Raw genomic sequence first — 72,089 nt, forward strand, 5'->3', positions numbered from 1 at the left:
GTGCAAAGGAGTGAGTCACGTACTGGGATCTGTTCATCAAAGGGTGGCGTTCATATATTGAAGAGTTCAGAGGTTCCAAAGTAGTAGAAGGTTTCTGCTGTAAGTTCATCTACGGGGATTGTAGAGTTTAGGCACAAAGGTTTTGTACTAGATCTGAAACTTCTCTTTACTATAGTGGATTACTTTTCGGGAAGGTTTCCCCCTAGGTTTTTTACTGTGAAACAAGTTGGTTTCATTGCTTTTCCTAAGTCATCATATCTTGTCTTATTTACTTTTTCGCTGCATATTATTTGTGACATGATATTGATGATTGTTTGTTTTAACAAGTTTTATGTATAATAAATCTAATTAACAACTTGAGTTTAAAACTTGTTAATTCTATCAACCGGAGTCTAAATTTCCCAACACTACACAATTCCACAAAGCATGCTTAGTGTTCTCAAGGAGTCTTCCACACAGCTGACATAAAGGATCATCAACAATTTTCCTTTTTATGAGATTGACTTTTGTTGGCAAACAATCAGCACAAGCCCTCCACAAGAAATGATTTATCTTTTTGGGTACCTTCAACTTCCAAATCCTAGACCACAAACCCGCCATCCCTTGTCTACTTGAACCTGATGCTTCCTCCATTCTTGCGTCTTCACAAAGCAGCTTGTAACCTAACTTCACCGAATAAAGTCCATTCTTTTCCAAACTCCAGTAGAGATAATTGGATTGAGGCACAGCACACAGAGGGATTGCCTTAATTTGCTGAGCTGCATGAGGGAGGAAATAGCTATCTATCACTTGCATATTCCAGCTACCCTTATCTGATGCCATTAGTTCAGCCACACTCAAGTTTCTATCCAGACCCGAATGGACAGAGCTTATTTTTCCACCTGAAAGACCTGGTAACCAATTATCCTTGAAGACCTTGAAGAATCATCCATCCCTTACCCTCCATTTTGCCCCCATTGCAACCACTTTTCTAGCCCTTAAGATGCTCTTCCATGCATAAGAACCAGATTTTTGCTTGGCATAAAAAATAGTGCCATTGGGGAAATATTTAACCTTAAATACTTGATAATTTGCGAGCTTGTATCATGACTGAGCCGCCAGACCTATTTGACCAACATTGCATCATTGAACTTTGTCAATTCCTTAAAACCCAATCCTCCTTCATTCTTCAGTTTACAAAGTGTTTCCCAATTTTTCCAATGGATCTTCCTTCGTTCCCCACGTTGTCCCCACCAAAATTTCCTGATTAGCATTTCAATGTCCCTACACAAACCAATTGGGAGTTTAAAACAACCCACTGCAAAGGTGAGAATAGCTTGTACCACCGCCTTCAAAAGCACTTCCTTTCCCGCTTGTGACAATAGTATTTCCTTCCACCTTTGTAATTTCCCCCATACTCTATATTTGATGTAATTTAAACTTGCTCTTCTATTTTTACCAACCACTGCAAGTAGCCCAAATGTTTCTCATATTGCTTTATTTCTGGCACACCAAGTAGTAGTGTAATGGAATTTTTTGTCTCCTCCCTCCCCGATTTCCCAAAGAACAAGGTTGTCTTCTCTGCAGTGATTTGTATGCTTAACCATAAACACTGAAAAACTAAAATGCTAGAGACCACAAATCAAATATACAATAATGGCTTGAAATTGAAATTAGCAATTATAGAACTCTTACTATTACAAACTAAAATCTCTCAAAACCCAACACAATGTTGTCACTAAGCTAGACTGAATTGTAAAACCACACAAACACAAATAAGCCAAATTTATTACAATTTAAAGCATAGCCAAAAAAAAAAAGAGGAACTTTAACAATCTATTTGGCTACTGGAAAAAGGTGGGTAAAAGTTAATGAAATCATAACAATTTTACAGGTCAATTTTTCAGATTTCGATGTTTTTTTTTAAAAATTTCGGCAACCAATGCTCACCCTCACCCAAAACCAACTTGACCGAATTTTTCAGCGATCAGTTTCAGGTTCCTTCGCCCTCCACTTGACGCTGGCGAGTTGAGTTCGGGTTAGGTCCAAAACCGACCTGGCCTGACTTGTGGATAGCCCTACGGCCTAGTGAATTCCCTCTCTATACCGGCCTTTTTTTTTTTGGGTTGTACCAAAATGGTTCTCCCTCTTACGAACTTTGTCTCTCTCCCTCTCTTCTAAATTTCAAGAGTTTTTTTTTTTTTTTTTGACAGTGTTTTAAAGTTGTGAAATAGTATAATTTATCGCTTTTTTACTAAAACGTGGCAAAATTATTTTTTATTTTTTGATATGCGAAAAAAATGAATAGTAACAATAAATAGATTTATTTGCCAAAAAAAGAATTACACTCTATGGGGTATAATTATGATTCCTAAGCTGCCATCACTCTCTTGCTCTGAAATATTTGCAAACAAATACAGCGAAGAAAATACTGCATAACATCCAAAAACATTGGAACTTTCCAATATCCCCAATAAGTAGGGAATCACTCCCGTGTAGGAGCTTACTTTTTTTCTCTAAGTGTGTTCTTTAGACTATTTAAACAATATCATTTAGAGTATCAGAGGACGAAACAAATATATATTAGTATAGATGAAAATGTATTGATTGTGCTGTTTCCAAAGAGAAGCAGTAGAAAACCCACCAGCCAAAGTGCATAACTTTCCTTAAGAGAATGAATCGAACTGCCAATCTAAGCTATGGTTAGCTTGTCATTTACTTTCACTGCTCTTCTGACTAAGAATCTCTTTGACCTCTGCTTCTTTCCTATCCATAAACCCAATTCAATTAAGTCTTAGGGTCCACACACGCATGTAAGGCTCTTTGTAGACTTTTTACAATCTCAGTCATTGAGGGGCAATCTTGACGTTTCAGACTTACACAAGCCACTGCTAGGGACCCAACATGTGCCACTGCCTTTCGTTCAAATGGTGTTGGTGGTGGTACTTTTGAGTCCAAAACCTTGTGAATTTCACCTTGGACAATGTATGGCACTAAAAAATCAACTATAAGCCTTAGCTCACCATTTTCATTTCTTTGAAGTGCCTTGTACCCGGACAATATTTCTAGCAATACTACTCCAAAGCTGTACACATCACTTTCGGTTGTCAGCTGCAAATCCCATGCGTACTGAGGGTCTAGGTAACCAAGGTTGCCTTTAGGAACGAAAAGGTGTGACTCATCGTCCGCAGGGGCCTTCACAGCTAGGCTGAAAGCAAACACCTTGGCAAACCACGTGTTATCTAGTAATATGTTAGATGACTTGATATCGTGGTGTATGATCGGTGGTACTGCATACACGTGTAGATACTTAATGCCTCTAGCTGCATCTAATACCACTTGAATCCTCGCAGCCCACGATGACATTAGAGGAGCACTTTGAAGCTCATGAAGATGCTTATGCAGGCTACCATTTTTCATGTGCTCGTAGACCAATATGTGCTCATTACTATCCTCACAAAATCCCATTAAGCAAACAAGATTCTTGTGATGGAGGCGGGACAAAGCTTCCAATTCACTAAGGAAAGCTTGGGGATTGTCCTCGCACTTTATAGCCACTTCTCGGCCATCATCTAAAGTGGCACGGTAGACTGAGCCAAACCTACTTGTTTCAATCTTGTGATCTTCAGAGAAGTTGTTAGTGGCTTTACGTAGCATTTGCAAAGGAAATTCTTTCCAATTCTTAATTTCCATGAAGTCTTTGAATCTTGTTGTTAGGATTGTGCGTCTAGATCTTTTGGACCTGCCTGTTTGTGACTTGGCTACGGAAAAGAATGACAATATGGAATATTTTTTGGGATGATAGAATTTTGGAGGTGTTCGTTTAGCTTTTGAACCATTACTGCTCTTTGGCTTATTAAGCTCAATCAAGTCTTTCAAGGTTGCTTTTCGGATTGTGTGCCTAGGCCTCGCTGATATGGAAGGATCAGTCAGAATGATTTCATAATTTTCGGAACTACTACCGTCTGTTGGAGACCTGGCTGGTGGGAAGGATGACACTATGGAATAAGAGAATTGTGCTGCTGCAGGTAGTGTTCTGATAGATTCTGAACAACTATCATCTGTCTCAGTCTCAAACATGGTGGGTGGGAAGATAAATGGAATGAAAAAAATTGTTGATGCGTTGGGTAGAGGAAAGATGTGCGAAGATGAGGAGGGTATGGTAATGGAAGGATTTGGAATTATTGTCTCATAATTTTCGGGACTGTCTGTTTGAGACCTGGCAGGTGGGAAGAATGACACTATGGAATCGGAATAATGAGAGAATCTTGGAGGTGTTTCGTTGGATTCTGAACTACCATTAGTTTCAATATCAGAGTTGTTGGCCGGAAAGAGTGATGTAATGGAAAGAGGGGAGTCTGGATTTGTCTCATTCCATATCTAACTGCAACTTGCGGACTCTGACTTGGCTGATGGGAAATATGAGAACTCCACTATTGATTAACTTCTTTCGTCACTAACAGGGTCCAAGTTGTTGGCAACAAATTCTGCAACCAAAAATTAAGAAATACCAAAACGTTATAAATTGCAATTATATAGTATTCCGTAACTAAAGTCTACTCATCTGACTTTAAATTCTTTGAAACTTACTTGGATCAACATGGTGCTTCCTGTTATCAATATTGGACAAAATATTCTGGGAAATTGACATAACTGAATTGGGAGGGAGAGAGAGAGAAGGAATTGCATATGAAAATGGTGTGTTAGTATTCATAATTTATAAGAATTTGGAAGTTTCAGTGAAGTAACTTTCTCATGCACACTTGCTGCGTTAGTTACTGCATGACTGAGGGCCAAGTCCACTTTCCGGAAGAAATCAAAGAAAGAGAGTAAAGTTTTTAACTGGCGACAAAAGTGCGTTCGGTAGCTTTATTTGTGAGTCAAAAAAATGACTTCGGCTAATTTAGGATTGGTTTGACAACAGCTTATTTAGCTGAAACTGAAATTTTTTTGTTAAAAATACTGTAAATAAAACTAAAGATTAATTGAAATAGTAACAAAAAGTACAATAGGATCCATAAATAGTAGCAAAAATAAGTTAAATAGTAAAAAAAAAAAAAACACCCAATATAAACTATCCCAATCGCAACCTTAATTTCCTAGAGCTTTCGCATCTAGCTACGGCCCAATTGCTGTACAATAGGGCCTTACATCAATTGAGTTGTTCTATTTATACAAAAGATTCATCGACTATAATGGCTTGGGTAATTGATTCGAGAAGAACCTCGAAATAAGAAATAATGTAAACATAACATCACAAAAATCTCCATAAGCTAATTCAGGGGCGGCGGTACGTTATAGTCAGGGGGTTCAAATGAACCCCCTGACTTGAAATTTATATATATATATATATATATATATATATAATATTAAAAAAAAATTTTGAACCCCCTGCAATACAAGTTTGCACCCCCTCACCATGATCTTGACCCCTATATTTTTTAAAGCCCAACTTAAACTCCGAGAAAAAAAAGAAGTCCAAAAAAAAAATTAGGTCTTTAATCTCAGAAATAAAAAGCCCATAAATTAAAATTTGAAAAATCATAAATAAAAAAAGGGTAAAATATAAAACCTAATAATTTCTAGCTGCCTAACCTCCAAAATCTCTCATTATCCTTCTTTACTCTCCAAACCCAAAGGAAAAAAGCTGCCTCTGCATCACACACAAAATCTGCCACCGCTGCCGCTGCCTGGTCTGCCTTCTACCGCTGCTTGATCTGGTTTTTCAACTCTCTCTTTCTCTCTTTCTTTCATTGTAAGAGTGTGTTTATAGTGTTTTGATATGCTATTTCACTAAATTTGTGCGAGTGTCTAAATGAATCACCGTACGTGTGTAGATTTATCCTTTGATTTTTTAATTTTTTATTGAGTCTTTGAATCTTGGACCGTGTGTATGTGGGAGCTATGGCATTAGAATTGTGTTGAGTGTGTTCTGATTTATGAACTTCTGAACTGTTAAAGTGAAAAGTTTGACAAAGGGGTTAATGGGTTAGAGACTTTTAGGACTAAGGACTCATTACTTTTATAATTTTATTAGTTTATAGGGAGTTTCTTTACTTTTGGGTGGCATGTTGCAGAGTTGCAATTTTATTAGTTTATTATTTATAGTGTGAGTTTCTTTACTTTTGAGCAGAGTTGCTAACTTGCTGTGAACTTGTGAGTGTTAGATTGATTTGATATAAGAGTGACTTGAGTCATGACTTATCGCTTCAACTATTTGACTAGTCTTTTAATCTTGTTGAATGTGAGTTGTGAGTGGTTGTTAGCAATATGACTTGGTCTATACACTAACACTAACACTAACACTAAAGACAATAAAAATATAAAATATTTAAAGAATTCTAAACTTATAAATTAAAGAAATGCAAAAAAATCACTTAACAAAAATAATTAATATATTTATTTTATTAGAAAAAAATGTCAAATGAACTAATAATTTATTTTTTGTTTTTTGCTAGTATTATGGATAAATTTATAATAAGGAAACCCCATAGGCCGCAAGATTCATTTTCTACTCAAGATTCATTTTCTATTCAAGATTCATTTTCTATTCAAGATTCATCTTCTACTCAAGATTCATCTTCTAAGCATGGTCGTATTGATGTGAACAATCTTCCTTCAGACCCTGGGCTACGAAAAAAGATTTCATTTTATCATCCTAATGATTGAGATGAAATAAGAAGATATTATTTACAAAAAAAACCATGTCAACCTTATAAACACGATTTTCCTCAAACAAAAATTGGTGGACTTATGCGTCGATTTAATCCTAAATGGTTTAAAGAGTATGAAAGTTGGTTGGAATATAGTATTGAAAAGGATGCTGCATATTGTTTATATTGTTACCTATTTAGACAAGATGTTGGTATGCAATCTAGAGGTGATAGTTTTGTGACAAAGGGATTCAATAGTTGGAATAAGAAAGAAAAGTTAGACCAACATGTTGGAGGTGTTAATAGTGCCCATAACCAAGCTCTTAAGGATGGTGAAAATCTAATGAAGCAAAATCAACACATTCAAAGTGTTTTTGTTAAGCAGTCAAATCAAGATAAAATTATATATCGGACTCAATTAAATGCAATAGTTGATTGCATAAGATTCTTTTTGCATCGGGGGTTAGTTTTTCGTGATCATGATGAATCTAATGATTCAAGTGATAAAGGAAATTTTCTTAAGCTTCTACAATTTTTGGCAGATCATAATGATGTTATTAATGAAGTATTGCAGAAAACTCCAAAAAACAGCAAGGTAACCCATCCTGATATTCAAAAAGACATTGTGAATGCAATTGCATATAAAACTACCAATGCCATCATCGAAGATCTTGGCAGTGAGTTCTTTTCAATTTTAGTTGATGAGTCCCGTGATATCTCAATAAAAGAACAAATGGCTGTTGTTTTGCGTTATGTGGACAAAAAGGGAATTGTTACAAAGTGATTTCTTGGTATTGTACATGTAGCAGATACCTCTGCCTTGTCTCTAAAAGCTGCTATTGAATTTTTATTCTGTAAATATTCATTGAGTTTATCAAGACTACGTGGGCAAAGTTATGATGGGGCCAGTAACATGCAAGGTGAATTCAATGGTCTTAAAACTTTAATTCTGAAGGAGAATAAATCAGCATTTTATGTCCATTGCTTTGCTCATCAACTTCAGTTGACTCTTGTAGCTGTTGCTAATAAGCATACTGATATTGCTGAATTTTTTAGCTTGGTTAGTAAAATAGTAACTATTGTTGGAGCTTCTTGTAAAAGACGAGAATTTTTACGAAATGCACAACTTGCAAAAATCACAGAAGCATTAAACTTGGGTGAACTTGAAAGTGGGCAAGGTTTGAACCAAGAGACAAGTCTTAAATGTGCTGGTGATACATGTTGGGGATCACATTATAGGACAATCCTCAACTTGATTTAGATGTTCTCTTCCATAGTTGATGTACTTGAGATGATTGAAAAGGATAGCCTACTCTCTGAGCAAAGAGTTGAAGCTTGATCTATTTTAAGGTTAATTCTATCTTTTGAATTTTCCTTTGCTTTACACTTCATGAAAAATATTTTGGGGATCACAAATGAGTTGTCAATAGCATTGCAAAAGAAAAATCAAGATATTGTAAATGCTATGACACTTGTTAGAGTGTCTAAGCAACGATTGCAGATGATGAGAGATGATGAATGGGAAGCTCTATTGACTGAAGTATCCACATTTTGTAGCAAGCATGATATTCCTATCTTGAACATGGAAGAAATATTTGTAGTTGGTGTGAGGCCACGACGCAACGCCCCACAAATTACAAATTTACATCACTATCGTGTTGATCTATTCTTTGAAGTCATAGATCTGCAACTTCAAGAGCTTAATAATCGTTTTTCAGAGGTGACTACTGAGTTGATACTTTGTATGGCTTGCTTGAATCCAAGTGATTCGTTTTCGACTTTTGATATACAAAAATTGACCCGTCTTGCAAAGTTCTATCCATCTGATTTTTTCGAGACAGATGTATTGGCACTTGATAATCAGCTTCAGACTTACATTGTTGATATGCGCTCCAATAACGAGTTTTTAGAGCTTAAAGGAATTGGGGACCTTGCTAGAAAGATGGTGAAAACAAATAAGGATGTCATGTATCCATTGGTATATTTGCTTGTGAAGTTAGTTTTGACCCTTCCTGTTGCGACTGCAACAGTGGAAAGAAGTTTTTCAGCAATGAAATATATCAAGAATGAATTGCGCAATCGAATGGGGGATCAGTGGTTGAATGATTGTTTGACTATGTACATTGAAAAAGATATAGCTCGTAGGATTGATAATGAATCTATCATGCAACGGTTTCAAAATATGAAACCTCGTAGAAGACAATTGTAGAATTTTATGTTTTTTTTGTGGTGATATTGATATATTTAAGTCTCTTTTGTTTTAGATTTTATATAATTTATGTTTCTTATTGACCCCCCTAGACAAAAATTCTGGAGCCGCCCCTGAGCTAATTGTAGAGTCATCACCAACTCTAGACCATTTAGGCCGACTGAAAAAATTTTCAAATGTTTTGCAAGTGTGACAATAGGTGAAGAAGAGATTCCTTTCTTGACTTTTCTTTCGCCATTGTTTCTACCTTTTCATTCTATTGTAGTTTTCTTTTTTTATTTGCTTTTAATTAGGTGGTAGCATTTAATGTTTTGTTTTCTTGTCTCCTTTGTAATATCTATACAAGGCTAGCTGCGGATTGTACCAAAGACATCCAATAAGAAAGAATGATAGCAATCCAAGAAGCGAGTGGTATTAGGAAGAGTATAGTAGTCCAATAAGTGTTGTTTCTACAAAGAGTAGAATTTAACAAGTGTGTTGGGTTAAGATAGCTTGACCTTGGTAAATTAATTCAATTACCCAAGTTGATTGGTTAAGTTCAATTGCATGCAAAACCTGAAGGCACCAACAAGTCTCCAAAAATACTAAGTATCCGTTTGGATACAAATTATTGCGTTTACGTTTCCCACGTTCACATTTCAGTTTTTTTTTTTTTTTCCTTCGACAGCTTTATAACTTTTAAGGGACAAAAATTACTGTTCACTCACTGACGGCACTATTCACACACTGTTCACGACACTGTTCACATACTTTTTCATTAAAAATGGGTCTCGCAGCACTATTCACACATTTAAAAATTATTTTGCTACAGTGTTTTCAATTTTTAGTTTTCAACAATAAGTTCTATCCGAACGGACCCTAAGTGCAGCGGAAAATAAATTGGATACAGTGATTTGTTGACAAAATGGGGAAAACCTCGTAAGGCAAAAACCCCACCGGGTGATTTTAAGGTCACCACTTCCAAAAATCCACTAATCAACAATCAAGTGGTCACAAGTATAAGGAATCTTACCAACTATCCTGGCCTATCCCAAAATACCGACTTATAGTTGAACCTTTGCTCCAATATCCAATTAGACTTGATCTTATAGTAGTCTTCTTTCCATTTGATGCACAAACCTCCAATTTGTGACTACCCTTTGCATGGATCCTAAAACGTGACTAACTCCAGAAATTTGAACAAATGTTGTTGGCTGCAAAATTCTTCACTTCATCAATAATGAAGATCTGGAAGCACTTAGTTACAAAACCTTATGGCGTACAAACATAGTAGTTTCACACAGAGAAAATAAGTCTCTTGGCCTTTGTATCAGTGTTTAACGGCTCTTAAAATAAGCCTTATATATGTTTAGGCTTATGAGAAAAGAAACCTTAAACAAATACTTAAGCCTGGGCTAAATTTCAGATCTGGAAAACTGAAAATCATAAATCTTGATAAATTGAGCTGTTGTCGAACTATCTATCGAGCTTCACATTAAGTCTCAATAGCAGTCATTTGTCGAGCTATCTATCGAGACTTAATGAACAGCTTTTCTTCACTTGTTTCTTGGACCAATCTTCATGTTTTTAATACTTGACTTGAACAACATGTTCTTGAAGTAATAAACCCATCTTAAATTTACCCAATTACAAGTAAAGTGTATTTTGTCAAAAGATTAACCAATTACAATAAATTATGACCCTAACAATCTCCCCCTTTGGCAATCTGTGACAAAACCACAAAAAACAATTATGAAAGAAGTCTAACACAACTATCCCATAACTACAAGAGTATATAAGTTTATCCCTACTATGAACTCTTGAAAACTTTGCAAAAAGAAAGATCATGACATGGTAGACTTGCAACCTATCTAATATAAAACACTTAAACAAGATTTATTAAGGCATCAAATGTGAAACATAGACAAGTTGTATACAAGAAGAAACACGAGTATAAAGATAGAAAAGAAACAACATATGTAAGATAAAGGTGAAGAAAACATACATCATCTCATATATATATATCAAAGAATAAAATGTATGTAATGAAAGTGGTCACAAGACCATGGTACATGTAATGAAAAAAGAATACATCAAAACCTCACTAAATCCCTCAAAACACTCTCCCACTATCTAGTTTATCCTATGCTAGCAATCCCCCTAACAACTAAACTACTCTTATCTATAAAACTACTTCCCCTTTTTGTCACGAGTGACAAATGGTGTATTACTAAGAGGTCGTTATCTCATCATCATACTCAGAGCTAGAAGCATCATCATCATCTCTACCATTCGAAGAAGAAAACTCCTCAGCTTGCTCAAGTGAAGGTGAGGCTGCAAAACCACCGAGGCGAGATTGGAAATAAGCAATGCAATCGATTCTGGTGTTCGTTTGACACATCTCATCGGATAGATGGTCAAGACGGCTACCAAAATCAACACACATGTGCTGAAGTTGTTTCATGATGTTAGCAAGGGAAACAACTACCTTAGATGAGGAAGAAAGGGCAGAGGAGGAAGAGGGTCGAGAGGAAGGGGCTATAGGGTTAGTAGGGGTTGCATCCTTAGGCTCCACACGTGGCCGCTTTGCAACAAGCTGTGCTACACTCCTCTGAATAGACTCCTTACTTATAGCACCCATGACATAGAAGTAAGGAGAGTGAAAAATAGTGATGTGTAAGTCTGTGAAGATGCACATGATAGCCGAAGGAAAGATGAGCTTATCACGTGTAGCCGTATCATGATAATCTATTATAGATTCTATCATGTGTGATGGGAAGTCCATGGAAAGACATTCCATAAGGGAAAGAAGGAAACGGACACGAGGCTCGGTGATAGTGTTATAGTGAGATTGTGGAGTGAGTACAAAGGTCATCACCATATTAAGGATCTGTGGACCCTTAGCAAACTCAGTTGTGGAGAAATTTAGAGTACCTCCCCACAACATGGCCTTCTCACAGAAGAGTGAGGCCAACTCGTCTCTAGAGATGGAAGAGAGACAAGGATGACTAGGGTAATCTGGATGGTCCACCCTAGGGACACGTAGTACCTCGAAAACGAACTCCGGGGTGACTACAATACGTGTACCACGAAATACAGTAGTAAACCGAGGTACAGAGGTATTAATGGCATGCATGTTGGAGTAAAACTCCTGTATGAACACATTGGGACACCTTGAGGGTTTCTCACAGAGAAAAGCTCATCCTTGAGAGCTAAACGCACCAGGTAGAGGAGTGTCTAAGAAGTTAGATAGAATGACCTGGCATTCTGAATGAATTGCCCGGTTAGAGAAGTTCTCAAAGAAGTCAACTCATGCCTTCTCTTCACGAAACCGAACATAGTCCAGAGGAAAAGAAGAAGAAGAAGAACCACGACGAATTGGGTTTTTAGACGAAATAGACTTTTTAGGTGCCATGATAAGGAGGCTAAATGGGAGAGAGAGTGAGAGAAAGAATAGAGAAACAGAGTCACAATAGAACACAAGGCATAGGAAAGAAGAAAAAGACAACGTGCAATGTATGATAATGCATGAACATGTTATGTGCAAAAGAAATTGCATTATGGGCAAAAACTCAATCCAACCTAACAGTACTCACAATGTATAAACAATCACACATTCCTGGAATACATGAAACATTGTTATAATGAACATAGAATGCAATGCATGATCATGTGAGTTCATGTCGACAAAACCCAACCCAAAATTTTTGACAAAATCACAAAAACCCCAAAATTTTCCCAAACCTAAAACCTAGGTCACACAAATGCATGAAATGCATGAAGAAAGGGAAAAAGAAGAAATCAAGAACACTTACCAAGTGAAGAAGGCTTGGATTAGGCCGAAAATGAAAAGGGAAAAAGGATTTTAGTGAGAAAAAGGGTTTTGGGTCGAGAGAGAAAAAAGAGAGATTGAGATATTTGAAAAGGTTCAAAACCGGGTCGGACCTCAAAAGTATTTATAGAAAATGCAACTCGATAGATCGAGAAGGTATTGAGTTTTAATCAAGAACAAAAGCTCGATAGATCGAGAGGTATCGAGGTGGTGTCGATGGCTAAAAATCGCGATAGATTGAGGAAGGTATCGAGAAGCTATCGAGTAGACAGAGGCCTTAAAGAAATTGGCTTGATGGATCGGGCTACCTATCGAGAGGTATCGAGAGAAACCCAGAAATCTTGATAGATGAGGCTTGTATCGAGGAGGTATCGAGCTATTTGTCGAGAGTCTTGAAAAAGAGATTTCAAAGAGGAGAAACAACACAAGATGAATGCAACCAAGATAACCATTAAAGCAAGCGTTCAACGAGCACGTCAAATATAAAAAAACAACCTTAACTCTAGATGCAAAGCATTCCTAGATCAAAACACACTAAACAAGTCTAACCAAATATTATTTCAAAACAAGTTTAGACAGTTTAGAGAGCATATACTATCACATGTATTCATTATGATGGCCAAATCACATTGTACCTGTATAATAGAATCAAGAGTAGCAAAGAGTATGCGTATTGTGTGTGAAACTTTTGCAAGAGAGCATAAGTACATCATTATACGAAAAGTAAAGATATAGGAGGATTAAATACATTCTCACACCATCATAATTATTTGATGAGAATCAAATGCTCTCATTTGTTTTTATAAGCTCAGCTTACTTATTTCCTGTTCACACATGCAAAGGGTGTGAGCCTTGACTTATATGATGTGGGCAGAAAAATAGATAAGGATAAGAATAGAGCATTCTGCTAGCAAATATTTCGTGACCTTGTTGCAGGTTGTCTAATCGTGAGAAGGTTGTGACTCGTCTAATCAGCAGTTTCTTTGGATCTTCTACCACATGTCATTTGTGGGTAATTCAAGTCACCTGAGGTCACGAGATGACTTTGAATGCAGATTTGGCAATATACAGAGGGACTCAAGTACTTTTGACACCTAATACAGTAAATCCCAAAAAGGTACTTTAAAATGAGAGAGTAAATACAAATAAATCTGGCACGAAATTAAGCCAACAAACACATGGATTTTACAGAAATATTTGCAAGCAAAAATGGTTAAGGAAAACCTGCATAACATCCAATAATAATGAAACTTACCAATATGGAAATATCCCTAAATAGGGAATTACTCCATGATCTAGGAGCCTACTTTTTTTCTACTTAGGGTCCATTTGTTAGGAGGATGGAAAATGGAAGGATAGAAAATAGGGAGGGGATGGAAAAGTGAAAGGATAGAAAAGATTTTAGTTTTCTTCATTTGTGTTTAGCTGGGAGGGTGGAAAAATGGAGGGATAAAAAACAATTTTGTTTGATTAAGAAAAACAATGGGGGGATAGAAAATAGAGAGCTTGTATAAATTTACTAATATGCCCTTTGTTGAGGTCCAAAATGTGACAAGTAAGTCCACTCTATGGAGACAAGGAAGAAGGCTGTGGGCCTTAACAAGAGAAAACCTAGTTTGTAAAGATAACTAGATAAGAATGGCCATTAAGGCCAGAGGCCTAGCGAGTGAAGAAAATCAAAGAAGTATGGAAAGGAAGAGAACCCAAGCTTAGGTAGATGGGTCCTCTAGCCTTAGGAAGCGGGTCCCTTGGAAAAAATCTAAAGATGCTATGTAGGACGTGGATAGTCCAGACGATGGTCTGGGAACAAGCCATCCATATTTTGAAAAAGGGAAAAAGGGGAAGAAGCCATTGGAAGTCTTGTCAAAGTCAAGCTCTTGGGAGGCAGAAAGAAATGATAGGGACAAATGATGGCTTTAGAATCAAGACTGGTTGAAGGAATCGAGGGACCTCGGGCAAGGCAGAGGACATGGAGTAAGAGGAAGGATGGTCAGAGGCTTTCCAAGTCCGTCCATTTCAAGGAGGAATCCATCCCATGTCTGGGAAAATGCCAAACCAAGAGAAGTTAGCATTAATGTCCCAAGACCTTCGAAATGTCCTTCTAAAGCCTTGGAAGAAGATCATGGAACATTAACCTTAGAGGAGAATATGAATTTGTCCTATGGAAGGAGCTTCTATGAGTAGAAAGTTAGTGAATGAACTTTCAAGTACGAGTTCCCAAAAGAGCAAAGTAAGAAGATATAAGAAAAGGACCAGTCACCAACATTTCAAACAAAGAAGCCTGGCTCTAGTACCCAAAAAAAAGGGGGAGAACAGTAATTTGAAAGCCCTCCAAGAGTAGTATATAAAGGGAGAAGCAAGAAAGACAAGTGGGACATCATTTTACGTAGAAGAGACCAAGAAATATACAAGAAGAGAGTTTTAAGCTTTAGGTTGCGTTCATTTAGCAAAGAGAGGCATTGTAAAAGGTCCTATAGCAAAATATTCGGGGAGCCACTCGGATTCAAGTAACTCAAATTTCACAAGTCTTAGGAACCCAAAGGGGATTAGCCAAGTCTGTGATCTTTGAGGCTTATTGGACCTTGTGGAATACCCTCACAGGGTGGGACCAAATGCACTCTAACGCTTGACTTAGTAAAATATAACTTTATTGAGGTATTCATAATCATCATTGCTCATTTTTATCTTGTGTACTTGTTGTTTCTTCTTTTTACTTAGCCTATACATATATATTTTGTGGAGTTCATTTGTCATGTGCACAAATTAGTTTGTATAACGGTCCAAATAAGCAACTGTGAGCCAAGCTCAATTCACCCAACATCAATCCAGCCTCTTTTTCAGCGACCTAAGGTCCCATCAGCATTGGGCCTGAGACCAAGGTAACAATCTTCGTATGCTATCAACAAAAGATGGCTTCAAACCAAGGTAATAGTTCCATTAACGTCTGACATGTTAAACTAGGGCCTTGAATAGTTGAATTTCCTTCATGAATAATATCCCTGGCCTAGCATTAAAACTTCCTACCATGATGAATAACATGATTCCCATTTTCTTTTTCTTTTTTGAGAATACTAAATGTTTTTAACACATAAACACACATGGAGAGAGGAGAAAAGATCTTAAAGAAACTTACAGTGTTGTATATCCAAAGAGTAATTATTGGTTTCTCAAAAAAAAAAGTTAAGTTTTTTTATTTTATTTTATTCTTATTTTGGTACATCGTCACTTTATTGTCTATCATTTATAGATTGTGAACTATGTAATTGTGAAATATATGGTGAAAATTTATGTCAGAAAGACTTTTTTTTTTTTTTTTTTTTTTTTTTTTTTTCATAATTTAGAAACATGTTAGAAAGACTTAATTGTGATGAAGTATGACACCCAATTGTAGGGTTGTATTGCGGAAACTTTATGCAAGACTACACGAGGGATCTTTACTTTTATTGACTACCGCCAACGCTGAGTAGATAGTCTAGTGACACTTTATTTCTGCACCATTGATCGGGGCCATTGACAATTATGCCTCTTAAGGTACCAATTGGGACCCAATATAGGAATTGCATTGCATAGGGGTGCTATCGCATCAAATGGTTGAGAGAAAAAGTTGAAATTTTAAATTATTTTCATACCCATCTGTTTACCTTTATTTTATCTTCATCCAACAGATGAAATCCCATTTTTTCTTCATTAAAATTTTGGTTTTACATCTCAAGTCTTTAAAATTTGAGTACAACAGATGACTTGTCCGCATCTTGCCAAGGCTCAATTGCTGTCAAAACGTGTGGGACACTCTCGTTGGAATATTGTATTGCAAAAAATTCATGGAAGAGGGACTAAGAAGTCTGAACACGGGTACTAGTATAGGTACATGAATAACATGGGATTTTTTGAAAAAATAAGACATGGATACAATAGGACACGTTTATTAAATAATTATTAAATATATTTTTATTTTTATATATTATTAAGAAGCAAATTCATGACAATTGAAGGATGTTTGGAAATTAAAATACAAATAAAAAGTAAAGATATTTACTAATCTTCAAATGCACTATTACTATTTAGAGCATGAATGCTTTCTTTGTTTTGTGAAAGGGTGTTTAATTTCTTTTGTTCTTGTGTCCTGGCCATGTCTTGCATAATTAAAAAAAAAAAAAGAAGTTGGAACTAGTACGTAAATGTGTACTAGGCATGTCAATTGTCTAACATAGATACAAACGGGTACAACATACTGAATAAAGTGTTCGTGCTTTCTAGAAGAGGAATCTTTACATTTATTGACTACACTATTGATCGGGGCCATTGACATAAATATCTCTTTCAGGATTTGGTAAGTATTGCATTGCATGAGGGTGCAATAATGCAATTGTATCAAATTGACTGACAGAAAAGTTAAAATTTTAAATTGGGATGTCAGCCATTTGTTTAACTTCTTTTATGTATAGATGATGAGATTCCATTGAAAGGCCAAATTCTGTCTCCAAAGTAGGATATGCAGTTCAATTTATATATATATATTAAAAAAATGTATTTTGCAAAGTACATCTTTGAAGTTTGGAGTTACTTGGATTTTACACTTTGAAGTTTGGTTTCGTCAACAAAAACACATCATCGATTAGTTTTGGCTATTAAGTAACACTAGGGGTGACCATGGGTCGGTCTAGGTCGGGTTTGTGCCCAACCTGAGACCTACCCGACCAAGTCGGGTGAACAATTTGCAGACACGCCACCGATCGGTCACATAGTTGGGTCGGTCTCGGTCGGATCTTTGCTGGATTGGTAAACGCATCTGAATCGGATTAATGGTTTCGGTGGCAGCCAAGTAAGGATTTCTTCGATGATGTCATCAAGGAGACTCGCCGACCACCGTCTTGGTGAGCCATTGCTAGGTGCGCTCCTTGGTTATATTTGAAAGCTGATTTGGCAAATGCTATTTGGAAAGTTTTTCTTTTAACCCTAGAGGCTGCAAGCAACTACCATATATGGATGCATTTTTCTTTTCACTCTTTTTACAAGTATTAATAATAATAATAATAATAAAAGCTCATTTATAAGTTCACTTTTTTATTATGGAATTTTATGTACAATTTTTTTTAAATTTTACCTTTTTTTTTAAAGTGAAAATATACTATTTTAGCAAATTTCCTTGTTTTAGCAAAAATTTAAATAAGTTATTCTGCAAAAAGTTAAATAAATTTGCTCTTAAATGAACTGTTAAACCACTAGAAAGTAAAAACATTATTTGTTGGTGTTTGCGGGCCACATCCATTTTACTAAGTTGGTTTAATTTTTTTGAATATAAACACAATTTATTGGTATGGTGGTTCTACGTGACTTTTTCTTTTACTTTCTTTTTCTCTTTTTATTTATTATTTATTTTTTAACCATACTTTCAGCTAGGGACAGAACTAGGGGTAATCTTTTTTAAATTCCTATTTTAGTATTTATTAAATTATAAATGAGTCCCTAGGGTTTTAAAGAAAGAAAATTTTGTATTGAATAGTTTAATCCATTCCTTTTTTTTTTTTTGAGAAAAAGTTTAATCCATTCTTAATATAACCTAATTAACTGCAAGAATGGCTCAAACAATAACAAAAAAAAAAAACATTAACATTTGTACTTGTTCATTATGCATACTAGTTATATTATTTTTGTGTTCTTCTTTACTTGGAAACAATAATGATATGATAAATACAATTGGAAAATCAATTATAATATTTTACTATTTTAAAAGAAAAGATTCAAATTATTCAAAATCTAATACTAGTGATATAAAATTGGTTTTGGCTTTATAAAATCAAGATGGAAGATGATCTCTTGACAATTTATTTTTTTTTTGATAGCAAACTTAGAACTTTATTCAGAAAAAGAACATGCAAGTACATCATGTGAAAGAGCTTGCTTAAGAAAGTAAGGATTCTCTTCCATCTAGACAAGAAAATCATCTATGCCTACAATATATTTAGCTAATAAATGGGCTGGTCTATTGCCCTTCCTTTTACCATGAGAAAATTCAATCCGCCGAAACCCTTTGCACAAATCCATCATCCCCAACACAATTGAAGCTATTGATGAAGGCGGTATGGATGCTTCACAAAGAGCGTTGTATATGACCAATGAGTCCCCCTCCAAAATAACATCTTGGATACCAATATCCTTTGCAAGGAGCAAGCCAGCTTCAAATGCTTTAGCCTCCGCCTCCAACGCGCCTAATGGAACCAAAACCTTCTTACTCATCACGGCTTCCACTCTTCCTCTATCATCCCTGATTATAACACCCATGCTGCCTTCCAAGATGCAAACACAGCCCCATCAACGTTAATCTTAAACTAGTTTGCCCGGGGAGGTAGCCAAGACACAGCCCTCTCAACCACCACCGATGTAGACTGCTTCTCCTCAATTGCTGACCAGTACTCCTCCAGGTATTGTGACGCCCACCTCACCACATCCTTGCTAGCCTTCCTCGCACCACCAAGTTTGATTTCATTCCGATTAAACCACAATGCCCAGGCTATGGTGACCATCATAGCAACCTTTTCCTCTTTAACCCGATCAATGATTATCATCTTCCATAACAAATCCATGAAGGAGAAACACTTGGACTGATCAGAAAAACCCACTAGTTTTGAGCATGACCATGCCTCCTATGCCTTAACACAATCCTATAGCACATGACCCGTGGACACAGCCTTCAACCCGCACACATCACATATGTTATCCATCACCACCTTCCTTCTAGCAAGATTGACCTTTGTAGGAAATGCCTCACGGCAAGCTCTCCACATAAAATGTTGTGTCTTATGTGGTACAGGTAAACTCCAATCTGGCTTCCAAAACCTCCTAACTAGACTTGTGTTTGAACTATTACCCTTATTGGCAGCTTGGGAAAGATTCACAGCTAAAGAATAGGTGCTATGCACACTGAACTGGACATTAGAAGACATCGCCCAGATCAATCTATCCCCAGGCAGCCGAGAGCTTAGAGGAATGCTCTTAATTGTTTCAGCTTCACGAGGTAGGAACAAAGCATCAATGACTGTGGACTTCCAACTTGCGTTTTCCAAATCAATCAACTCACTTACACAAGTGTTAGCATGCAGAAAAGTATTTGGAGACACCACCTTGTACATGGAAGATAATGGTAACCATTTGTCCTCCCATACCAGATTCATTCCCCATTCCCTTCCCTCTACCGTAAACCCTCCTTCACCACATGTTGCGCAGCCATGATACTTCACCAAGTGTAAGAAGGATTACTACCAATTTTAGCTTCGACAAAATCACACAATGGGAAATACTTTGCCTTTAAGACCTTGTACATCAGAGAGTTTTGACCACTTTGAAGTCTCCAACCTTGTTTTACAAGAAAAGCCAAATTAAATTGTTGCAGCTTTTTAAAACCCATACCTCCATTAGCCTTCGGTTCACACACCTTCTTCCAACTAAGCCATGCTATCTTCTTTTCATCTTTCCTTTGTCCTTACCAGAAATTGTGAATCAGACTCATGAGATCCTTACAAAGGGCATCCGGTATTTTGAAACAACTCATGGTGTATGTCAGGATAGCTTGAGCCATTGCTTTTATAAGAATCTCCTTACTGACCTTAGACATAATTTTCTCCTTCCAACCTTCCAACTTCTTACCCACCTTGTCCTTAATGGCATTAAAAGTGCTCCTTTTATTTCTACCCACAAGAGACGGTAAACGAAGATACTTCTCATGCTGTTTAATATCTTGGGCACCAAACCTTTGCTTTATCTCCTCTTGGGCTTCATTTGATGTGTTGCTACTAAAAAACAATGACATTTTGGCTCTGTTTAATTGTTGATCAGAAGCTTTCTCATAGTCTTCTAAAATTCTTTGTAAGGACTCATAATTAGCTAGCGTAGCCTTGCAAAAGATCAGGCTGTCATCTGCAAAAAATAGGTGAGAGAGCTTTGGACCTCCATGACAAACAACAACACCCTCCAAAAGGTCACTATCCATTGATGATCTAATTAAAGCCGAAAGACCTTTTGCACACAACAAAAAAAGGTAAGGAGATAGGGGGTCAACTTGCCGGATACCCCTAGATGGAATAACATGGCCTCTAGGACGCCCATTAATATTAATGGCATAAGTAACAATAGTAACACACCGCATAATCAACCTTCTCCACTACTCCACAAAGCCCAATTTTTCCATAATTTTGTCCAAACAAGTCCACTCTACCTTATCATAGGTCTTGCTCATATCAAGTTTGAGTGCCATTTCCCAAATCTTCCCTCCCTTGCTCTGGCTAATATGATTCAGAGTCTCAAAAGCAACTATCACATTATAAGTGATTAATCGTCCATGCACAAAAGCATTTTGGGTATCACTAATAATAGAGGGTAAAATCTTCTTAAGCCTATTAGCAATAGCCTTAGAAGCCATTTTATAAACAACATTACACAAACTAATAGGCCTATAATCAGTCACCATCTTTGGTTCTTTAACTTTTGGAATAAGTGCAATATTAGTATCATTAAAGTTGGGAGGAAAAATGCCAGACTTAAGGAAATTGAGTACCGTTTTAGTTACCACCTTACCACTTGTAGACCAAAAATGCTAAAAGAAAAGAGGAGGCATCCCATCAGGACCAGGGGCCTTCAAAGGGTACATTTACTTAAGTGCCAATCAGACTTCATCTTTCGTAAAAGGTTTGATCAACATCTGATTCATTGAAGGAGTGACCTTTGGCTGAATGGCATGGAGAAGCTCTGCAAAAATTGTAGGGCTGCTAGATGTGAAAAGATTGTTGTAATACTCCACCACAACCTCCTCAATCTTACCATCCTCCTCTTGCCAAACTCCATTAGAGTCCAACAGCCCTTTTATCAAGTTCTTCTTATGCCTAGATGAAGTTTTAGCATGAAAAAAACTTGTATTTTTATCACCTCCTTGAAACCAATTCAGCCTAGCCCTTTGTCTCCACATCATGCCTTCCTTTTCCAGCCAACAATTCAGTTCAGCTCTGGTGCATTTTAAAGCCTGAACCAGCTCCGGTGTTGAAGGTTGAAGGTCCAGCCACTTAAGTCTTGATGGCAAGCCCGATATAGTCCTTCCCACATGGCCGAAGATAGATTTATTCCAAGCCTCCAATCTGCCACAACAACTCTTTAGACAACAGCTCAACCCCCAACCTGAAGATGTAGCTAAGCCTTCCTCCCAAGCAAACCGAACAACTTCCTCACAACTTGAGTCCCTCAGCCACATAGATTCAAACCTAAAACTTCTCTTCACCCTCTTCCGTTTGGAACCAGCCACCATACGAAGAAGTAGCATGGAATGATTAGAAGCCGAGGTGGACTTATGGTACAATTTAGCAGCTAGAAATAAATCTAACCACTCATGTAGCCAAAGCTTAATCCAATCTCTCTTTAATTTGTGTGCCATCTGCCCTTTGATAAATCCAAGTGAACTTCGACCCTACAAAACCAATATCTCTTAGGTCACAAAAATTAATAGCTTCAACAAAATTGTCCATCTGTTGTCTTGGTCGCCCACCACCTCCTTCCTTTTCTAATGAACTAGTTAGCTCATTAAAACCCCCAATAGCTAACCATGGAAGAGCCGCCACTCCCTTCAAGTGTTTAAGCTTCGCCCGAGACTCAGATCGCCTAGCTGTTTCAGGATTACCATAGAAGCCAATCAAATGCCACCTACCCAAAACTGGACCCCCAGACACCAACACATCAATATGATTCCGGGAATATGTTAAGAGCTATATTTTAATTTCATCTTTCCACAATAAAGCTAAACCCTTGCTCCTTCCATTACTTTGCACAACCCAACTCTGTTTCATATTACACTTCTTTAACCTTGTCCATCCATTCCTTACTTGATTTAGTCTCCATCAAGAAGATGATAATGAGATCTTCCTTCTGAATAGCCTTTTCCAAGGCTTTCACTGTCCGGGAGTTCCTAAGCCCTCAGCAGTTCCAACTTAGGAGACTCATTGGTCCCGGTGGGGCTGCCTAGCAACCTCCACTGATCCTTATTATGATGCCAAGATGACACTAAGAGTGTTGACTTCCTCATCCACCTTCATTTTTCCCCTACCTTCCTCTATTTCAACCTACATGCAACCAGCACCAATAGCAACTAACTACCTATGATTTGTTATAAAAATGTTGTAAAAAAATTGTGGACATATCATCTCTCTTTTATTTTTCTACATCTTCATCCACTTCTGTCTTTATTTTTTTTAAGAACAATAAACGTTGGTGTGATTTAGAAAAAAATTATAATTTTACTATAAAATTATAAAAGTAAAGTCGTAAAGATTTGAGTGAAATCATGACTTGAAGATTCCATTAGTGTATGTATCTTCATAAATATGTATAACCTCAATTTTAGCCTGATTATATCATTGATTGAGCTTGGGAATTTAATACATCTCTTCCTCTACGGCCTAATTGCCCAAATTTTTTTGTCCCTAAAATTTCCCACCTCAAATGAAAACATGCTTTCATGCAAGGACATATTTGCATACAACCCAAGTTTAAGCATGCTTGATGCAAAACAAATGGGCTTAGCCTAACTTGCACCCAAATAATTTTGTTACATTGTTTCGAGTTCAAGCTCTAAAGTTGTTTGGGTGATTGGGACCGAGCCTTTGAAAGGCTGCCTACGTACTTCTCTCATAGAGGATTAGGTCAAGATGTAGTTCAGGAGAACTAGATTTTGAAGAAGAATGATTTTATTATTATTATTTTTTTTTTTTGTGAAAATGAGATTTCTCTTTCTTTCTTTCTTTCTTTCTTCTTTCTTCTTCTTCTTCTTCTTCTTTTTTTTTTTTAATGAACAAGAGATGATTCTTTGAACAACCATTTTGGCAAATTAAAGTATTTAAGAATCAAACAAATCTCTTTGATTAGGAAGGATCAAGATCATTAAACTCATGTAATCAAATTTGTTTCTTCCTTTTGAACATCATCAGATTAAGTCTCCAAAGGCAATCAAGAAATGAAATGTGATAATATTTATGAATCACATTGTTGGGTGCAAACAAGGAGAGTGCTCCAAGTTTCTTTTGAGTCATTTGAGGATTTGAGAATTTTTCTCCTTGGACATATCATCCAGTGGAGTTTTGACAATTTTAAGCATTTTTTTTTAAATTCAAGAGAAAATAATATTAGAGTTTAAGATGTGCTTACAACTAGCAAGACTTCAAGGAGGTCTTTACTCATGGGTTGTAATGTAGGCCGGGTTTGGGTTATGAAATGAAAGATATAAAAGGCTCAAAATTCCCTATGATGTTTCCCCCAAGTATGCATTATTCAAAAATCAAGTATTGGAGGAGTTTTCGCATTTCTTCTTTGTCATCTTCTCACTAGTCTTCATTGGTCACTTGTATCAAAATTTGTTTTTATGCTCATTCCTCTTGAATCATACCTTTAGACTTTCATCTTATAAAATTCTTCCATTTTTAGGTTGCATCCTCAAGTTTCCTATTGAGGTTTATGCCCTAAAATCCAATTTATTAGCATGTCATAAATAATTGAATTGTTTGATTATATGAGACTATCTATAAATGAACTAATGAGACATTATCTTAATCCATGAGATGCATAGTATGTGATTTATGTGAAAAGTCATAAAAGATATAAATCACAAGTTTTTGTAAACTCAGAATTTTAGTTCGTAGTTGGTGATGAAATTGGACATTTCATTTGCGAAGACTATAACATATCAACTAAGATGATTTGTCTTGATCATGGAAGTGGAGACTTCTAGTTGGTATGTTGATATATTTTAAGAGTTAAGACATACTAAACTGGACCACTGTGAGATTTATTATTCTCCTAATGACTGTCAAATGAATAATAAATCTCACGACTTCTATTTACATCAACTCTAAATCCTGAGAGAATAATGGACTTGATCATGAGATGTAGGTTGCTTTGATATATCAGGAGTGAGATCTATTAGTCATGGTCAAAATCTCAATATGTTGGGCAGCCGCATTTAGTGTTGATGGAACATATATTCTCAAGATGAAATTCATAATCTCTTAACGGAGATACAAAATATTCCTTTAAGATAAGTTTAATGGGTTTGGTTAATCAGAGGGTTGGGCCAACCACTTTAGTAAGGAATAACTAAAGTACATATTTATGGAATTGAATTTCATAAATATATGATGAATAACTTAAAGAATTAAACCGGGTGCTTAAGGATTAAAATGTAGTAATCTTCAAAGTGGCAGTTTATATTCATGATTTTGTATTACTACGAATATTTTAATGAAAGGGTTGCATAGATAATAAAGTCTTAAGATATAATTTATTAATAAGGCCCAGAGTGCAATTATATTCATATAGTAGTATTGAATATAATTAATGGTAATTTTGTATTTGTCAAGAGTTGACAGAAAAGCCCAAGGTCCATTGGAGTTAGAGTCTTATTTGTTCCCTTTTGGTCCCACTCCAAGCCACATACTAGAGCCCAATTGGATTGGCCCAAAAGGTAGCCCAATTAGATAATCAGTTATATATAAGCAGAGAAACATACAGAATTATATAAGTCTTTTTTTCATAAGTGTTTTCATTAAGAAAATACAAGGAACGAAATGGTTTGTATGTGAGTGTTGGACACTCTCCAATTCTCTCCTTGGCAACTGATTGAGAGATCACACTTCTTGGGCATTAAGTAGAATTGAAGTGAAGATTAAAAGTGTTCCCAAGTACTTCTAATTTTTGTTTTGAATTTCACCACTCCAAGGTACACTTTCTTGTTCTTAAATTCTGAAACTTACATAATACATGTTATCAATTGCGAATGAAGTAGATCCGTTAATTTTTCGCTGCATATGTTTTGTATGTGATACAAACATGTTTTTTTTCCCAACATTTTCAACTTGGTAGGATTTTCCAATTTTTTCTTTTCTTCTTCTTCTCTTCTTTGGCCTTAACTTTGCCTAGACCGCCTTTTTGGGTTTTCAGCCTAGCGGGTTTTCTTTTCTTTTTTGGCCCTAGTTTTTGCCTCGATTACCCTTTTGGGTTTTCAGCCTAGTAGGGTTTTTTTTTTTCATCTCTTGATTGAATGAATTTTTGGGGACCTTTTGCCCTCCTTGGTTTTCTCAGCTTAATGATTTTCGGTCATTTTGATGCACTCTCTAGACTTCTTTCTTACCTTGATGCACTTGCACCTTTCTATGCTTGATGAATTTTTTCCTTATTTGATAAAACTCTTTAATATGAATCTTGTATTCCTCTTGGCTTGATGAATTTTAGGCTCTTCAAACTTGATGGAGTTCTTGGGGGCACCTCGTTGGGCCTTTCAGAAGGCTGACCATCATTTTGATGTCTCTTTCGACATTAGGGAGTAGGAGGGGGAGGAGCTTGTTGTTGTATGGTTGGCGGGCCACCGGTCAGGAACCGGTTAGTAGTCATGTTGAGGCAGACCACCATTTCTTCGTGAGGGTTTTCGACCTCAGCCCTTGAAGAGTTGATTGATTTCGCTTCTATTTGTTCAGCAACCTGGACTCCTTTAGGGGGTTGCTCAACCAGTATATGCTCAACGCGACTGTGAAAAATCGTATCGGCAGATCCATCTCTCATTGGTACTAGGAAGCCTACTCTGATTAACCGAGGACCAAGGTCTCGAGCTTCACCTACTGTCAGACTTGGTGGTATGAACCCTCGGTGCCGGACGTCGATGTAGGATAGTAGGGGACTACCAACAATTAGGGCCTACCCAGGGTCCTGGTAACTTGTATACACAAGAGTGCACCCGAGGATGACATGGGAAGCCCTTAATTGGCCGGCATATTGTACAAAGATTTCTGACTTGAGTAAAAAGTTCAGGTCCCGCACATGTACTGCGTTGACGTTCGGTTTGAACTTTTTGCCGTCGGCATCACCGAAAATAAAAATTATAACTATATAAAAAAATAATGAAGTAATTACAAATGAATATTAAAGTAATGTATGATAAAAATAAATCTGATATGAACGGTATCGAGCAATATCTCGGGGTGAAATCGGGTAAGTGAGCTCATTGGCGTGCCAATTGTAGCTCACCCATACAAACTCTCCAACAGAGTTTCTGTTAGAATCAGGGAGGCATGATATTAGCCACACCCGAGTATCTCTAACTTTTAGATAATATCCCGACCTCTCCTTACCACATAAACTGTACATGTAGTTTATATCATGGTGGTCTAAATGCAGCCCGTATAAGTTGTTTAACTGACTAACACAGCTCACTACTCGGTAGAAATTTGGTGGAAGTTGGCCAGGGCACAGTTCGTAAAACCTAAGTGTCCTAAGTATTAAGGGATCTATGGGAAACTATTTCCCCCACTAAAGTAGCTATCAAAGGAAAAAAATATACTACTTGAGGGTGTCGCTCAAGGGCGATGTTCTCTTTGTAATAGTATGCTACATTTACATCGAGAGGGATGCCAAAACTAGCCAAAACAATATGCTGCTTGTCATTACATTTATTTCAAAAATTAACTGCTGTCTTGTCTTCTATTAATGATTGACGGTTCACATCCCCGAGGAACAGTTCACAGAGTGACGTAAGTCCTTGACTCATCCCCGAGCACCAAGAACGAATCAATAGGGGCTATTGTACGGCATATGGCAAGGGCTCCATTTTTCCCCTGGCCTAAATTCGGTTGGGCCTATGAACAGTACCTGGCCATGGACTCACCGTTCCTCATGATTGACCTTAAGTGGCCCAAAGACATTTACCCATCATATGGGAATTTTATGCACGGCTAGACGGTCTTCATAATCAATTTTAAATGTACCTTTGTTGCTTAGTTAAGCCTTGGCATGCCAGGAGTGCCTTAGGGGACTCCGTTGCCGAGCAGCTTTCGGCGGCCATCATTAGTCCCAACATCCCAGCTCCTATTCCCAACAAAGCATATTATTTGCCAGGAATAATCAAATTATGCCCCACCCACACGAGTGGTGCCAGAGGGCAATCATGACTCTGTCCATTATCCTCAAGCTATAAATATTAGAAGAGAAGATGAAATGGGGGTTAGACATTTGGGAGTTAAGACTGAGAGAGTAGCCGAGCATACGAAAGAGAGCTTTCAAAGGGAGAGAGAGAAACTAGCTTTTGTACCAAACACTTGAACGAGCCCGCCAAGGAACTGCCCATTGTAGGATACTCAAGGCCCACTAAACAAGTAAATTGTGAGCCCAAATACTAGATCCAACCTATATTGGAGATTTGGGTACGCATAATAGTGATTGATCTTTAATTTTTTAGAAATTTTGCAAGCATGGAGGATATAAGAAGAAGATGTAATCCAATGGTGGATTTGTAGCTAAACTTTATTTAATTGAGAAAAAAGCCACTTATAGCATCTAACTATCCGACAATATAGACTCAACTCCCAATAGTTATGAATGAAACAAAACCATATTCATACAAAGCCAACCCACCCAATATAGGAAAATGCGAATCAATCAAACACCATATTGCTTCTACAGTTGTGATTCACACCATCCTCATTATGTAAACAAACCCCAATTCCTAAATTATTTTATCAACTCCACTGCGAGGAATGCCACCAACACATCTGCCGATCCAATGCCTCTGTCTTGAACTCCAAGAAAATTATCAATTGGTTTCTGTTTGGTTAGTGAGAAATGGTGGTGGTGTTCTGCTAAATGCTAAGAACGTTGAGGAAGAACGAAATTTTAGGGATTGAGGTTTAATTTGGTTAAAAGATATTGGCAAAGGTTGTGTACAGAGATCAACTTGGAAAAGGATTTGAGAGGCAATTGATTGGTAAAGCTTGTTGGTTCTTTTTTTTTTCCTAAAACTTTTTCTTGGTCAAATCTTGATTTAATTTTTAAATTTTTTTTATCTTTCTCAAATCTTGTCAATTCTTTTAAACGATTTTTGTAAATTGATTTCTTGTTTGTAATGAAATTAAAGTGGAAAAGATTTTGGGCGTAGAAGAATGCGGTTTGTTCATCCAAGAATCACCATTCTAATAAAATTTGAAAAGAAAGAACAAAATTATTTTATTTTATTTTAGTTTATTAGATTTGTGAGATGTATTTGATATCATTGGGCCAACTAACACATGTGATAAACTTTTTTTTTTTTTTTTCTTTTTAGAGAATTTTAACCTATGACATCCGCTCTTGATGATAGATCTTTATCATCAAATCAAGATACAAATCAGTTTTTAGTGTAGGCAGGGATTGAACTCCAAATCTCTTAGGCGACACTTGATGGATATATCAACACTAACATAGACAAATGAGTCTTTTTTTTTCTTTTTTTTGCCTCCCTCAAAAATGACACCTAACATCAGGGGAGCACATCAAAATTTTAAAATTTTAAGAAATATATTAAAAATTATTCCAAAATTTAATAATTTATTTTTAGCGAAACTCCTTTTTTATCCCTCTATTTTGGAGTTGTTTTCAATTTGATCCTAATACTTTGAAAATTTTCTACTTGGTCCTTGAGCTATTCAAAATGTTTTAATTACTGAAAAAAAAAAGTACAGAAAAATATTGCAACATTTTAAAAGTGCTGTGATACACATTGACATTAAATATATGCCTCAAGCCAGAATGAATCAGGTGAGATTCAAAGTCTATAGAACAGAAAATTATATGTGCTGAATTCGCTAATTGAATCGTAAGTCTCATAATATCGAATGAAGTAATCATAAGTACGAGAAGGATGGCACTGAAATCAAACTATAATGGCTTTAATTTTTCTTTTGTACGGCAATTTTCCAGGGTGGTAGATTCTCAATTGACCAATTCAAATAATTTGAACCTCACAAGTCACAACTAATAACATTGAGCAGTATGGATAAATGATGTGCTTGAATCAACCAAAATAGAGCTCCAAAGAGCAAATTGATCCAACCGACCAATAAGGTATCTCCCAATCAATCCATAAAGAACCCATTGAACCGCAAACCTCATAACGAAAGGCAAATCAATCGAATCTACTAAATGGAAATTCATTAACATTCAAGATTGCATTAGGATTTAGAACTATCAAAAACAGATGAAAACTATTTAACATCAAGTTATTTATATTTGGCCGGTAGCTTCATCACCTCTACTGCTAGGAATGCCATCAACACATACGCCGACTACGCCTCCTAACGTTAATGTCTAGGTTAACGAACATTAACGTTCTGTTGGTTTAATCAAAGTTAATCCGAATCATCAGATGAACGCTCTTCAGGAAACTGAAACAAACACGCGTTCAAGGTTCTTTTTAGGTTGTTTACAATCTCAGTCATTGAGGGGCGAAATCGACCCTCCAAATTTACACAATCTACTGCTAGGTACCCAACATATGCCACTGCCTCTATTTCAAATGGGGTAGGAGGTGGTACTTTTGGGTCCAAAACCTTCTGAATTTCATCTCGGGCAATGTGTGGCACTGCAAAATCAACTATATTCCGTGGCACACCATTTTCATTGCGATGTATTGCTTCGTACCCAGCCAACATTTCTAGCAATACCACTCCAAAGCTGTACACATCACTTTTTGTTGTCAACTGTTGACGTCTATAGTACTCAGGGTCCATGTAACCAACAGTGCCTGCCGCAAGAAGCGAAATGTGTGACTCCTCATCCATGGGGGCCATCAAAGATAGGCCAAAATCAGTCACCTTGGCAGTCCATGTGGCATCTAATAATATGTTAGACGACTTGATATCACGGTGTATGATTGGTGGAACTGCATATTCGTGCAGGTACTCAATGCCTCTAGCTATGTCTAGGGCCACTTTAATCCGGGCAACCCATGACATTAGAGAAGTACTTGGAGGCTTATGAAGATGGTCATGAAGGCTACCATTTCTCATGTAATCATAGACCAATACACGCTCATTATCATCCTCAGAAAATCCCAATAAGCAAACAAGATTCTTGTGACTAAGGCAGGACAAAGCTTCCAATTCACTTAGGAAAGCATTGTCATGGTACTTGCAATCGTTCACATATGATTCATATGGTTTAGATTTTGAAATTTCAGCACGCTTAATAGCCAATACTCGGCCATTATTTAAAGTGGCACGGTAGATTGAGCCAAAGCTACCTGTTCCAATCTTGTGATCTTCTGAGAAGTTGTTGGTGGCTTCAAGTAGCATTTCCAAAGGAAATTCTTTCTTACCCACAATTCCTATCAAGTCTTTGAAGCTTGTTGTTAGGAGTGTGCGTCTAGGAATTATCTGAATTGTCTTATCATTTTTGGAATTGTTTGTTCGTGACTTGGCTGTGGAAAAGAATGACAAAATGGATCTTTTTTTGGAATGAGAGAATTTCGGAGCTGTTCCATTAGATTCTGCACTATTACTGCTCTTCCACTTACGAAACTCAAACAAGTCTTTGAAGGTAACTTTTCGGATTGGGTGTATGGGGCTTGCTGATATTGAAGGATCAGTGGGAATTATTTCATAATTTTCAGAATTACTACTGTCTGATTGAGACCTGGCTGGTGGGAAGAATGACATTATGGAATTAGAATAAAGAGCTAATTTTGGAGGTATTTCGTTGGATTCTGAACTAGCATCAGTTTCAGTGTCAGAGTTGTAGGCTGGGAAGAGTGATGCAATGGAAAGCTGCTTAGAGAAGTTTGGAATTGGGTTTGTTGTTCCATTCCTCATGCAACTGCCAGGGTCTGAGTTGTTGTTGGCAACAAATTCTGCAACCAAAAATATCAAAATATGATTAGAAAATATTTAATTCTCATTTAATTAGCAGAAGAAGTTAAAACTTTGTTTTTATAATCTAAAAACAGAGTAATCAAACTGGTCAAACTGGTTACAGTGTAACCAATAAGCATGTGGCAAACACTACAATTACTAAATAACAAAAAGTGTACACTATATGACCTGTAGCATAGGAAACTATAACAATTAAACTACTTTCGTTTATGCACTGTACAAGAAATTCAGCAGAATGCTTACTGCTTTGTTTCAATTCTTTGACACTCACCCTCATGATGGAGTATGGGAGCATCGATTTGATCACAACCATCTTAGAGAAAAGCGTTAAAAATACCAACATGAAGTAGCTTTATATTACAGTCCCAGCTTGTACCTTGTCCCTCATGGCAATCTATTTCTATCTGTTTAATTTATTCATGAAAAACTGGATCGAACCCATATGAAGGGCTGCCAGATTGTCACTTAATAACAAAGTTGGTTGAGAAGGAGAGACATTGTGGTGCGAACACCAGAATTTTGATCAGAGCATTGCATTTATTGTGATTATAGTATTTATTTCTGATTTTAGCATTTTCAGTTATTTCTTTAAAAAGATAGAATTAAGAAATTCATAAATCATTGGCAAATCATATATACTATCATCTTCTTGCAAAGAAATTAATAAGAAAAAAAAAGTTTCAATTATCTCAAGAGAAGATTAAGAGCATCCATATCAACTCATGCAATAATATTTGTCTATTTTTAGCACAAGAACTTACTTCTTCTATTTTACTTACCCACTTTTCAAAAATTCTCATATCAAATTATTTACTCCAAACTCTATTTCATTAAAATATCTAATAGATTCTATGTGAGTTACCCACCATTTGGAAGTTCCTCAACATAATGCTTTACAAATGTGATTATTATAAGTAGAGTAATAGAATGTACATTGTGATTTGTAGACCTAGCATCCATAACACAAGTATCTCTTTCAAATGCATGTCCATTAACCACTATTTCAGAAAATATCAAATGCCTCTATTCACAACTGAAATTAGGACTATGAAAGTTCTGCCAAAAAGGAAAATTACCTGCCATAAAAGTGGAGTGAGTGGCTGGCTGAATTACATTGTTGGCCATGTGTTCTTTACTAGCCAAGGATTGTTGGCATTGCTCTTTAGTGAATGAAAATGAGGTAGAAGCAGAATTAGAATTCTTTTCAACTTGTTCATCTTGAAGATTGACTTGGTGTACCACAGTGGACTTATTTCCCTTTGGCTTGAAGCTAGGAGGGTAGCCATAGATCTTGTAACACTTCTCAACAGTGTGACTCATCATTCCACAGTGATTGCCAGTGGAATTGTTTTTCCCCTTAGAGTTCTTGTTATTGTTGTTTCCTGTAGAAGAAGATACCTTAGTAACTAGGGTTGTTGATTCCATATGAGGATCTAAATTTTTTTCCACACTGCATTCCCTTTCTCCTTGAATCAATAAGGAGTACACTTCATTGATGGATGGGAGAGGATCCATCAACAGAATTTGTGCCCTAACTTGAGAATAGGAGTCATTAAGACCCATTAAGAATTGTACCACAAAATCTTGATGTTGAAGATCACTGACTTTTTGACCTAAGTTGCACGTGCAAGATCCACAAGAACACACTGGGAAAGGTCGAACATGTTGCAACTGATCCCATAAAACCTTCAATTGAGTGAAATATGAAGTAATTGATGATTGTCCTTGAATACTACCAACAATATCCTTCTGTAATTGAAAAATTCGTGGTCCATTTCCTTGTAAAAATATCTCCTTGAGATTGTTCCAGATTTCAAAAGCAGTGTCCCTGTAGATTATACTTGTAGCAATTTCTTGAGAAACAGAATTGAGGATCCACGAAGCAACCATTTTGTTGCAGCGAATCCAAGCTTGAATTGTTGATGGTGTTTTGACCATTGGAGATGAGAGAGTCAATGTGCCATCAATAAACCCCAACTTATTCTTGGCAATCAATGCCATTCGCATTGATCTCGCCCAAGTTGGGTAATTCTCTCCCACGAGAGGTTGATACACAAGCATAGCACCAGGGCTTTCTTCATGGTGCAGGTACAGAGGATTTGATGGATCATCCAAGATGGATGAGCTTCGTGAAGAAGATGAAGAAGTTGAAGTTGAAGCCATTGAAATGGAAGTGTTTTCGACTTGCTGCTCAAACAATATATTGAAATCTGATAAGAAAATATCTAATTTTCATAAATTAGGAAAACAAGTTACAAATCTGCTTTTATACTAAGAACAAAGTAATCAAATTGGTTAATTACAATAGGACAGAATTGACAAGCACGATAACTACTTACTAACAAAAACGTACAAATCTATAACAATTAAACTACTGTTTTTTTAGTAGAAAATTACGAATACAAAACCAAAAATTGCAATTGTATTTTAGATACTAAAATTTTCTTGTCTAACTCAAAATTCTTTGAAGCTTACTTTTATCAATTTAGTGCTTCTGCATATTGATCCAGGACAAAAAATTCTGGGAGATTGACATAATTGAATTGGAAGAGAGAGAGAGAGAGAGAGAAAGAGAGTTTGAAAGAATTGCGTGTCAAAATGGTGTGTTGGTATTCATAAGTTCTAAAAGAATTGCGTGTCAAAATGGTGTGTTGGTATTCATAAGTTCTAAGTTATGAATACCAACACACCATTTTGACACGCAATTCTTTCAAACTCTCTCTCTCTCTCTCTCTCTCTCTCTCTCTCTCCCTTCCAATTCAATTATGTCAATCTCCCAGAATTTTTTGTCCTGGATCAATATGCAGAAGCACTAAATTGATACAAGTAAGCTTCAAAGAACTTCTAACCATTTGCAAGTTTCAGCAAAGATACTTTCTACTTTCTCACGCACTCTAGTGGTGTTTACGCGTAACTGAGGTCAAGTCCACTTTCCAGAAGAAATAAAAGAAAGAAGAAGAAGTTCGAGGAACAATGTTTACTGGTGTCTACACGAGTCTTTTGACTCTTTTCTTAGCTTCCCTCTGTCTCTCTTCTTTTCTTTCCTTCCACTTTGTTTTTTAATTTTTTGTCTTTACCTGATCAACTTATTTCTCAAGCCTTTTTGTCCAAGATTCTTTCACTCCTCCAATTCCATGTCTAACACGTGTATGATTAAAAATCTTATATTTTTCAAAATTTACACGTGTATGGGTACACTTCTCTTTTCCCTTATTGATAAACATTTTATAAAACATATCAATATGCTAAATTATCATTAATTTGATTAAAATATATAGTATCATATAAATTAAATAATGTAATGTAATCTTTAAGTGGTTATATGATTAAGATATATATAAAGGATTGGTTATATTGATTATATTTTTTTATGCATTTTTTATCTAATTTTTAGTAATCTCTAATCCATTAGTAACTTTTTTTTATCTTAATTATTATATTTTTTAGAGAATTATTATACTTAGTAGGTTACAATTTGATTTGAAAATCTAGGGTTACAAGCAAGTTAAAAACCATGAGTTATATAGTACACGGCTTGTATTGTATATTAAAATTTTCTTATAATACTAGTTTAGATTAGTATAAATAATATAGATATAATATATACACAAAAAAAAAAAATGATTTGCTCATTTTTAACTTGGCCTTCCAAAGATAAATTTATAGCTCTGCCACTACTTGCTACGTCTCAATTGCAATAGAGTAGGACATATTACATCAATTATGTTGTTCAGTCTATAGCAGTGATTGACTGTAATGGCTTGGGTCTAATGGTTCCAAATGCAAAGGGTGTTATTATTGCAAGTAGGTATATAGAATTCCACGAATTCATAGCTGGTTGGAATCTTTTCTCTTAGGACCAAGGAGGTTAATTTTTGTTTGGGATCTTTTTGGGGCCTCGACACGCGTCATGATTTATAAGCCTGCAGCTAGACCCGAGTTCTTTGGGGTAGTCAAGTTCGATAGTCATGCCAATGATTTGTCTGTTGGTGGCTTTCATTAGGTTTTCTCCTAGGCAAAAAATAGCACAATGAGTAATTAAGATAATAAATTAATGAGGCAATAGTTTTCTCGTGTGTAAATAATTTATTCCATAAAGCATAAATAAGTTGGAGGAAAATTAGGCAACAAGACATATATAGTTGAGGTGATTAAATATGTTCAGAATGGCTAAACAAATATATTTAGAGAGATTTAATAAATATATGTTTGTCAATGTCCAAAATCCAAATTAGTTGTACTTTAGATTAAGTAATGTGTTTGAGCTTGATAAGAGAGTATAATTAAGTATGTGCGTTTAATAGTTTGTTTCTTAAAAAAAAAAAAACCAATGCAATAATATATTAAACAACATTATATAAGATGTGCAGCAATACATAAAGAGAGAATGATAAATAAAAAAATTATCTTGTTTGCAAGCAATCCATATTGCTCTCTTGGCCAAAATAGATGTGAGGCACGTGCAAGAAGGCCAACTCGTACGATTTGCACCAATGACTGTGAAAGGGAAGCAACCATGAATGCTTGCAAAAATAGCTCCCACAACTTGAGAAAGTTAGATGTTAGCTCCAAGAAATAAAGGAAAGAGGGAGTGATGCGTTAAAGAAAAAGGGTATCCCTATTCGTGTATTCCAGAACTCATACATATATGCATCTCAAACACCTGCCGAATGTAACAAAGTGTTCCAGTGTGTATGATAATCAAGAGGATTCAAGTGGGTTGAGTGGTTGTGTGAGCTCTAAAGTTTTTGGTCTAAATTTGAGTGGTTGTATTAGAGTCAGTTAAAAACCTATTGAATGAGGAGGAACAGTTGAGGCCATTGAGTATTAGGCTGAACAGTTGACCCCACTATAAATTTAATAAGCAGATCCTACCATGAATGTGAGAGAAGGGAATACCATTCTTTATGCTCCGAGAGTACCTAAGAATTACTCAAGTAGAACACTTTCTCAGTAGTTGTTGTCACATTGTTTTGTATAAAGGTCATAATGAGGCTAACTTAGATAGCCTAAAATTATTTACATAAGAGGAAAGATCCACATTGGAATTTGCTAAAGTCCTAGCAGTCCCTTGCTAATTGAAATTTTTATTTTCGATTTGATGAGAGAAAAAATGGTGCAAAGGTGGGGCTTTGTTACACAAAAAAAAATGAGCTTTTGCCCTCATTTTTTTTTTATTAAAAAAAATCTAGTACAATGTCCTTATTTTGAAACTATTACGTACTGTGTCCTTGTTTTTGACACTCAATTTTAACAAAATTGAGTTATGTATAAAACTCGATATCTTCAAAATCGAGTTATATGTAAATTTTTATTTGAAACTCGACTTTAGCAAAATCGAGTTTCTCTTAATTTTTTTAAAAAAAATTAAGTGGCAAAATATGCATAGAACTCAACATTAGCAATTTCAAGTTCCTTTTGTAATTCGATTTTTTTTTTTTTAAATCGTGTTTCAAAACAGGGACACGGTGCTTAATAATTTCAAAATAGGGACATTATGCTAGATTTTTTGCAAAATAAGGGCAAAAACCCATTTTCCCCTTGTTACACTGCAGGTAATGTTTTTTTTTTTTTTTTTTTGAGTTCTTTGTGGGTCTTAGCAAATCAATCTCAAGTATTCTCAACGATTGGTCTTGTGGTCCTAATGCTCATTTGGATTGAGTTCGACACTCAGCTTTCGTGGGGTTTATCCTCGACTTTTCCCATGTATTGAATCAGCCCAAGTTCATAGGCTCTGCTAGCTAGGTACATGGGATATAAAAGGCAGAGTGTGTAGTACTAGTATGTGTGTAGTATAAGTAAATAAGGTGGGACTAAAGCCCACAACCTATTACATGTTAATAGTCCCTCTCAAACTCAAGGTGGGAGTAAGACCAACTTGAGGTTGTTAACCAAAGCATGAAGGCGTCCCTTAGGATGTGACTTAGTGAAGATATCTACAAGTTGATTTTTAGAGGAGACCGAGGACAGCTTGAGAGCACCATGGACAAGATGATAACGGATAAAATGACAATCGTTCTCGATATGTTTAGTCCGTTCATGAAAGAAATCATTGTGAGTAATATGAATGACACTTTAGTTGTCACAATAAATAGGAGTAGCAGAGGATGTGGACACACCTAAGTCCTTAAGTAGCCACCGTAGCCAAAGGAGCTTGGATGTGGTATCAACAAGGGCACGATATTTTGCTTCAGTACTAGAATGGGCCACAAGGGTTTGTTTATTTCTTCGTCAGAAAATCAGAGAAGGACCAAGAAGAAAGCAATAACCAGTGGTGGACCTGCGATCAGTGGGATCTCCTGCCCAATCAGCATTAGAGAATGCACGAAGAACAAGAGGAGACTGAGCAGAGTAGAAAAAGCCATGGAAGAGAGTGCCCTTCAAGTATCGAAGAATGTGCAGAATAGCAGTATAGTGAGTTGATCATGGAGCAGACAGATACTAGCTCACCTGGTGAGCAGCATAAGAAATGTCTAGACGAGTGATAGTGTGATAAACTAGGCTTCCAACCAATCGTTTGTAAAGAGAGGGATTAGACAATGGTTTCCCACCCAAGGGAGTCAGATGCGCATTAAGTTCAATTGGAGTGTTAATAGTCTTACTATCAGTGAGTCCAACTCGAGAGAAAAGTTCAGAATCATACTTGGCTTGAGTAATATAAAGACCATTTGTGAAATGAGTGATTTCAAGACCCAAGAAGTAGCTGAGATGACCAAGATCTTATATCTCAAACTGAAGGCAAAATCATAATGACTAGCAATGTAACCCAAGCGAGAGATGGTAGAGCTGAACTTGGCAAACCAAGCTCGTGGAACTTATTTAAGGCCATAAAGTGCACGTCGAAGGTGACAAACCCTGATTCAACAAAGAGACTAGGAGGAGGTTGCATATAAACTTCTTCACTTAAATCCCCATTATGGAAGGCATTTTTGACATCCATTTGAAAAAAGGTCCCATTTACTGGCAACAGCAACAGCTAAGTGGGCACGAACAGATGAGATACAAGCAACCAGAGCAAAAGTCTCTTCATAATCAATCCCATACTCATGTGTAAAACCTTTTGCAACAAGACAAGTTTTGTATCGCTCAATGGACCAATCACAGATTTCCCAGGGGGGAGAGTCACCAAATCCCATGTATGGTTCTTAGATAATGCATCGAGTTCCTCTTTCATTGCAATCTGCCATAAAGGGTCAGTGGAGGCCTCACGATAGGTGTGAGGCTTGTGCAGTGTAGCAAGGGTAGTATAATAATGATAGTCAAGTAAATATGTAGGAATGAATCTTACCCGAGTTGAGTGGTGAGGTGGAATGTCTTGTGCAAGATTTTCAAGCAGAGCAGGAGCAGGGGACCCAAGCTCAAGGTTGGGTGGCTCATCTTCGACTTGATCATTAGAGGGTGATCTAGGAGAGGCATCAAAAATATCTAGTGGTTGGATAAAGAAGTCTATAGGAGGACCAGAAGTAATTATAGAAGGAATATGTGGCTCATCTGGAAAAGATCTAAGACAGAGGAGGTAGATAGGGAGGCACGAAAGTGAGAGAGCTTGACAAAAGAGCGATGTTCCCAAAACACAACATTGCGGGAGATACGAAGACAATGAGAGACAGGATTATCACATCGATATCCTTTTGAGTTTCACCATAGCCAAGAAAACAAAAAAGTCTAGAATGAGGCTCATGTTTGTTATGCTTATGTGGCTGAAGAAGAACGAAATAGGCAGAATTTAAGGAACGAAGATGGTGATAGTTTCGAGGTGACCCAAAAAGGCACTTAGGCTGCGTTTGGTTGGGTGTAAAATATTTTCTGAGTGTAAAATAATTTCAGGTGAAAATAATTTTGGGAAAGGAAAATATCTTTAGGTGTTTGGTGGCATTTTAAAAACTACTTTGAAAAATATTTTTTAGTGTTTGGTTGTATTCTTGAAAATACTATAGAAAATACATTTTCTATTTGTTGCTCACATTTTCTCACATTTTCTCAGCTTCCAAACAAATATATAACATCATTTCTCAGTAGAGAAACACAAACGAAACAAAACCCAAAAAAAAAAAAACCATCAAATCCGGGAGAGAAGAAGGAAGAGAGAGAGGCGAGATCGAGATCGCGCGATTGCGAAGGCGGCATCGGTGCTGGGGTGTGATCTCGCCGGCACGTCTGGGGTTGGGGCGCGATCTAGCTCACTCTCTCTACTCTCTCTTCTCTCTCTCTCTCTCTCTCTCTCTCTCTCTGCGCGTCTGTTAGCCCGAAAATGATTTGAAGGTAAAATAGAACCTGCATTCATTTTCTGGGTCAATGGCCTCTTTTTACGATCAAAGGAAATGATTTTCCAAAAAACTCTATTTTTCATGCTCAACCAAACACACGGAAAGATGTAAAACGATTTCCTGAAACCGTTTGAAGCCAAAACAAATGCAGCTTATATAGAGTTTGATTTTGGATAATAGGACTGAGAATGTGATTAATAGCATGAAGAGCAGCTTTGCCCTAAAAAGGAGTAGGAACTTGGGCAAAGAGAATGAGTTCACGAATAGTGTCAAGAATATGACAAAGTTTTCGTTCGGTTCTACCATTTTGCTAAGAGGTACCTGGACAAGTTAGTTGATGAATAGTGCTATAGGAACGCAAAATAGCTTGGAAAGCGTATTTAGTGTATTCAAGAGCATTATCAAATTGAAAATTTTTAATACGTTTGGAAAATTGAGTTTCAACCATTTTTGCAAAATTAGAATATACTTGCAATAATTCAGAACGATGTTTCATATGAAAAATCCAGCTATAGCGGGAATAATCATCAAGAAAGACAACAAAATATTGAGATCCACTAATACTAGAGACAAAGGAAGGCCCCCAAATATCAGAATGAATTAGGTCAAAGATATCAGTGGACATTGATTCACTAGTATTGAAAGGCAAAGCTGGTTGTTTTCCTAACTGACATGAAACACAATCAAAATATTATGTGTACATTGAACCTAACAAACCTCTAAAAGCCAAGTATTGTACTTGAGAGGAAGATTCATGACCAAGTCGGGCATGCCAAAGTGCAAGGGAAGGAATAGAAGAAACTGTAGCAACTGCAGTAGCAACAGAAATAGGAGCAACAGAAATATGAGCAACAAGTGGAAGATGAAGGTTATCCATGGGAAACATACGCCCAACTCTGGGATTGGTCCTAAGCTCCTATCCCATCCTTGGATCCTGCACAATACACCTAGAATAATCAAAGGTAATGCAATAACCCAACTTAGCTAATTGTCCCACTGAAAATAAATTGTAAGAAAGGTTAAGAACATTAAAGGCCCTAGGAACCGAGATGTTGGATTAATAACGCCTTAAAATGTATACTTGTTATATATTTTTGTAGGCATTATCTCCTTATTACTATGCTTAATTTGTATAATTAAGCCATGATTTGCGTTAGTCCCTATTATTTATCTTTACATAATTTCTTGAATAAGATGTCATTCATTGTGTGTAATTTTCTAATTTTAGGAAATCATGTGAGAAAGATGACATTACAGGAATTTGTGAGAGAATGGAGGTCAAACTAGAATTAAAGTGGAGCTAAAGGACCATGCTTAAATGTCTAAGGAGGTGCAGCTAGAGTACTTGGATCATCTACCATGATTGGAAGCTTCAAATAAGGAAAACTCAAAGAGGCAGAATCTGAAAAGGAAAAATCTAATTTGAGCACTAATCAGTATTTTGAGTGTATCTCTCTCCTCCAAAATCTAATTAACACAGGGCTAGATGGGTTGGAATCATGACTTAAATATCTACAAGTTTTCAGTTTTGAGTTTTTCGTAATTCTCAATTTTTGAAGGCCGAAATTAACTCACAATTTACAATTGTAAACCTGGACGGAAATTAAAATAGTAAAAATTTTATTTTCTTTGGACACTTAGACATTAGGGAATTGAAGGGAGGTTGTGTAGAACGAATTTTGGCAGAGAAAAACTTGTATTTTACTTTCTCTAATGACAGCCTAAACTCTTTGCTAGGGCTAGGGGTTATGTTTCTTCTATACGGTATGAATATTCAATGTGATTCTTTCTAAGATTTTATCAACAACATATTTGATTGTTCAATTAGATTTCTTTTGATGTATTAGTTCTTCCATACTTTCAATAAGTTCAATCATGTTTTTCTTATTGTTTGGATGAATTTCTAATAGTTTCAAATAGAAATCAGGTTTTAAAATGAATGGGTTTTTATGAAAACTTTTCTAACCGTATTATTAATCGAGGTTATCATGCGTTCTTGAATTGTCCCAGTTCAACTGAATCATAAGTTTTTAATTGTATAAGAACAATCAATAATGAAATAGATATTTTCTTAGATCACAAAGAATCTCATATCAATATAGGGAAACACCCTGATGCCCTAGTATTTACATTATTGATTTAAAAAAGTTTTTATTTTTACTCTTGTTAACAATCACCAAGCAAAAGTATTTTTCTTCTTCACCAAAATTATTGTTTAATTATATTGTCTTTGAATTTACCCCGCTCCTTGGGGTTCGACCTCGGTACTCCGAGAATTATATTGCTACGATCTCCTGCACTTGGAAGTGAGCAAGCAGAGGTCGAGATAGAACTTATATTATAACCAAACATTGTGGAACCATTAGCTGTATGGATATTAAGAGGGTGTGGTGCAAGTTCAAGTTCAGAAAATAAGGATGGGTGAGGTGTCATGTGGTTGCAACAAGCAGAATCCAAAAGTTAAGAGGAAGGAGACATACCAGATGAAACTGAGAGAGAAGAGGAATAAAATGCATTACCAACCATACGAATGATATTAGTGATGATGTTTTGAAGGTCAACTGTGGAAATGGTGAAAGTGGATCCAGAAGACTTGGACTTTGTGGAGATGGGAGTCATTGGTTGGATACTCTTAGTGTTAGCAAAAGTAGCAGTAGAAATGGAAACAACTGATTTATTGCGTTGATAGCAAGTCTTAATATTATGGCCAAGACGTTTGCAAAAATTGCAAAAATGTTTGTTGGATTGTCAGTGACGATTGTTGCAATAAAAAGAAGACTTGTCCTTATTCTTCATTTAGAAGCAAAATATGCAAAAATGGACTGCAAAAATGAAATCTACGTGAAAAACTGGATAAGTACCACTTGGACTGCAAAAAAGTTAACTTTGAAAAAAGTTGATGGTTAACTTTCAAAGTTAAAGTCAACGATCAACGGCGCAGTCAACGAACTCATTGTGATGACATCAGTAAGAGGACGTAAATAGTTGACTAATGCTGACATAAGTGGCTGACTAGGTGCTGATGTGGCGATGAGGTGGCAATAATGATGTCAGCAGATGCAGATCTAGCACGTGGTGGCTCGTGGAGGCACGTGAAGGAGAGTGGCAACACGTGTTAATGTTGCCGAGACTTGTAGTTGCACATGAGGGCCCGTGATTGGTCCAATGAAGATGGTTTTTCACGGGTGAGCAAATTGGAGGGAGTGCTTTTTTATGGTGCAACTTGTGGTTTGATCGGAGAAGCAAAAGCGGTGGTGGTGGCAAGGCAGTGATCTTTGATGTAATGTAGTCATGGTGGAGGTAGCAGTGATGCCGACAACAACAACTGCAGTGGATGACACCCAAGAAGACAAGATTGCTTAAGAGCAGCACACTAGAGGATTAGAGCAGTGACTCTAATACCATGTTTGAAATACTGAATGAATAGTATTATATTTCACAAGTAATAGAATATATAAGAGTTCCTTTTGTTAAGTTTTAGACCCTTTAACACAATATGTTTAACCTAATACTAAGCCAAGTTGACTAACAAGTTTGTTAATTAAGTCTAGGTTAAACAAATGTGTAAAATAGATATAATGCGGAAAGTAAAGAACACAAAGATCTGATGACCTAAGAAAACCTAACCGGTAAAAAACTTGAGGAGGATTTAACCTAGCTATCTTCAAGGTAAAAACAGATTCATTATGAAAGAATTGAAGTTTGTACAATAAGACTTAGAACACTAACATCCTATTGCTGCCTCATGTAGAAAACTTGCTACCATGACCACGTTATAGCTCTGAGTTCACGGACTACTTCTTTCCTTGATCTGCAGCAACCACAAGTTCTCCTACTTATGACTTTGAGACACCTCTCAAAGGTTTTAGATCTTCTTTAAAGTTCTTTATCCAGCAACTGAAGCAACCATCAAGTTCTTGATGTGAATCTTGATCTTGATAGCTCAATGTGTGTGTATAAAGGTAAACACCTCTCAGATCTCACAAAATATTCAACACACAACTCAACAACGACTTCGAAAACGTAGTTAGGAGTTTTCCATTTATACTTGGAGTAAAACACTTAACCCTACACGTCATATGGCTTGGGCTGGTTTGAAAATACTGCAGAAAATTCTTGTTCTGCGAGATTCGATCGATCGAGTCTAATTTCCAATCGATCGAGCCTTGTAGAATTTGACCAATAAATTTCTGCAATTACTCGATTCCAAACTTACATAAAATCAAACTTTGAGCAAGCCTAAAGCTAGAGTAAATGTTTTGATCATGGTTTGCCAACATATACAAATTGAAGTTCTAATACATTAGTTCCTAAAGTCTTAGAACCTAACAATCTCCCTTTTTGGCAATCTATGACAAAACACATTACACGAAATAAAATGTTCAAAGTAAAACAGCCCAATTTCACCTTATTGCTTAAATTACAATTCAACCTAACTCCTATCTATCAGTTGCAAAAGTAGACATTAGCTTCGAATGAATGAACCTGTAAGTTCCTGAAACACTAAACAAACCATAAATGCATGTGTGGAAAATACAAGTAAATCAAAATAAATTTCTTGTTTTCACAAAACATAAAATAGAAGACAAATGAATAACCTCATAATATAAATCATAACCAATGTATCATAGTTTGTGAAACAAGAACATAAAAATAAATATACCAAGAGCATAAAAAACAAAAACACTATCTCCCCCTAACATATACAATCACATCATATGCCCCTACATCAAAAATATCCCATCATCAAAAATATCACATCTCCCCTTATCTATGTACTCCCCTTTTTTGTGATGTATTGCCAAAGGGAAATCAAGATTGATCCGAGGGTGGAGCCGGTGTCACCTCTAGCATGAGCTAAATTTGCTCGTAAGGTTGCAACCTTGTTGAACAAATCCAACAAAAGTTGACCATGTGCCGCCTGAACAGTGAGACACGTCTCCAGCATAGTATGCATAGAAGAAGACGATGAAGTAGACGGTGGAGGATCCACGACAGTAGTGGGATCAAAAAACTCATCAGTAGGAGGGTCTCTAGATGCATCACCTGTAGACGACTCGATTCTAGGGCATTTAGAGCCAGCTTTTAATTAAGCAGCCCTTTGCTTAAGAAATGTGGCACCTATAAGAGTAATGATATGAACAAGCTTAGAAGAGGGGAAGTCCTCTAAACATAAATCCAAAAGAATCCTATGGATAAAAATCGGGAAAAATAAACCATGAGATTTTTCACTACTCCTATGAACCTTAACAAGAGAACGAATGAAAAGAGTAGGAAAACTTATAGGAGCATTAGTGATGAGAGTGTACAAAAACGTACATATCTCAATGGGAATGGTATGTATGTGAGAAATAGGCTAGATGCTATGACAAAAAATCCTAAAGAACAAATAATTGAGCTCAGTAAGCTCATGTGTGGTAATCCTATGATTAGTACGCCAACTAATGGTAGTACCAGTAAGAAGAGACATAATGTCATAAAGGGGAGGAAACTCTGTGTAAGAATATACAAGTTGCTGTACCAAAGGTACACCAAGAGTTGAAGCCACTACCTCACGAGTAATGACAAATTCTTCACCCCTTATCCAAGTCTTCACATAGTGAATGTTGGAATAATCGGTGTGAATAGAGAGGTTTGAATAAAACTCTCTAATCAAAGCAGTCGGAGAAGGATGCTCAACATCCAGAAGAGGCAACCAACCTCGACTCTCAAAGTTCCTACGAATCTCAGGATTAACCTCATCTAGGATAACTTTCCTTTCAGCCCAAACAGACCTAAAGATATTCAATTTCTCATAGGCTTCTTGATTAGATTTAGTCTGAAATCTAGTATTCTCAAAGTTAGAAGAGGAAGAGGTAGTGGTTTTCTTAGCCCTAGTTTTCCTAACCATGATTCTATGAATGAGGAAAACAAAACCAAAAAAATACAAAAACTAAGGGCAAACTGCATCAAAAGGGGTTAGAGCACAAAATATATCAACAAATAACAAACTATATGATGCGTGTAATGAATGCACATGTGATGCACGCTCTAATGCACAAAAAATTATTCAATTATTCAAATTTTACCGACAATTGACTTGAATAAAGGAGTTTTAACCAAAAATCCCAAATTTTGAAAAACCCATTTTTCAAAACCAAATCAAATTGATTAATTAAACATTATACTAGTTAGACAACATCATATAATGACTTAATCCATCAAATTCACAAGTCAACTTCATCAATTTAAGCTCAATTGAACAAAATCCCCAATTTTAGAGAATTTTAAGCCCTAGAATTTCAAAATTTTCTCAAATCACAAAATTAATCATATTAATGCATGGGAATCATATATATATTATCTAAGCACAAAAACTCAATGATCAAATGTGAACAAAACCAACCCAAAAATCAAAAACCCTAAATTTCTTTTGTTCAAAAGTCAAGTAGAAAATGCATGAAAAATGTAAATAACTTGAAAAAAGAAAGGTATTTAGGTCTTACATACACTTGAGGACAAAAACCCTTGAAGATTTAAGGAGGAAAACGACAAAAAAACTTGGATTGGATCGGTCGAGAAAGAAAAGGAAGAAAAAGAGAGAAGACTATTTGAAAAAGTGAAGAACACGTGTTGAGAAAAAGTCTTTTCTTTTTCTTTTCTTTCAAAACTCGATCAGTCGAGTACCGATCGGGTACCAATTGAGCCAGGTAGAAGGTTTTCTTTAAAAATGCTTAAAATTTCGATTGGTTGAAAAATAGATTTGATCAATCAAAAAACATTTTCGATTGATCGAATACCAATCGAACCAGGCAGAGACCAAGCTTAAAAACTCAAGGGATTTTCGATCGGTCGAAAAACACATTCGATTGATTGAAATTCTGGAAAATTGGATTTTTTGAAAAGCAACAGAAGTTTATGCAGAAAACACTTAATCCAAATAATTTCATGAATGAAATGCATGAGAATAAGTTTAAAAGTTTTGCAAAAACATTTGTTTTCAATCCAAAACTTCAAAAACAAGAGTTTCACACTATTTATCCCCAAATTTTCAACCCTTTGAACATATTTTGCATCAAATTCATAGAATATATAATCTTGGATGGCCAAACCAACTTCACACACAGTTTCATGTATTAAGTTTAGCAAAGAATAACTTGTGAAGTGTGTGCAACTAGTAACAACATGAGATACATGTGAGGTGATATGTAGATAGTAATTGATGATGCAAAGAAAATCAGTAGGCTGGATGCTTCAGACTTGAAAGGACCACTTGCTCTCTTAATGGCCTGAAAAAGAAAGAAAAGAGATCAAAGGTGACCGGGGTTGTCGGCCAAGAACCCTCCAATGGAAAGGTTAGTTTTCTCTCTATATTTTTGGAGTTCCAACTTTTTGGGAGAAGTAAAAACGTACCTTTTTCTGGTCTGAATGGGTGTTTATATAGTGTCCTAGGAACAATTATTGGAATTGTAACCTCCCCTAGATTTGAGGAGGTCAGAGGGTTCAAGAATAACTCCCACAATCGTTTAGGAGTTATATTTTCTCATACAACGGTCAGCGGAAGGTATGCATATGTTGTGGAGTGGTGAAATGTACTTAGTAATTCCTAAGTATAAAAGTCTCATCCAGGGGTCCTCTTGTGGACGAATCCCTTCAAGACGGGGATGGGCTCTTTCCTTGGACGAGTGATGCGGGAGTGTTTTCGTCCGTGGACGACCATGGGCGTTAGCCTCGTCTTGGCGCTTTCTTCTGGACGGCTGCTGGTGTGGATGACCATGGATGATCTAGAGTAACTTTTTCTTCATTCCTCATCGGTTGCCCCTTCGTCCAGGGGTCATGCAGTATATCACCAGACTTTAGGACAAGTTTTTCAAGAATATTTATTATTGTTATTTTTTATTTTATTTGTTTTTCAAACAGCGTACCACGTGTCACGCTTTCATAGGTGGTTGGTCACGTCATCTTACCTCTTCGAGGCAGATGCCATGTGTCGCTTTCTCATTGGTCTCGTTGTTGTGAATACCGAGACTTTTCTACCTATAAATAGTGGTTTTCCTCTTGTGCCCCTCTCACTTTTTTGGATTTTTTGTTTTAACATTCTCGTCCGTCGCCTCGTTTAGGAGTATTCTTAGCATCCTTAGTATCTTTCTTCTAGAGCCAGGTATTCCCTTTACTCTCACTCTCAAGCTTTCCTTTTTAAGCGTTAGGACATCCACAATGGCTACCTGTTCGTCTAGCGACAGTGTAGACAAGGCCATAGACGAGTACCATGATTCTTCTAGTTATAGCACTTCCAGTAATGATAGTATTAGTAGTAGTGGCCACACAACAGAGGAATATACCTCTGGTGTTCTTGGAATTCCCATCGAAACCTTACAGGAAAATCTTAGGACGAGGGCAGCCTCTGGAGCTGATACCTCGACGAGCGTCCCGTCGTCCTCCCCTTTGGACGAAGAAGAAACTGTGTATAGTTGTGCTATAGAAATCCCTTCTAAGACAGATGAGAAGAGGTTAGATGCTCTTAGAAGTTGGTTCCAAATCTCAGATGATCTGAATCCTAGGTTAGCTGTCTGAGGGGAATGGTGTTGCCAACCCCGTTTTGGAATAGGTATTTACGAGGCTTATTTGCTAGGGGGGCTTAGATTTCCTTTGAATGCCTTCGTTAGGGAATTACTCACTAGGCTGGGCTTGGGAGTTTTCCAGTTTAACCCCAACACGTGGAGACTTATTATCTCTATGCAAGTCTTATGGAGGGAGGTATTTGATGGGAACCGTCCTATCACCGTGGACGAGTTTCTGTACTGTTATAAACCCTTCGAGATAAGTCAATCTCTAGGCTTTTATTAGTTTACAGCTAGGGGCAATGACTGTAGGTTGATTAAGTCTTTGCCTTCGTCTGACAGAAACTGGAAGACAAAATTTTTCTTTGACTCTGGTTTCTAGGCGGGGCATCCTATCGAGGTTGGTAGAGATGCATTTGCCCCTTATACTGGAGAATTAGGGAATCTTCGTCAAGAAGGTATGTTATATTTTTCCTTCATTATTTTTTATTTGTTTTGTTATATTTTATCTTTAAACAGTGGTCTAACCTTTTTTTTTTTTTTTTTTTATAGCTATTAGACGTCCTTCTTTAAGTAAGTTCCACCGTGACTGCGTCCATAGAGCTTCTACACCCCGAGAGGAATTTTCACTCGTTGGTGACTCTTCAACGCTTGCACAGGTGGGGATTTGGCCCTGATCCATCTGCTGAAACCCTTGCGCATGAGCAAACTGTCCGTAGACATGAGTGCTTTTCTTACTTAAATTTTTATTTATTTTTTATTTTTTATATATATGTGTACATGTGTTTTTTAGGAATGGCAACCATGAAAGAAAATAAGAGAAAGGAGGTGATTGACGAGATGGCCAGACTTGAAGTTCAACCCCAGCCTCGTCCTACTGCTGGAGACAAGAGGAAGAGCTTGTCCAAAAATTTTTGGACTTGGGAAGCTTGCCTAGTTGTCGGGGGAAGAAGACCAAGCATGGGTCGTCCAGGCCTGAAACTGCCAGGTCTAACCCTCCTTCCTCCTTGCCGTCCATTATAGTCATCGATGTTGACTTGTCTACGCCTCTTGGCGTCGCTCCGTCCAAGTCCCAACCTCCTCAAAGGATTTCTACAAAATTATTGGAGAATGAGGATTTGGCTTGGGAATGATTCCAAGAGGCTGTAACAGGTGAGGACGTGGCTGCGTGCTATGATATGTCTTTGAAGGAGTTTGAGCACTCTGGTGTCCATGACCTTTTTAAGGTGAGCACCTTTGTCTCGTCTTGCTTTAGCCATGTTATCTATTATTATTTTTGTCTCTTGAACCTTCTTGTCTTCTATGTAGGCAATGTCGAAGTTCATAGCCGCGTCCAGGTAAGCCACGAAGATGGACAAGACAAGGATCCTTCTAGAGAAAAGAATAGAAGAGATCAAAAACGACTACAGGACTTAGGCCGAGGTGGCGAACAAGGCCAAGGACGAGGTTAAGGGGTTGAGTGCTTTGGTAGGGGAGCTGAAACCCAATACTGCTAGGAAGGACGACTGTCCTAACCTTCTTCAAAAAAAGAATGATGAGCTAAGTCTCCTCCTTAAGAGAGCTAAAGATGACGCAGTGGAGGGGTTCAAAGCTTCCAGGAGTTTACTGACCTGCTGGACACGAACTTTGCAGCAGGGTTTGAAGATTTTAGGATGGATGCTATACACAACTTTCCTAGAGTTGACTTTAGCACCATTAAACTCAACCTTGGCGTTGCTACAAGTTCTCTCCTCCAAACAGGCTCAGACGATATTAACATTGATGCCACCACCAAACCATCTCAAGACGACGCCAACGTTGATGGCCCCCCTTCTTGAAGATAATTTTTTAAATTAGTGCTATTGTTATTTTTCTTTTCTTTTGGTCCGTTATTTTTGGACCCTTTTTAAAATGTATTCGAGTACATTTACCTCGTCTAGAGTGTCCTGGACGAGTTTATTAACAATTGCCTTTTAAGGCTTATTTTATAAGGGTTTTTGGACGGTGGTCGTCTACCCTCTTTAGATTAAAGAATATTTTTCCTTTATCTGTTATCTATTGTATGGACGAGCTTATCCATTATTTTCACCATTTATGCTATTGGCTTTTAAACAGCGTTCTAAGTGTTGAATGATCGTCTATGTGATTTCCTTATGGATGACCCACCTAGGCATGGATGTCTTTATTAGCTAGTCATATCTTTACACGTGTAACTCGTCTTAGGACGATAATGATGACTTTGCAGTACTTTACCTCGTCCTTTGGGCAATTATCACTTGTTTTCTTGCAAGAGGCTTATAATGTTTTACTCGTCCTAGGACATTGAGGCGTCTTGGCTAGTTGCTCGTCTTTGGAACTTTATGCCTTAACGTATGCCTTTTTTCTTGCCTATCTTTCTTAGATGAGTATGCCTTAGCTTTTTCTTTTTGCTTTATCCTAATTTCAAGGAAAGCTTGGACGAGCATGCCTTAGCTTTTTTCTTTTTGCTTTATCCTTAGTTCAAGGAAAGCTTGGACGATACATCCCTACGTCCAGAGATTTTCATTCGTCTTAGGCTTTTGTCCCCCTTGTGGGTATTATTATGGAAACTAGATTAAGTATCTTAGAAATCCAAACCATATTATTGCATGAACATTGTCCACAAATATGGCACGCTTTAGAAGCTGGTGCCTTATTGAAACACTTAAGAATATACATAACATTGTCTTTTACAAACTGGTCTGTAGACGGTGCAAAAGTTTAAGAACTAGTGCACTTTTAATTCTTAGTACACACTATAGTAGTAATAATAACACAACAGTAGGTATAAGTAAACTCAAATTGTGGCTGCAGTTGCCCATAGTATCAACCTCACCCTCGGATTATTTCGTCCAAGTTCATCATTGATAGTACCTCCTCAAGTGTTCCACGTTCCAGGGGTGCTCTAACTTTCATCCGTCTAGGGCCTCTAGGTAGTATGACCCCTGCCTCTTGTAGTTGATTACCCTGTAGGGTCCTTCCCAATTGGGTCCCAATTTTTCATGAGCCGGATTCCTAGTTGCTAAGGAGACTCTTTTGAGAACAAGGTCCCCAACATTGAATCGTCTAGGTTTCACCATGGCATCATGCTGCCTAACCATAAGATTCTTGTATCTTGCTGTCCTTTGCTCCGCATCCATTCGGTCAAGATGAAGTTGTTCCTTAATCTCTCTCTCTTGATACTTCATCACTCAATGATTAGCCATATGAACTTCTGTCGGTATGACAGCTTCACTTCCATAGGCTAGCTTAAAGGGGGTCTCTCCTGTCGGAGTTCGTACAGTCGTCCTGTAGGCCCAAAGAACATCTGGTAGCTCGTCTAGCCATATCCCTTTTGCCCCCTCAAGCTGAGTCTTGATGATTTTCAGCACGGATCGGTTTGCTACTTCTGCTTGTCCATTTGCTTGTGGATGGGAGGGTGGTGAATAGTGATTCTTGATCCCAAAATGAATGTAAAAGTCTCTGAAGGGTGCGTTGTCAAACTGACATCCGTTATCCGGTACACAGAATATTCTTCCATACAAAAATTTTAACATTTTGTTGAGTGATTGTTGCAAGAGGTTCAGCCTCCGCCCACTTGGTAAAGTAATCAATCCCTACTACCAAAAACTTCATTTGTCTGGTTCCCATGGGGAAGGGACCTCAGATATCTAGTCCCCACTATGCAAAGGGCCATGGGGCCATCATTGGGGTTTGGTACTCTGACGGCTGTCTAGGGACATTACTATAGCGTTGACACTAGTCACAGACCTTGACATAGGCCTTAGCATCTGCCTGCATTGTAGGCCAATAGTAGCCTGTACGAATGACCTTATGGACTAGTGATCTCGCTCCTGAATGATTTCCACATGCTCCTGAATGAACTTCCTTCAAAACATAGTTTGACTCGTCAGGAGCCAAGCACCTTAAGTAAGGTTGGGAAAAACCTTGCTTGTACAGCACTTCATTTATGAGGACGTATTTGGCTGCCCTGACACTCAACTTCCTAGCTTCATCTTTGTCTTCTGGAAGCCTTCCATCTTTAAGATAAATTACTATTGGACTCATCCAATTTTCTCCCCCTCCTATCTGTTATATGTCTGGAAAGTCTATGCTTGGCATATATTGGACGTTGTCGTACTCGTCCGTAACTCCTCCTACCGAAGCTGCTTTTGCCAAGGCATTTTCTTCCATATTTTCCTTCCTGGGGAGTTGAACAAAACTTACTACTGAAAAATTTCATGCAAGTCATTTCACTTTGCTGAGGTATTTCTTCATCCGATCTTTCTTAGTATCACACATTCCGTTTACTTGGTTGATGACTAGCTGAGAATCTCCTTGAACTGTTATCGACTCTGCCCCTAAGGACTTAGCCAATTCCAATCCTTTGAGTAGAGCTTCGTATTCAGCCTCTTGTTGGTGGTTTGATACTGTAGACGAGCTGCGTACTCCAGCTTGTCACCCTCTGGGGACTTTAGTATGACTCCAATCCCTCCTGCATATAGTGTGGACGATCCATCTACATTAATGACCCACCTTTCAACTCCTTTGTCTTTGTCCAGCTCATCTTGGCTGGGGGTGAACTCCGCGATGAAATTTGCTAATGCCTGCGCCTTTATCGCACTCCTTGGAAGGTATCTGATGTCAAACTCACTAAGTTCAACAGCCCACTGTATTAATTGTCCAGCAGCTTCCAACTTGTTCATTGCCTTCTTTATGGGGTGATCTGTTAGGACGTTGATAATATGAGCTTGGAAATAATGCCTCAGCTTTTTGGAAGCTGTAATCAAGGCAAAGGCTAGCTTCTCCATCATCGGGTATCGTTCTTCTGCTCCTCTCATTGCATGGCTTGTGTAATAAATCAGTTTCTGGATTCTCCCCTCTTCTTTGACCAACGCCGAGATTACTGCGTGTAGGGACACCGCCAAGTACAAATACAGCTTTTCTCCAGGTACAGATGGACTCAGTAACAGTGCTATCATGAGATATGTCTTCAAGTCTTGGAAGGCCTTTTGACAATCGTCTATCCACTCAAATGCCTTCCTGAGGACTTTAAGAATGGCAAACACTTGTCAGTAGCTTTCGACACAAACTTGTTAAAGGCGGCAACTTGTCCGGTAAGAGACTAGACTTCCTTGATATTTTTCGGTGGTTCCATATTCAGTATCGCCTAGATTTTGTCCAGATTTGCTTCAATTCCTCTGTGCGAAACCAGGAACCCCAAAAACTTCCTCGACGAAACTCTGAAAGCACACTTGCTTGGATTTAATTTCATGTTGTACCGCCGCAGTGTATCAAAAGTCTCTTGAAGGTTGTCCAGATGATCGTCCTCGTCCTGGCTTTTCACCAGCATGTCATCTACATAAACCTCCACATTTCGCCCGATTTGAGGACAGAACATGTGGTTAACCAGTCTTTGGTAGGTCGCCCCTGCGTTTTTCAAACCAAAAGGCATCACTTTGTAGCAATACAACCCTTGGCTTGTAATGAATGAGGTCTCTCTTGATCCGCTTTATCCATCTTTATCTGGTTGTAACCTAAGAAGGCGTCCATGAAGCTCAACACCCTGTGACCTGCTGTCAAGTCCACCAGCTAGTCAATGAGTGGCAATGGGTAACTATCCTTAGGGCAAGCTTTGTTTAAGTCGGTGAAGTCCACCCACATTCGCCACTTGCCGTTAGCTTTCCTTCACCATGACCATAGTCGCTAACCAATCTGAATAATAAACTTCTCGGATGAACTCCGCGGCAACCAACTTTTGTACTTCTTCCTTGATGGCATTGTCTCACTCAGGAGCAAAAACCCTTTTCTTCTGACGCACTGGTTTTGAATAGGGACACACGTTCAGGCTGTGAGTAATAACACTTGGATCAATGCCAGGCATGTCTTCATGACTCCATGCAAAGACATCGAGGCTTTTCTTCAAAAACTGGACCAAAGCATGCTTTGCCTCTTCTTCCATGCTCGCCCCAATTTTAGTGAACTTCTCAGGCTGGTTCTTGTCCAAAGGGACGTCCTCTAACACTTCAGTGGGTTCCGTTGCGATCCTTCTCCCGTCTATACTCATTGCCTGTATATGCTCGTCCATCGCAAGCATGGCTAAGTAGCACTCTCTGGCGGCCAATTGATCTTCTTGTACTTGGCCCATTCCGTGCTCGATCGGGAATTTGATGGACAAGTGGTAGGTAGAGGTTACCGCCTTCCAACTATTTAGAGTTGGTTTTCCAATAATTGCATTATATGATGATGCCCATTCAATAACAAGGAAATTTACCTCCTTGGTTATTTGCTGTGGATATGTTCCAACGACCACTAGTAATGTAATGGTGCCCACTGGTTGCACCTTCATTCCTCTAAATCCTACCAATGGCGAATTCACTAGTCGAAGTTGATCTCGTCCTAGCCTCATTTGCTGGAAGGCGGGGTAATACAAAATCTCTGCAAAACTGCCATTGTCTATCAACACCCTCTTGGTCATATACTCAGTAATGAGTAAGGTAATGACTATCACGTCATCGTGTGGGTGGTGAAGTCGTCTTGCTTCCTCGTCCGTGAAAGTAACAGCCTGCTCGTCCACTTCCCTCGTCTTAGGAGGTCGTCCAGACAGCTGGATGTTCTACACCACCTTCAGGTATGTCTTCCTCGACTTGGATGACTGCGCTGTCGAGTTTCCTCCTATAATTACTCTTATCTCTCCTAGTGGGGGTCGTGATGACTCTTCCACCTTAGCTTTCAGTTTCTCATCTCTCTGGTCTTGTCCAAGGAAGTTCCTTAGCTTTCCTTGTCTAATGAGATTCTCTATTTGCTACTTCAAATCAAAGCACTCGTCCGTGTCATACCCGTGGTCTCTATGAAAGTGGCGGTACTTGCTCCTATTGCGCTTGTTAGGATCTCCTTTCATCTTATCCGGCCACTTCAAGGACGGATCATCCTTGATCTGCATAAGAACCTGCTCTAGTGGCATAGTCAAGGGCATGTATTGCTGATTCCTTTTCTGAGGAACTTACCTTCTTCTGAGTAACACTGGTGGCCTGTTTCTTAGCGCTCTGCTCTCTTTCTCTTCTTGGCTATGATAGCGTCCTCAGCATTCATGAAATTCTAGGCCGAATGGATGAGTTCGGCCATAGTCTGTGGTTCCTGCTCGTAGAGCTTATGGATGAACAAGTCAGAATTGACCCCATTATGGAAGGCGGCCAACAATAACTTGTCATCCATTTCGTCTACTGTCAAGGCTTCCCTATTAAATCGGGTGATGAAGGACCGCAAACTCTCATTTTTCCCTTGCTCTATAGTCAGCAAACTAGAAGAGGAACGCTTGTGGTGTTGTCCTCCAATGAAGTTATTGACAAACAACTTACTCAATTCTTCAAACGGTCCCACTGAGTTTAGGGGTATTTTATTAAACCACACCTGCGCTGGTCCTTTAAGTGTGGTAGGAAAAGCTCTACACATAATCTCGTCTAGGACCCCTTGAAGGTGCATGGTCGTCTTAAAAGTAGCAATGTGGTCACATGAGTCACGATTTCCATCATACGAATCCAAGGAAGGCATTTTGAATTTCGAAGGTAAGGGATGATTGTTGATGGAAGCTGTGAAAGGGGAGTGCATTCGGTGAACCAAATCATCCACTGGGTTTGCCCGCCTCATGTTCTCCCTCATCTCATCCATGGCTTTTCTCATCTGTTCCATCTATCTTTCCAAGTGTGGCACTCTTCTTGAAGCGGTACCCCTTGTTTGATTTTCGGACTCAACATTTTCTCCTCCACCTTCCTGACTCTGGGCTCGTCCTTTCGTGTGCCCCATCTTGGCGTTGCCTCCTGAGGTTGATCTCCCTATTCAACTCCTGATTCTGGTGGGTTAGTTTTGCCATAGCGGCAACCATGGATTGTATATGTTGAATAGAAGGCAGTTGCATGACAGGCACCGACTTACGATCACGAAGGGGATTATTAGAAGCATCCCTACTCTCCTGGTGGCCTGGGCTGGTAGCCCTTGATCTTGTTTGAACCATTCAGCCTTTTGTTTGGGAAAGGCTAATCGTTGACAACAAAAATAGATAGTTGAACGAAAAGAACAACGAATAGAGTTATCCCCATAAACGACACCAACTGATGATGCAAAGAAAATTAATAGGCTAGATGCTTCGGAATGGAAAGGACCACTTGCTCTCTCAATGGCCTAAAAAAGAAAGAAAAGCGATCAAAGGTGACCGGGGTTGCCAGCCAAGAACCCTCTGATGGCAAAGTTAGTTTTCTCTCTATATTTTTGGAGTTCCAACTTTTTTGGAGAAGTAAAAAGGTACCTTTTTTTGGTCTGAATGGATGTTTATATAGTGTCCTAGGAACAATTATTAGAATTGTAACCTCCCCTGGATTTGAGGAGGTCGGAGGGTTCAAGGATAACTCTCACAACCGTTTAGGGGTTATATTTTCTTATACAACGGTCACGGGAAGTTATGCGTATGTTATGGAGTGGTGAAATGTACTTAGTAATTCCTAAGTGTAAAAGTCTCATCCAGGAGTCCTCTTGTGGACGAATCCCTTTAGGACGGGGATGGGCGCTTTCCTTGGACGAGTAATGCGGGTGTGTTTTTGTCCATGGACGACCATGGGCGTTAACCCCGTCTTGGCGCTTTCTTCTGGATGGCTGCTGGTGTGGATGACCATGGGCGATCTGGAGTAACTTTTTCTTCATTCCTCATCAGTAATCAATCACAATTTCTACATTGTTCATCACATAAATTTGAAAGTGACTATCACCTAAAGAGTTACATCATAAACTCCCACATCTCCTAGAAAACAAGCTTGCAACCATGCATTATTTATTTATTTATTTTGCCTTATCATATTTTGTTTTATTTTTTTAAGCATATTTTCTTTTTCAAAATTTTCTTTTCTTTTAAAGGAAACACCTTATGATTTTTATGTGCAAGTGCTACACTTTCTCGAGTACGAAAACTTTTTAGATACACTAAGGTATTCATTATTGGCTAGTAAATAGTGGTGAGATGGTTATTTATGCCTTTCTCTTAGGATTTTTCAGTCCTTACAATCAAAGACATGTGATTTCAAAATCAAGACCATATGATCAAAAACTTTAATCAACTCACACACAACATGCACTAAATAGCAAATACTAGCAAATTGCAGAAAAATAAGCTCATCCAAGCTAACTAAGGTACATAGGCATGTTACGCAAAGATAATAGGCCAACGTCAAATTCATATCCATGATATGTAATACAAAACACATCCTTCCACTTTCCTCTCTTACTTTTTTTTTAATTATTTTATTTATTTATTATTATTTTTTTTTTAGAAAACAAACAAAAACAACCTAATATGAAATGCATGAATGTAATGCAATGTAAATCCTAAAAACAAAAGAAAACAAGAAAGCACACAAAAAAATGGTCACAAAGGATTTTGAGAAGAAGCATAAGGACCATGTTAGAAAGACTTAATAGATTGAGTCTTTTGTATCCAAAACTTCGTAGATGCAACTTGGATTTGGAGTTATTATTCAGATTAGAATGATGGGCAGCTCCAGCATTGGAATAAAGGTTTAATGCCTTTACCAATTCACCAATAAGTACCATAGGATCTTGTGCTTAAGGCATAAGTACTTTTTGCTTAGTTGCTTGCTTAACAGCTTGCAACAGTTTGGGCAAGTATGCTTGGCTTTTCCATAAAAATGACAAACCCAAAAAGGTCTATCATACTTCTTACCCTTAGGTAAATTAGGATTATTAGGCTTAGACTCTTTAAGATCAACCCTAATCTTCCTAGGAACAAGAACTTCTTCTTTTGGTTTAACAACTCTATCTTAGATGGTTTAGAAGAAGGAGCAAAGTTTGTGGAATGAGTTTCTGACACAGAGATGCTATCAACAAAACCTAAACCTGATTTGTCTAAGGGAGACTTTTGAATACTCAACATGTGATCAAGTTTAGAACTAGTAGACCTATTTTTTTTTTGTTCTCTAGCAATAAACAATTCTTAATCTTATCAAGCAACATACAATTTTCAGCCTTCACCTTATTAACTAGTTCATTAGCATCAAGCAAATTTAGCAAAAAGTTTTTCTTTTCTTTTTCAAGAATGGCTATCTCCTTTAGCCCTAAATCAACACTCATTGCATTCTTTGCGACAACCTTGCACAGGTTGTTATAAGCTTCTTGTAAATCAACACTGTAGGAGAGTTCCCCATCAGAAGGGTTCTCTTCAACCAGATCTCTTTCATTGACTACAGCAGTAGCTGTGAAAGTAAAGAAGTTTCCATCTTCATCACTTCTAGACTTGTGATTAGAAACTTCATCATCACTAAGGGTTACAGCCATAGCTTTAACCTTTGATATCAAGAATGTTGGACATTCTGATTTCACATGACCATACCCTTGACAACCAAAACATTGTTGACCAAGAGAATTACCAGAAGATTGACCAACTTTTTCTTTTAATTTTTCAAAATTATTGATTTTAGTTGGTTCTTTTTTCTTGAAGTTCTTAGGTTCAACATTATTTTTACCTCTTGCCCTTCTATTGTTATTGCTGAGAAAGTTTCGAAAGTTCATGGCAAGGTATGCAATCTCTATAGAAGAGAGTTCATCATCAAATCCATTGTCATTAACATCATCAACAGACTTAAGAGCCATTGATTTGGATTTGTTGGTTTTGGGTAGGTCTAACTTATAGGACTGCAGAGATCCTACAAGTTCATCAAAAGGGATGGAGTCCACATCCTTACTTTCAGTAATGGCAATTACATTGGGTCTAAATTCCTCAGTTTAGGATCTAAGAATCTTCCTAACAATCTTAGGTTGATCATAAATTTCACCCAACTTAAATGTATAATTAAGAATATCATTCAGTTTAGCATAGAATTCATCAAAACTTTCATCTCAGACATCCTAATGCTTTCAAACCTAGTTGTTAACTGCTTTAACTTGATTATTTTAACTATCTTTGTGCCTTCATGCACAGTTTGGAGACTTTTCCAAGCAGTATAAGCAACCTCAACATTTAAAATTCTCTTAAACTCCTCCATAGAAACAGCATTAAAAATAGCATTTATGACTTTGCTATTGTAAGCGGCTGCTTCTTTTTGAGATGTTGACTACTCACTAACAGGAGTAGTCTGTTCCTCCCATCCTTATTCAACAGAATTCCACACTCTCTCATCTATAGATTTCAAGAAAGTTTTCATCCTAACCTTCCAATAGGCATAATTATTCCCATCAAAGTGTGGAGGGGTCACAAGAGAGTGACCGTGTTTCATGGTAGCAAGGGTCAAGTATTAACTCGTAGATCAAGAGATCTAACACAAGAGCTAACCCTCTTTGATACCACTTATAAAGTTTTAGACCCCTTAACACAATATGTTTAACCTAATATCAAGCCAAGTTGATTAACAAGTTTGTTAATTAAGTCTAGGTTAAACAAATATGTGTAAAACAGTTATAATGCGGAAAGTAAAGAACACAAAGATCTGATGACCCAGGAAAATCTAATCAGTAAAAAACCTGGGGAGAATTTAATTTAGCTATCCTCAAGATAAAAACAGATCCACTATGAAAGAATTGAAGTTTGCACAATAAGACTTAGACCGCTAACATCCTATTGCTACATCGTGTAGAAAACTTACTATCACAACCACGTGACAGCTCCGAGTCCACGGACTACTTCTTTCCTTGATCTGCAGTAACCACAAATTCTCCTACTAGTGACTTTGAGACACCTTTCAAAGGTTCCAGATCTTCTTTAAAGTTCTTTATATAGCAACTGAAGCAACCATCAAGTTCTTGATATGAATCTTGATCTTAATAGCTCAATGTGTGTGTATGAAGGTAAACACCTCTCAGATCTCACAAAAGATTCAACACACAACTCAACACACAACTCAACAATGACTTCAAAAACGTAGCTAGGGTTTTTCTTTTTATACTTGGAGTAAAACACTTAACCCTACACGTCATATGGGCTTGGGCTAGTTTGAAAATACTGCAGAAAATTTTTGTTTTACGAGATTCAATTAATCGAGTCTAATTTTCAATCGATCGAGCCTTGCAGAATTTGACCAATAAATTCCTGCAATTACTCGATTCCAAACTTACATAAAACCAATCTTTGAGCAAGTCTAAATCTAGACTAAATGTTTTGATCATGGTTGGCCAACATATACAAATTGAAGTACTAATACATTAGTTCCTAAAGTCTTAGAACCTAACACCTTTATATAAGAGGTAGAGTGTGTAGTAAAAGTATCTGTGTAGTACAATTAAACAAGGTGGGCCTAAAGCCACAACCTATTACACGTTAACATTCCTCTCACTTTCTAGTGACCTTCGATAAACACGTGACAATGTTAGTGGCATTCCATGGGCTGGTTATCTTAAACCATTTTACTCACAAGTGGGCGTAATAAGCCTGGGTCAAATATGTATGGTCAAAATTAGATTCTTTTAAGTAGAAAAATTTATGGGCCATTGGGATAAATTTGGCGGGCCAGACATAACAATTTCTGGTGTTTTATCTCACGGTTAGTGGCCCGAAGTGATGGGCTTTGGGCTAAATTTGTTGTTCAGAAATTTGCTACTAACAACTTCTTAAAACAGATTGGGATTTTTCATTGCGTTTTTTAGAGTGTGATGATGCATTGTTGCAGCAGCTGTTAGAGCCTAACAACAAAGATGTTTTGAAAGTGCTCCATTTGGCCATCTCATAGAGAAAATTCATATAACATATAGCATAATTGAGTGACGTTCTACATTGAATAATAATGAGAATAATAATTAGTTAATATAACATAATTGAGTACATACCAATATAACATAATTGAGTACATACCTATTAGGTTTAAGCCTTTTAGGTTAAAGTGTATCTCTATATATTATATTGTAAGTATTTCTAACATGGCTATCACCTTTGCCGCTATCAACCACACCTTGTATATGTTATTACTAGGAAAATACAATACAGTTATTTAGTATTGCTAACATGGTAAATACGACCAATCCTTGTAGATCTCCATGACGAGACTAAGGAGTTGATTCCATATTTGTACTTTGGTTGGTAGTACTTTCGGCATCTCTGCTACTGCCATTACTGTCTACTCCACTTCCTCGGCTGCTATTACTTCCTCCCTCCCTGTCATTGCTATTGCCGCTACTTTTGCTCCCTCCTCTATCAACCATAACAAGAGCCATGTAGAGATCTTCTTTGTTAGCAACTTGGAAAGACCAAATTTGGACCACAATAGTAATCTTCAAATCATTTGCTGCGACCATGTTGTTCCAATTTGTTCTTAGAACATATGAAGAGCTTCTCTCTCTGTCTCTCTCAAAAAATCTAGATTGATTTGGCTTAAAGGCATGGATACCTTATTTTTATCTCGTTTCACATCAGACTCATAAAGGGATTTTTGAATGACAAAAACTTCTTGGGTTCCATGCATTTCTCTAATGCGATTCCTGATATCCTTAGGTAGGTCTGGTGGTGATGGTGGCACATGCAAATTGGTCCTCCTCCTCCTCTTTGGTGGCTGTGGTTTTTCATTATTCTTGCTAACATTAGTATGTGTACGCTTAGCAGGACTCTTCAATTCTTTTCCATCAAAGATGAAACACAGATTCTTGACTGGCTTAGTTATAGGCACTTTCCCTTCAATCAGAGTTTCAGTCTTTGATAAAATAACTAGTGTTTCACCATTGGCAATAGTATTGGGTTTGGGCAAAGCCATACGCTGAGTCCTAGGCTTCTTAGGAGTGTTTTCTGTTGTGAAACAGTCAGACTTAGAACCATTGTTGAAATCTCCATGAGTTTCAGAATTTGATAAAATAACTAGAGTTTCACCATTGGCATTAGTGTAAGGTTTTGGCGAACGCTGAGTCCTAGGCTTCTTTGGAGTGTTTTCTGTTGTGAAACATTCAAATTTAGAACCATTGTTGAAATTTTTTTACGGTAGAGGCCTACGTTTGGTACTGCTATATAGTATAAAGTCCTTTAGAATCTTTTCAGTGAGTAATTGTGTTGCATCTTCTCCTTTCTTCAAAGATTCCTCAACACACTCTGACTTAAATTTTTCAAATGACTCACTCTGACTTAAGTTTTCAAAAAAAAATCAGAAGATTTCACCATGGTATTTTGATTTTCTTTTCTTTCAGAGAGAACAAAAAAAAAAAATACACAAAACACAAACTGCATGGAGAAAATGGGCATTTTCCCCTTTCGCCAAAACTTTTCAGCAAAATGGCCCATATCTGAAAATATTTAGGGAAGTGCCCTTGTTTTGAAACTCATTTTTTAGAAAATTGAGTTTCAATTTAAAACTCAATTTTTGGACAATTGAGTTATAGCGAACTAAAAATTAAAAAAAAAAAAAAAAACATTTGTTCTGGAACTTGAGTTCCATGTAAAGTACTCGAGTTCATGGAACTTGAGTTCCTTGAAAAAATTCAAGTGGAACTCGAGTTCCTTGAACTCGAGTACTTCACATGGAACTTGAGTTCCAGAAGAAAAAAATTTCTTAGTCCACGTTCGCTATAACTCAATGTTCCAAAAATTGAGTTATACATTTGAAACTCGATTTTCTAAAAATCGAGTTTCAAAACAAGAGCATTTCCCTAATTAGTTTTAGACATGGGACATTTTGCTGGAAAGTTTGTGAGAAAGGGGTAAAAGCCCATTTTGGCCCAAACTGCATAGAGAAACGCCCAAAAATCCTATTCTTATAGTGGAATTAATTTGTTTTTGAAATATTTGAAGCTCTTCCAATCCCCACTCCGATTCTAGTTTGACTATGAAACTGAATATATATATATATATATATATATATATATATATATATATATATATATATTAAGCTCTCACCTCCCATCCTATCTATCATCATCATCTAATGATATTTTGATCTTCTTTCTTTATTTTAGTGAAAACCAAAAAATAAAATAAAATACGGAACACAAAATGCATGCAGAGACATTCTTATACAATAAAACTCTTCTTGATTCCCAACTCTGAAATTGAAAAAAATAAACAAAAAATAAAAATTTAAGCTCCCACTGCCTTTCTCATCTATCATGATCATCTAATGGTAAGTAACAAATCCTTCCTCGATTTCAATTAGGATTTCATTTCAATCATTGCCCATTTTACCCTTTCGTGTTTTTATTTTTTAAATTTTAAATCACATTCTAATATTAGGTGTTCTTTTTTTCTTTGCTCTTAATTTTTATTTTGTACGACTTTTATAAATATACTAGCCTTATCATATGTGCTTTATGCATGCAATAAGACTTTTTTTTTTTAGTATCATAATTTTCTATTCATCTCAATTTGAGACATATAGTGGGTTTTATACATTATTACTAGAGAAATACAATACAATTATTCAGTATTTCTAACATGGTATCAGAGCCATTGCTTTGACCTTTTGGTGTGCTCTTTGCAATCTTGTCTTCCTTAGTGTCTTTTGCTACCTCCGTCGTCGTTGTCATCGCTGCCATTGTCAACCACACCGAAATCTTTGCCTTCTACCACCGCCATCATTACTACTCTGATCTTGTCACCTATCTTGGAAGAAGAATTGGTTTCATCAAAGCTATTACATGCACTCACACACCATAGGAATTTTTCTATTACTATCCTGGTACACTTGCTATTTCTGTCAGAGGAGTAGTTGAAGAACAGATGCTACCTTCGTCCTTTTCAAAATTGAATGGGATAGTTACAATCACATGGCACCTCACCCATCCTTATTTTCTAAAATTGAACCCATACGACATCTTCTTAGTATTCATACAGCTGATGGTTCCACCATACATGGTAATAGTATAGGTTTTATTTTGACCTCCAACCTTTCAGTTTCTTGGGTTTTCCAAGTGCCTAACCTATCCTATAACTTGTTTTATGTGGGCCAATTAATTGAACTTGGTTATTGCCTTATTTTTTACTACTTTAGGTGTACTGTGCAGGATCGAAGGATGGGGTAAGAGGTTGGGACCGGTCCTAGAGATGGACGTATGTTTCCGGTGGACAACCTTCGTCTTTAACCCATTGCTCTTATGTCTGTCACTGTTGTTGCAGTTTCTTTCATACCTTCTCTTGCACTTTAGCATTCTAGTCTTGGTCATGCACCCTCTTCTTATGTACAACAATTAGCTGTTAGAGGCCTATTAGGTTTTGTGGCCAAGGATAAGTTTGATTGTACTACATGTCAACTAGGAAAACAACCATGTATGCTATATAAATGTTTTGTGTAATAGGCATGTGGGCTTTAGGCCTACTTTAATTTACTTGTACATCACAAATACTTGTACTACCGCACTTTGCTTCCTATATAAAGACACTTTTGTATATGTTTTTACAAGAGAAATATAATACAATTATTCAATATTTCTAATAGGTATTATTGAAGATACAAGACTCCTCAAGAAAAACTGAAACTGTGAGTCTCAAAACATGGCTCTAATACTTATTGGGTTATAGATTGACCCTAGTTAATTAATATATTACTCAAGTTGATTAATTAGTCTAATTACATATAAATTAGATTACAGCACAATCAAATCACCAAAGTAAATTAAGTACTATGGGAAAAAAAGTTTGACACAACAATTTGGTCATGATGGGAAAAACCCTCGTAGGCAAAATCCCACCGGGTGAATTTCAAATCACCATTCTTGAAGAATCTAATACCAAGAGAAAACAGTTATAAGCATAAAGAATCTTACCCTAAAAGCCTATCCCAAAGTACCTACCTACATTAGAACCTATTAAGCTATACCAAGCTTAGCTCTTATCCCCAATTGGACTTGATCTTGTAGTAGACGTCTCCTTTGCACAAATTTCTCTATTCACGACTAACTCCACAACAACCTTCTTGAATTTTGTATTATATTCATTCGAATTTGTGCTTTACGCTCATGTTCAATAATGTTATGCATTTGAGAACTACTGATACAGCTAAGCGAGTCATGAGGCTAGCTCCAAAAAAAGAACATCAAAATAGCATTCAAATCATATGTTCATATTTGAATATATTCATTTTTTGGAGCTGTAGCCTCATGACACTCCTGACTATATTAGTAATTCTTAAATGCATAATATTATGGAACATATACATAAACCTCAATTTCGGATGAATGGAAAATTATAACACCAAACCTTTAAAAAAAAGTCTTAGAGCATGCGCATAAGGCTAGCATTCCATAAATGTCATCCTTTTTTTTATGTTTCTTCTATTGTGATTTTTAATTGATTAATTTTTGAACCTTGGTATAATTAGAATTAGAATTTGTAGAACAATTCCCAAACTGGGAGGTTCTACACTGTGTGCGCTTAACCTTCTATTCTTTTTTTTTTTGTCCATTGACATGACTACCATATATAACAAACACATAAAGTAAATAATATTTGGATTAAAAAAAATTGTATTCCAAAAGTTCAGTCCACCCATATATATGACAGTGTATGATGAAGAATTTTATGAGTCAGCGTCTTTTGTTGAGACTTCCAATTGTTTTACAATAACATTTGAAACTAACTAATTGCAAGAGTAAAATGAAGCCATGTAAAAATAAGTCCATTGCCACGTCATAAAATTTGTCGAATACATATATTGTACATAAAATAGAATGCACGTATGATACAATGTATGTTAAAGAAAGAAGTTACATTGTTTTAATGAAATACCTTGTTCTCCACAAGATATGATGTTGATTTTAACTTCTCTAGAGATTCTAGCCTTTTGCCCCTATTGGGCAAAATATTTGGTATTATGCCCCTGTTTCCAAACTATACAGGGGCATGCCCCTGTTTCGATACTCAGCCACCTAGTAATCGAGTTACTTATGTAACTTGACTATTACGAAGCCGAGTTTTAGGCAAATGCCTACCACGGTGGCGATCCAGTATGGCTTTCGGAGAATAAAATATTCCAGCGTTACTGTATATAACTCGGCAATGGGGAAACCGAGTTACTGACGGGATTTCAAATCACCTGTTCACATGTGAAGCTCAATTCGATGGAGGGAAAATCGAGTTATTAAATATACTCGGCTCTGGTATAATCGAGTTGTTCTGCTATTTACTACACCCCTGCACAGATTAGCTTCTCATGCAATATTACATTACATTCTCCTCATCATTTTAAGATCAGCTTCTCAATAGAGGCCAGAATTTTCTACCGGGAGTTGGTGTTATCTCTCTATCACCTCAAGAGAGAAACTCATTTTCTTCTTTAAAATACATAGAGAATTTTATTGTGTAGGTAAAAGTAGTTGTAGATATTATAAAAGTTTATTAACCATAATTTTTGTTTTTGTTAGAGAAGAATTTTCATTTAATAGGTTGTATTACTTGTGCTTTGGTATTCTCTTGAATGAGTATTATGTGAGTAGATTAGGGTTATATTGGTTGTTTGGTGCTACAAGAAATGTACAATAATCTATAGAAACGGTGATGAGTGTTATGTGTGTACATTGGGTCATTGCTGGTGTAAATTTCATTGACAAAAAATGAAAGTCCTTAGATTTGCTAAAACTAATGAACATTTAATCTTTAAATTTGCAAAAGTTGAATGTACATAGTCATCATTGGTTAGACATTAATAACAACATTTTGTATTGCACACAACGTGTAGATATTAACAACAACGTTTAATGTTTATGGTCAAATGTGAGTGTTAGTATTTCATTTTTAGCATGTAATAGTACACAAATTTATGAATGTCTTTGTCGTGTACCATCTTATGCAGCATTACATTATTTACAAACAGTTGCTGCACTCTGTTAACTTGATCATATGATGTTATTGTATTCAACATCAATGTCTGGTTCTGGTAACCCACAACTCTATAGGCCTCACGATGTGTTCACTGCTATGGGTCGTTGTTAGGTATTGGAAGATGAGTTCAACTACCCAATCAATCCTAATCTGCGAAATAGTGCTTACATTCACAATACCATGAGACAGGAGTAGGCTTGGTTATTTCATGAACAACAAATGTTTTATGATAAGCTGGTTGGTTATAAGTTACCAGTGCCTCGGCGACTCGCATCGCAGATGCCCAAAGACGAGATTGACGAACTTCGTAAAGTATTGAACTGCATAAGAGAAGAAAATAATCGAATGAAGATACATCTTAATCAATATCGGACCCAAGTCGAGATTCGAGAGTCGGTGGAGAGATGGGTGGTACGAGCACGCACAATTCATGCAATCACTTCTCGCTGATCCCATTTATCAGTCAAATGTGGAGATGTCAGATGAAGAGTAATCGTGTCGTGGTGTAATTAGACTTTGTTGGAGAACTATTTTGCTTAACTATCTTTTATATGTATGTGTGTCACTGTTGTTGCATTTGTACTATGTAAACCTTATTATTGATTGTGAGGAGCATGCATGTTATTCATAATTTAGATTATTCCCACATAACGCATAAAAGTTAAATATTCCCACACATGATGTTTTTCAACAAGCACCTACAACATAACACATAAAACTTAAAATAACTTACACAATGCCACCAATATGCATGCATTGCATATTGAACACTAATGCTACTTACATTATTAACTTAGCCCTAGACATAACACACACACACACACACACCACATAGGCATTCACTCAGATAGGTAATCCTCGTAGTTGAGGACATTGTTACGTTCCGCCGGAGTTCGTTGCCTGTTTGTTGGCCAGCTCTTCTGCCAATTATAGCATGTGATACCTGGACCTACGGAGTATCATAAGATTGTTCTCTTTTTCTATTTTAGTCACTGCATGCTCATATTGGTGCATTTTTTGCCGTGGTAGTGTGAGCGAGATACGGTTGACTAGAGGCGCTCCGAGTTGCATGAGATCATCGTGCAGAGCGTTGGACTCGTTCACGCGAAAGTCCCACTCCCGCTGCAGTCCGGCATAGTATTCCCTCTCATCGGAATCTCTCTCCCTCTTATAGTTATCTGGAAAATGAGGTAGCATCCAATTGCACATTGAAATTGGAGAATGCAACTTCAGATCAGTATGTGTAGATGTTTTGCAAAGGTAGATGTAAATGGGACTTTCGGTATGTGTAGATGTTTTGCAAGGATAGATGTAAATGGGTCTTTATATAGGAGTTTTGCCAGGGCAAGTATTCACGTGGATGTGACTATATGTAAGGGTAAGTATTCACGTGAATAAAGATGATATGACTCGACAATGTATTGTTCAATGAGGTGTTGAGGAGCACATGTAAAACTGCGAACATAACTTGGGTGTACAGTGGCATCTGTTGGTGCATGTGGTTCACTGAGGCAGTTTTTTGATATGGTTGTAGCTTGTGCTATAGCAGCGGGCTGGTGATGTGTACTGCAAAGGAGGTTGCTTATTTATTCATGTAAAGACTATTCAGCATTCTTGTGCTTCATCTGACATGACTTGACGAGACAGTGCCGAGTTCTATTAAATGTATCATAAACTTTTCAGGGATGCTTTGCATCCTTGAAAACGGTGCATTTCAAAAGGATGTATATCTGTGTATTGACATGCGTGTAGGTGATATGATTGGACAGGGTTCAATAGTGCGAAACTGTTGAGCAGCACATGCAGCACTGCGAACATCAGTGTAGCAATGGTGGACAGCTCACCCCCAAAATTGATGTATAAACTTTGGAGGGATGCTCTGTGTTTTCGCATGAGTGTGGATGGGTACTTGTAGTCAAGGTTCAACAGTGTTGAGCTATCCACTGTCTGATGATGTGTACTGCAAAGGAGGTTGCGTATTAATTCACGTGAAGACTATTCAGCATTCTTGTTCTTCATTTGACATGACTTGACTAGACAGTGCCAAGTTGTGTTAAATGTATTATAAACTTTTCAGGGATGCTCTGCATCCTTGAAAATGGTGCATTGCAAAAGGATGCATATCTGTGTATTGACGTGCATGTAGGTGATATGACTGGACATGGTCCAACAGTGCGAAGCTGTTGAGCAGCACATGCAACATTGTGAACATTAGTGTAGCAATGGTGGATAGCTCACCCACAAAATTGATGCATAAACTTTGGAGGGATGCTCTGTGTTTTCACATAAGTGTGGATGGGTACTTGTGGTCAGGGTTCAACTACCCCAACTATACCTCTTTGCATTGCTGATTGGATTTAGGAACTCTAGAGGCATCACCGACACCCGGTTTGCCGACTTGTCCATAAACATAATGGACCTCAACCACACGAGTATGTGATAGCACGCATGTTGCTACACTACTTTGTTAGTAGCATCCGCAGCTAGGGGACCTCTAAATTGTGCCTTCAGCCAGCTGACTTTTATCCTCGCCCTAGCAAGGATAGACATGTTTTGATGGGGATGCGGTATCGGGTCTGGAGGACGATGACCTAGTAACTAATGACACAACCCAGGCCAATCCATCCTAACACTCCCAGTCACTGGCAACCCATCAATAGGAACCCCTAGCATCACCTCAATACCTTGCAAGGTGATGCCCATCTCTCCATGTAGTAGGTGGAATGTGTGCGTCTCTGGACGCCAACACTCGACCAGTGCTGTGATCAACGAGTGATCCACTTCCAATTTTGGAACCTTGAATAATCCTTCAAAACTCACCTTAGTTACGTAGCGAGCAATTTGTGGGTCTAGCCCATGTCGGGGTAACTTGCATGATTGGTGTTTGCACTTTAGTACGCCTGGCACTACCTGTACACGAAAGAGCATTGTTTTAGGATATTTCTGCTCCATACCATTTTCTTGATGTTGTTAATAAAAGGGTTTTTTTAAATTCACGATTATTTCTGCTTCATACCATTTTCTCTTTGGATTAAATAAAATTCTTCCTAAACCAAAAGAGAAATGCTACCATGTCCAACATCTATTTACAAATAATCAAAGAACCCTATAGAAATAAAAAGAAATGATTTCGACATGTCCAAAGTTCAGTACAACTACGTACCTAACCGGCAGGCGTCTCCCACAGTGCCGTGGATCGATGACCCAGCTGCTGCGTCAACTGTGTACCAACCATGGGTCCAAGATTCACATTTCGCAGTTGCTACATATCTGACATGCATGCAATCATGTTAGACACATAGGTCTATGTTTAATAGTGAAGAAAAGCTTGGCATTTGCAAGTTAACATGAGCAAGTAATTGAATGTTCTAGAACAAACTCACAGAAACAAATAGAGAGAGAGAGAGAGAGAGAGAGTGAAAGAGAAATAGAGTGAGAGAGAGATTTGATAGAAAATTGAAAACATATAATTGCTCAACTGAATTATACATCATGCATTTATATATACACTGATTTTCAATCCATTTAATCATATTTAGAGTCAGAGTTAAAGTAAAACACTAAAATATAAAACAGCAAGCCTGAGCATATATGCCTAATTTGATCCTAATGGTCATGGCTGCAAGGCATAAACAAAAAGGACACATAGCTGCAGAATGTATAAGCAACTGAACCAACCAACCAACGTCAGAATTAATGTCTAAATCAAACAAAGTAAACCAACAAATGAACACAGCAAAATGCAAACCAAAGAATCAATTAAGCACCACAAAAAACACCATTGTAAAACACAAAAACATAGCCCTAAATTTAAAAGATACCCAATTACCCCTAAACAAGCCCTGCCACCCATCAGTAGTAGAATGTCCCTTCTTTAAACAAAGTGTAAAGTTATTTCCTTTTACTTGTTCCCCTAATCTTTAAGTTTTTCTGTACTTGACATCACATTCTAAAAGAAATTTTATTTCATAAAGCAAGAAGTGAAAAGGGTTCATTGTAACTTAGTGGCTAGTGAGGTGTGTTTTCAACAAAAAAGGGGGAGACAAACATGGAAGTAGGTAAAGGTGCCATTAGAGACTCTAGTGCAATGGACATCTCACTCACAAGCATAGCTTTGGAGGCAACTAATAATAATCAAATTAATATTGAGCTTAATTAAATGGATTAAACTATTGTCAGACCTATACCATCAAATGATGGTGTGTGCATAGTTATGTGTCAAATGAACATTTAATTGGTGACCATAACAGTCCAAGAGCTTTGCTTTATTTTCTTTTGGGTTTTTTTTTTCTTAATATGTTTTTATGAACCCCACAGTCCAAGAGTTAACAATTTTGAGATTATGGATACAAACGAGACAGAAATGGAAAAAGAATTCTTAAATTTTTTCAAGAAGAAGAGAAAAAAGATTATCTAACATTTTTCTATAAAAGCCACAAGCCTTACAAAAAGAAATCAAATTTTCTTTACCCTAGACAGAATTCAAGAACTGCAAAGTCAATTATGTACATAAAATTTATGAAACCTACAAATCAAATATTTTGTTAATATTAGAGGTCAATTATATTTTTATTGGTCAAGTCTTGGTCGTAAATTAGGTTATTAGTAATTCATTTATTTTCTTTGAATCAAGCACATTTTTGTAATCAATAGTTGGCTTTCCTAAGTCAACTAGAAATAGGGTCAAGGTAGTTAAAGGTGAAAGGCAACCTTAAGGTGCCAAGGCCTTATATCGCTCGAGGCCCTAAGGTGTGAGGCAACAAGGCCTTTGGTACAACCAAGGACAGACCATTCAAGGGATTTTAAAATTACCAAATTGCCCTCATTCTAGTAAAACTTAATTCAAACTGATCCAGTAGCAAATAAACAAAAACAAACAATAACATAAGACTCAATTCAACTTTAGACTGACTAAGCAAGGTCCCCCAAGAGAGCTCTCCATCACCCAAAACATCCCAAATTAATGCTTCAACATTACAACCACATTTCTGTCACAATTTATAAGTCTTTAAAGGGGGCTGCCAATTATGTCCCGTCAAGTCCCACAGACCCTATAAGTCTTTTGGGGTTTTTTTTTTTTTTAATTGTTTTTATGAATACAGTCCAAGAGTTAACAATTTTGAGATTATGGATAATGTGTCATGAGTTCTATTTCTCTTATTCTTCAGAATA

At 37.2% G+C, this 72,089-nt stretch overlaps 3 protein-coding genes and 1 pseudogene across 3 annotated transcripts; 1 reads left to right on the forward strand and 3 right to left on the reverse strand.

Moving 5' to 3' along the window:
- The first annotated feature begins 6,441 nt into the window (after nt 1-6,441).
- On the forward strand, nt 6,442-8,841 carry LOC142615507 (uncharacterized; annotated as a pseudogene).
- A 10,473-nt stretch (nt 8,842-19,314) lies between these two features.
- Nucleotides 19,315-20,639, reverse strand: LOC142615512 (uncharacterized). Its single transcript, XM_075788248.1, has 2 exons — nt 20,256-20,639; nt 19,315-19,884 (listed from the first exon to the last, which is right to left on the reverse strand). Exons 1-2 carry the CDS (start codon nt 20,637-20,639, stop codon nt 19,315-19,317), a joined length of 954 nt encoding a protein of 317 aa, XP_075644363.1.
- A 9,024-nt stretch (nt 20,640-29,663) lies between these two features.
- LOC142614549 (serine/threonine-protein kinase-like protein CCR4) lies at nt 29,664-31,394 on the reverse strand. The gene has a single exon (XM_075787084.1). It carries the CDS (start codon nt 31,291-31,293, stop codon nt 29,833-29,835), a length of 1,461 nt encoding a protein of 486 aa, XP_075643199.1. The 5' UTR covers nt 31,294-31,394; the 3' UTR covers nt 29,664-29,832.
- A 982-nt stretch (nt 31,395-32,376) lies between these two features.
- On the reverse strand, nt 32,377-33,892 carry LOC142614677 (uncharacterized). Its single transcript, XM_075787236.1, has 2 exons — nt 33,829-33,892; nt 32,377-33,578 (listed from the first exon to the last, which is right to left on the reverse strand). The coding sequence occupies exon 2, from the start codon at nt 33,514-33,516 to the stop codon at nt 32,377-32,379; it is 1,140 nt and encodes a 379-aa protein (XP_075643351.1). The 5' UTR covers nt 33,517-33,578; nt 33,829-33,892.
- Nucleotides 33,893-72,089: the final 38,197 nt, after the last annotated feature.

Source organism: Castanea sativa, chromosome 11 (assembly GCF_040712315.1).
Source record: "Castanea sativa cultivar Marrone di Chiusa Pesio chromosome 11, ASM4071231v1".
Lineage (NCBI taxonomy): Eukaryota > Viridiplantae > Streptophyta > Magnoliopsida > Fagales > Fagaceae > Castanea > Castanea sativa.

Coding starts and splice junctions, on each gene's coding strand:
- LOC142615512 (XM_075788248.1), bottom strand. CDS start 20,639: ATGGATAGTGACCTTTTGGAGGGTGTTGTTGTTTGTCATGGAGGTCCA. Junction 19,885..20,255: donor AGGAGAAAATTATGTCTAAG/GTCAGTAAGGAG, acceptor CACTTGGTGAAG/TATCATGGCTGCGCAACATG.
- LOC142614677 (XM_075787236.1), bottom strand. CDS start 33,516: ATGGCTTCAACTTCAACTTCTTCATCTTCTTCACGAAGCTCATCCATC.
- LOC142614549 (XM_075787084.1), bottom strand. CDS start 31,293: ATGAGGAATGGAACAACAAACCCAATTCCAAACTTCTCTAAGCAGCTT.